The sequence below is a fragment of the Hesperophylax consimilis genome, chromosome 20, assembly GCF_061612785.1.
Source record: "Hesperophylax consimilis isolate HC1 chromosome 20, BYU_Hcon_1.0, whole genome shotgun sequence".
Lineage (NCBI taxonomy): Eukaryota > Metazoa > Arthropoda > Insecta > Trichoptera > Limnephilidae > Hesperophylax > Hesperophylax consimilis.
The window spans coordinates 1546091-1618179 of NC_142855.1; the positions used below are offsets into that span (position 1 = coordinate 1546091).

At 36.6% G+C, this 72089-nt stretch overlaps 2 protein-coding genes across 2 annotated transcripts in view; one reads left to right on the plus strand and one right to left on the minus strand.

The window, feature by feature from the left end:
• The first annotated feature begins 11148 nt into the window (after positions 1-11148).
• dsh (Segment polarity protein dishevelled) lies at positions 11149-54266 on the plus strand. The gene is made up of 9 exons (XM_089643732.1): positions 11149-11447; positions 19685-19824; positions 23825-24076; positions 35281-35491; positions 36685-36856; positions 38437-38732; positions 47728-47930; positions 49095-49174; positions 49298-54266. Exons 1-9 carry the CDS (start codon positions 11226-11228, stop codon positions 49504-49506), a joined length of 1785 nt encoding a protein of 594 aa, XP_089499858.1. The 5' UTR covers positions 11149-11225; the 3' UTR covers positions 49507-54266.
• A 16286-nt stretch (positions 54267-70552) lies between these two features.
• The window catches only part of LOC149413888 (uncharacterized), an 11204-nt gene continuing 9667 nt past the window's right edge, over positions 70553-72089 (minus strand). Inside the window, exon 3 of the mRNA XM_089643634.1 lies at positions 70553-72089. This exon is cut by the window's right edge and continues 3198 nt beyond it. The gene's annotated coding sequence lies outside the window, so the exon portion shown is untranslated.

Here is a 72089-nt window from a genome sequence, read left to right on the forward strand (position 1 = left end):
CATATTTGTTTAAACATCTTTTTATGAAATGAATACTATATTTCTAATTAAATATTGAGTAAATTATTAGTAAATTAATAAATGGATTATTAACCGACTCACGGAATGTGTGACAAAAGGCTTTTCTAATTATGGTTTTAATACATACCGCACCATCATTTTAGGACTCAACCTTTGCCAAATATATTAAAATAAGTTATTGTGAAAGAAAAAGGACTGGATTTGACAAAACAACAACTAAGCATAACAAACACTGTTTTGAATGGTAACAATTATTTTATAAGCAATAATTATTAGCCTGACCCATTCATCCACATTGAAAAATTTCCTGATAAAAGATACATGACACCAACGGGACACGTGTCCTTTCGATTTCCGGTCGACAGCTCTGACCACTGAGCTATGGCGGCTTATCTCTTATCCGCGAAATAATTCAATGTATACTAGTGTTTCATTCAACAATTACTGCTTGTTATATTTTTTCACCTGAAAACAACCAACTTTATTTTATTTGTTGCGTTGGCGTCATGTATCTTTTATCAGGAAATTTTTCAATGTGGATGAGTGTTTCAGGCTAATAATTATAGCTTATATAATAATTGTAACCATTTGTGCTATGCATAAAAAATCTTGTCTTAAACATTAGTTTACCAAAAAAAAAATACTGTTTTGAATGATTTCTGCTTTTACGTTGTACTTAGAAAGTTTACAGTGGGATAAGACAATATGCTGCAATAATGTATATAGTCACATAAGACATAGGCCTAGTCATAGTCATATAGTTACAGTTTTAAGACTGGTAACGTAAATAAATCAGGATTTACAGATGTATTGTAATAATTGATAGGGAGTGACTTTCTTAGGCAAACATAAGTTACCGCTCACATTAAATATTTTTTTTTTTTTTTTTATTAATATCAATAGCAAAATTTGTACATTATGTAGGTTTAAAGTATAATATAAGTATATTTTTTGTATTTTTTTCACAGTCCTCCTCACTAGGGTTTCCTGTTCTGAGGCGGCCTGTAGTTTTTCTTAAATTTTTGTTTTTAGTTTTGAATTGTCTTTACATTGTCTTCATAATGTTTGTAAGTTGATTGTTACTTTGATCTCTAAGCCATGTTTTGACTTTTGTTTTAAATATACTCATTTCGTTTATTTTTTTGGTTTCATTTGGTATACTGTTAGGCCTATATCAGTCTTTGCCTAAAATTAATGTAAATAAAACATTATACAGTACATATACATCTTATAAATATAAACATATCAATGTAGATAAAAAAATGTGGGCAATATTACCTAAGCAATTGGAACCTGATTATATTAAAAGAGGTGAATTTGCACATAGACCTACATTTGCTTCATAAAGACTTGTTCATAGCAGACAATTGAAATCCTTTGAATAAAATCAAAGGCGGCTTTGCGGCCAGCACCTAGGCACTAGGCGCTTCTTGACCGACACCGATGTTTGCGGCTACATCTGGTCCAGCTTTGCCGGCAACATGGTGGTCCGCTTAACAACAGGTCTCCAATCCTAAATATTTAATTAAACTTGATAAACCATTTCTCCATTGTACACAAGCAGGCAAATCACGGCTGACCTTTACAAGATGGCGGATCGGCTCTTCAAATCACTACGGGCGCTGCTATACGGGAGGTAGGGTGATTGGCGATCTAGTCCACTATGGGTGTTATATATCATTGAGGACAAATCTGACCGGGGCGTCAATAAATTATAAAGTATTTTTATATTTTTTCTATTATGCGTAGATATGTGATATGTTCGTTGTTGGAAAAATAAATAATTATTCTTCACAGTTTGTATCAAATATTTATACATTATTACATGGATAAAATTTAAAAAAATTGTCAAATTGCATCATTACGAATTTCGGCATTTTTTCATTGAAAGTTAAAAAATTATTTGTATTTTTTTTTATAAATGGTATAAAAAGTGAAGTGACAGTTTTATTAATTATTACCTACACAAAAGGAATATGTTTTATAAATATCAAATTATTTCAAAATTATGGACGTTCCGTGTCAAAATGTCCTTGTAAGTTTTTGTTTAACATTTTAATGTTTGATTTTTAAAATAATTAATTTTTTTTTAAATCAATGTTTTTTCAAATGCAAATATTTCAAAGATAATTATATCTAGTTTCTAAAATAGTATTTATTTTAACACAACGTTTCCCCGCAGGGGTAGGCAGAGAGGACGGACCATCAAACAGCTCTTTCTTGGCACACACTTATTGCTTCAACAACATTTATACATCCTATTCTATGTACTTAAATAAAAATAAATAAATTATTCTGACTCTTGACATGGCCCGACTTAAGCATCTGATTCACTTGATCATACCATGTCTTTTTCGAGCGTCCCGGACTTCTTCCATCATTCACATCTTCATCATATATTCTCCTTACATAAGTTCCTTCATTCAATCGCTCTACATGCCCAAACCATCTAAGCGTCCCTTTCTTAATCTTACCCGTCATCCACGTATTATCTGCACCGATTTCCACATTTCTCACACAATCATACATGGGTTTACCATTTATACGCCTCAGAGATCTCATTTCTAAAGCATTAAGTACATATTATTTAATTAATATGAAAACAAATCAACTGGTTACTGCGGTTTAAAGCCCATACAAATCTCTAGTAAGCCCAACAATTGAATTTAAGAGCCACCTCTGGGCTGGAGCCCAACAAAACTTGATTTTGTGCAAATGAGGAAGGTCCGTCTAATTGCCATCTCGAATTCATGAAGACGCAATGCAGGTAGGCTGAGTCTGTTCTACATATATTTGATTGGAGCCTGCTCTATGAAGCCAGCAGCATTAATCACCGGTGCACACGTGAGAAACTTGACGTACACAAGCCGAAAATCCGATCACGGTTGATGTTGGCTTCGTGAGAACGGGTCGCTTCTTCGACTATAATTTAATAATAGTGTTATAATGTTAAATTAATTTAAAAAAATAAATAAAGAACCTACATGTTTCAGAAAATAGTAAAAAAAATTCTTCTAATGAAGGAACTTTTGGTTCTGTATCATGTAGAAAAATTTGTCACTGTAATTCTAATATTTTATCACTATTATTCAATGATATATTACATTGACAGTCGTAAGGACGCAATTGGAGCAGTCCGCTCCGGGCAATAATCGCACACAAACACATCGCCCTTGCGATTATTTTTCCCGAAAACGGCGCTACACAAAAATAAAATTCATCTATATATTATTGATTGCAAGGGGTGTCAAAATGTACTCGCGCCAAGCGCGCGTTGACTCAGGAAATTTTATAAATCAATGGTGTCACAGAGTGATTTTACAATTTTAAAATTAACAAATAATGGTATATTAAATAATGGTAGAGGTATAGTCAAAATAACTTTTTTGAAACATAATCAGGTGGAAATGCTAAGAACTTTTTTTCCATGGGAAAGCTCATAGCTCAGAAATGCACAAAATAATTTGCAAGGCAGATAGAAATATTACACCTTTAAATTTATACGATGAGAATGCCAACATTTTTATCAATCCCAACCAGGAATTATTAGATTCCTGGTCAAATAAAATTTTACAAGCAAAACACTTTAATTATCTCAACCAAACGTATGTTGACAAATGTTCTTCAAACAAATGGTTGAGTATTGGAGAGTTGAGCGCAGAAATGGAAGGATTTATGCTTGCCATTCAGGATAGAGTCATTAATACTAAAAATTATAGGAACCATATAATCAAAGATACAAATCAAATTGATGATTTGTGTAGAAAATGTTTGGCTTTTGCGGAAACTATAGAACATATTATATCGGGATGTTCTATATTAGCACCGTCCGAGTATACATTTAGGCACAATCAAGTTTTAAAAATAATTCACCAAAGTTCGGTAATTAAACATAACTTGATTGACTGCCGTAATATAATACCATATTATGAATACGAACCAAATTCATTTTTAGAAAACGATTTTTTTAAATATATTATGATAAAAATATACTAACAGACTGAACGATTAGTCATAATAGACCCGATATAGTTTTACATGACAAAATTAAAAAAATAATTTATATCATTGATGTCGCTATTCCAAATTCCTGTAATATTCAAAAATCTGTTAATGAAAAAATAAGAATATACACAGATTTGGGAAATTAAATAAAAAGAATTTGGCATTCTCAAACTATAAAAATATAACCATTCGTTATTTTGGCTACTGGCATTATACCTAGTTCTCTCATTAAAAATTTAGGCGTATTAAATCTATCAAAAAATTTATACAGGGTGTATCGGCACTAACCCGACAAACTTTAACCAGCTATTCCTTAGCACATTTGGAGTAAAAAATGTTATGTACACTTTGCTGTCCGGTAACATTTTTTTTCTTTTAAAAACAAAAAATAAATAAAATTTCCACACTCCGCTACTGCCCACAGTATAGGGGTAAAATAATTGGCAACGCCGCGCTACTGTCATCTCTTTCACACATATTCTGTCTCAAGTCCCGTGTGGTTCCCGCCACCCCGTCTCGTATCAGTGGTCAGTGCTGTTTTGGGAGTTCGCATGTCATCAAGTTTCTAGTTTCGTTTTTGTTTTGTTATCTAAGTTTTTACTGTTGAAATATGCCCCTCAATTATCCACCTGCCGAGCAAGCAGATATTGTTTTTGTTTATGGATTTTGCAATGGAAATTCACGAGCAGCCGTAAGGGAGTATCGCATGAGGTTTCCTGGAAGACGCGTCCCACACCATGCTACCTTTGTCCAGGTTTGTACCCTATCAATTGTTTATTGAAACTATTTACATTCATTGATAATGCCAAAAAGCGCTTTTGAAATTTAAACTGGGAACATTAAAAACATAACAAGGGGCCACCAACTTTAAAAATGTAAATTGTACTTTAGGTGATTTGTGTTCAGTGGTCACTAAACGGCGTTTTAAAAAGTTAATTAATTTTAATCTCTAATAAATGCATCATTCACTGCAATTGAATTCACTCCCTTTCTCACCATGGGATTATTTAAATTACTTGAATTCAATTTCACCCCTGTGAATCCAAGATATCAACCGTACCTAGTTAAGAAAATTATAATTTAAAACACTTTGTTATACATTTTACTATAAAAAAATGAAATAAATGAAGAGAAAACGTAAGTTTTCTGATATGTGCCTAAAATAAGTGTTCTTTAAAAATAAAATGAGTGAAAAAGCCCGCGATTGTTTATTTGACATTATTACTGAGCTGAATAATAAAAGCAGTTGTTATTTGTTGTTTTGTTTCAGATGTATCAACAATTGCGTGACTGTGGCATCGGACGGATTGAAGGCGCCGGCGGAGGACACAACATCGTTCCTGTGGCAGTTGAGGAGAGAATCCTGAACTTAATTACCGAAGACCCCACGCTGTCCGTGCGTCGGGTCGCTCTGATGATAGGACACAGGGAACACATGGCGGTATGGAGAGTTCTGAAGAAGCACGGGCTCAAACCTTTTCACTATAGGCGCTGCCAAGGCCTCATGGAGAATGACCACTTTTCCAGAGTCGTGTACTGCAGAAGAATGCTGCATAATGTCATAAGAGATGCAGACTTCATGAAAAACATATTGTTTACCGACGAAGCACAGTTCACTAAAACAGGAGTGCTAAATGTGCACAACTTGCACCATTGGGCTGAACAAAACCCCAAGCTTGTTCGGGAGTCGTCGAGCCAGGACAGATTTTCCATCAACATGTGGGCAGGAATCCTGGGAAATCAAATACTCGGTCCAATCGAGTTGCCTCCCAGACTAAATGGACCGATGTATTTGGAGTTCTTACAAGTGCAACTGGGCGAGATTCTGGAAGATGTGAACCTCGAATTACTACGGAGAATGTGGTTCCAGCACGATGGAGCCCCACCACACTATTCGATTGCCGTGCGGAACTACTTGGATGTCGAGTTTCCTGGTCGTTGGATAGGCCGTGGAAGTCCGGCCATTGCTTGGCCACCAAGATCACCCGACCTGACCCCCCTGGATTACTACCTGTGGGGGGCTCTCAAGGAAAAAGTGTATGCTAAGCCAATAGCCTCAAGAGAGCAACTGCTCGAACGAGTGATGGAAGCCGCTGCAGAAATTAAAGCAAATCCTGCAAACTTAAATAATCAAAATATAACAAGACTACACGCTTGCATCGAAAATAATGGTAGTCACTTCGAACAAATGCTCCAATAAAAAAATTAACATAAACTACATGTCCGCATTTTCATTTATTATTTATTGGTAAAATTCTCACAATGTCATTCATTTACACATCAATATTACCTACATATCAATATTTAATAAAATCTGTAGAAGAGTATGCCCGTCGGCATTCAACAAGTTTTTCGACAAGTGTGTCGAAAAGCGTCTTCTCTCTTTCCTACACACTAAATATTAATGGTTAAAAATGAGACGACTGATGCTTGTAAGCGCGCCAATACGTAAAAACAACGAAACTCGAATAAGAATTGCCAGGTGGGTTTTTTAATCGCTTTAATCTGACTTTAAACAATAATTAAACACGTAAAAATTATTTAATATAATATTACAGTACAGTACTTTGAACCTTCGCAATAAATTTATTTGATTTTAAGTTTAGTTTGTAGAACTCCATTTCAATTTAGAGATTTTTTTTATTTTAACAGTCTTATTAAAAAATTTATAAAAACAGTGTGTTTATAAACAAGTTCTGCTAGTTGTAATTATTATTACGCGTGACAGCTGTTTCACCTTCTGACGGCATTATCAAACTTTGGTAAAGCCACTTACAGACGACGTAAGTGATAACTTTCTTTTTTTATTATTCTGGCTTTATTGATTTCCGAGTAAATTGTCGTAAATTATTATTTGCTAATCCCAATATTATTTGCTAATGCTAATAATTAAGTGAAATTTTAAACAATGCAATAATAGGATTATTGCATTGTTAATTTCACTTAATGTCGTTGGTATTTCCAACTGATGACTCAGGGGTTTATTTCCCTGAATAATTAAGTATTTTGGGGTCTAATTATTATGCATTTCATTACATCCGATAATTTAAACAATTTTTATGTTGAATTGGGGTAAGTTTTATGGCTAAGGGAAGGAGTGGAAGGTGAGGAAGTACCTGGATATTCAGATCTGGTCACCAAATACGGCTAGTCATTTCAAGCAACGTTTAAATTCTAAACCTGGATATTCAGATCTGGTCACCAAATACGGCTAGTCATTTCAAGCAACGTTTAAATTCTGAACCTGGATATTCAGATCTGGTCACCAAATACGGCTAGTCATTTCAAGTAACGTTTAAATTCTAAACCTGGATATTCAGATCTGGTCACCAAATACGGCTAGTCATTTCAAGCAACGTTTAAATTCTGAACCTGGATATTCAGATCTGGTCACCAAATACGGCTAGTCATTTCAAGCAACGTTTAAATTCTAAACCTGGATATTCAGATCTGGTCACCAAATACGGCTAGTCATTTCAAGCAACGTTTAAATTCTGAACCTGGATATTCAGATCTGGTCACCAAATACGGCTAGTCATTTCAAGCAACGTTTAAATTCTAAACCTGGATATTCAGATCTGGTCACCAAATACGGCTAGTCATTTCAAGCAACGTTTAAATTCTGAACCTGGATATTCAGATCTGGTCACCAAATACGGCTAGTCATTTCAAGCAACGTTTAAATTCTGAATTAATTAATCAATTACGAAAAAGCGTGGGGTTAAGAATATTTTTTTTAAATTATAGTTGTAATTTATTGTCGATTTTTTAAAAAAATTGCGATATTTTAAATAAAATTTAATAATTATTGTTTAAATAAATTAGCAATCTGGCAGCATTCATTTGCAGGTGGTCAATCCAATGCAGTCATGACGTTTGTGTGAGTGCTTTCCTTTGTCTCAGTGTGTTGCGCAGCAGTTTTATATGAACCGTTTTTTGATTCATCGGGATTGTTTTTAAAACTATACATTCTTTGTACCTTCAAATTAGTGGAAATAAACTTAAGTGTGTCAAGCTGCTCGTTATATTCCGGTAATTCTGGAAGGCTTTTAACATAAGCAATAATATTCATAAATCACATTCCGCGAAGTTGTAAATAACTAAATTTATTAAAAAATATACGTTGTAGGATAGCCTAGCAAGTAACATTTTGACAGAGCACTTACGGTGATTTAAAAAACAACGGCGCTGTTCAAATAATCCAATTATTATTATTGATAAGTACCTAAGTGAGGAAAATTGTTTTTAAAAGTGCTCAGAATTATTGGACTTCGATTATAAATTCAGGAAATCTACTAATTAGTTTCTTAGTTTCAAAATTAGACTATTTAATACGTGAAACGCGTAAGAGGTGAAACCAAAGCATTCCAGAGGTGAAACAATTTAGATACAAAAATAAAACTGATGTGTACAATACAAGAAGACAATCAGTGATTCGCATACGAAAAATGTGAATAATCATTATTGTTAAATAAAATATTTCTTTTCTGGTACTGGATTATGTAATACGGGCTTCGTTCGCAGCAACACGCGAGAGTTGCGATGTTGCTTTCAAATTTTGACAAAGGATAAAACAGTGGTGACATGTGGTGAAAATATGTTTAATTAATTTTTTATTAAAAAAAAACGTTACCGGACAGCAAAGTGCACATAACATTTTTTACTCCAAATGTGCTAAGGAATAGCTGGTTAAAGTTTGTCGGGTTAGTGCCGATACACCCTGTATATAAAGATGCAGAAGTTGGTCTTTTTGAATACATGTAGGATAACGAAAGATTTTTAAATATTTATGTTGAGGGATCAGTAGGATTTATAGGCCCTGTTAGGAGTTCTACCGAGCCGAACCCTCTGATATGAAAATATCTGGAGTCGGTGAATTATTTTCCCTGATCTCTGGTGAGTTGTCGTGTTGTTCTCGTATTGTTTGGTATTTATTATGCATATATAATGCACTTGCATAATGTGGATTACCAAGATGATCATTTGTTGAAAAGTGTGTGGAAGGGTTTAGTTTTTCCTATGGGGAAGATTTAACCCGGACATAAAGTCGAAATTCATTAAAATTAATAATAATTGCCTAGTACTTGGCACAATTTTGGTAAAATAATATTACATCAGGGGTGCTTAGAAAAAATTAAAACAACCAAAAATAGCAGTTGAAATCACGTTAAAAATTTAATAAAATTCCATTACAAAACAGTTGATTCTAAAATTTTGTACTTTGTATTGAAGGATTTCTGAAATCCTGAAATATTCCAAAAGTTAAATGTCAATAAATTATATTAATTAATATAATTAAAATATTATGTTCTTTGAAAGAAACGTAAAAAATTAGAATTATGGTAAACATTTTCAGTTGCATAGTCGAACATCCATCACTCAAAATCGAAACCAACCAACAGTTCAACGTCCCACCAGCCTTGCCGTACCTAGGCGGAAATCCCCATGCCTAGGGAGAAACAGACAGTTTTAGGGAGAAAAGGGAGTTTTTAATCTTATTTTGAGAGATTTCAGTACCCATCGACGGATATGATAAAGTATATATTGTCAGTGAGCTATAATATTAATATCAAAGATATCACAGATATTTAGGATGGACAGCCAGACAACTCTGAATTGGGTTACACGCTCTTCGCTTTAGTCAAATTCCTATACCCACTAACTCGTTTGTTATTTCGAGTCTTAAAATTGCCTGAATCGAATATAATTAGATTCACTCGATCGTGTCATGTCTTTCTCGGATGTCACAAGTTCTTTTACCTGTCACTATGGCGTCAAAATTTTATACTTAGAGCAGTGACACACAACTTTACAATATATCACTTTTCAATACGAAGGGGATACGGCACGTACAATTTTACATAGTAGGTAACTTTGAAGTCGATGTTTTCACCAATGTAGATTTCGTAAATACATCTATTTGAATTTTTATTTTGTTTTCGCGAATATTGATGTGGAAATTTACCCACTTTCCTATATCCTATCGAGCTGAAACTCGGAAAATAGGCTCGTTGTCGATGCACGTAGACATGCATACATGTCTACGTGCATCGACAATTCATTTGAAATTAGATTACATTACAGAAGTTAATATACGGATTAAATGTCAATTCTACCCAACCGGGATTTGGCGCAGTTGTTAGCGTGGTTGACACCTAGTCCAGTTTTAAAATACAATTTAAAATTTCACAGCAGTTTAAGAGCCAGTCCCTGGGATGGAAGGTTCAACCTTCAGTCAAATCAAAAAAATCTTTGAAATATTGCCTACTAGCTGGCCCAAGAAATGGCGCAACTAGGTTAATAATTGAAAACAGATGTACCATAGGGAAAAAAACTTTGTTTTCACGGGTTGATTTAAAAAATGTGAATACAGCACAAAAGTCCTATCATGCGGAAGATACAAACATTACTAAAAAAATTAACTAGGTACCCACCTTAAATATCTGAATTCATAGAATCATTTAAAAAATTTAACAAGAGAAATTTCCTGGCTGTACTATGTAAAGGTAGAGCAGTTATGTCACCACCGGGTTGGGCAGCATTGGGTTAAGGTAGGGGCTGTTTATTAATACGGGTCTTGAAGAGTCCCGGATTTTATGAAGGAGGGAAAACAGATGCCGGTAGCTCGTTCCACATACGAGCCGTCTTACAAAAAATGAGTTAACGAAGGCCCGTTCTCATGAAGTCAACATCAACCGAGAATGGATGTTCAGCTCGTGTACGCCGAGTTTCACAAATGTACTGTATATGCATTACTCCTTGTTTGGTGGTCCGTCCTCTCTGCCTACCCCTGCGGGGAAACGGCGTGATGGTTAGTTAGTTAGTTGGTCTATCAGGGCAGGCCAAGCGAGTACATTTTTGACGCCCCTTGTCAAAACCTGTAGACGCCTAGTTTTTTGATTTTTTGATTATAGATTATTATATACTTAGATTTTTTGTAGCGCCGTTTTTATGAAATGTAATCTCCGGACTGCTCTGACTCCTCTTCCTCAACAATGTTACACGCAGCCCGAAATCTGGGAAGTTTTAAACTCTTCGAGGGATTTGTCCCATTTCAAATATATTTATAGGGAGTTCGTAAATTGATATATTACTGGCAATGCTAGTTCAACGTCCCAGTGAAGTGATATGTCTGCTGTCATGGCGTCTTGTATTTATATCGGTACTTGCTAGCCTCACGGGAAAATAACACTACTAACATGGAGGAAACCAAAGTGATATATTATATTGATGATGAGGAGACTCCTTATCTCGTCAAGATCCCCATTTCTCCAGAAAAAGTCACCCTTATCGACTTCAAAAATATACTCAATCGGCCGAATTACAAGTTCTTTTTCAAATCGATGGACGATGACTTTGGAGTGGTCAAGGAAGAAATAATTGACGATTTAGCTCATCTGCCATGTTTCAATGGTCGTGTGGTACGTTCATTTTCGTGTTTAATGTTTTATTTGTGTGTTTTTTGTGTTTTTGCCGAGACGTCAGCTGGCGAGAGGCCATTTTTGTTAGGTTATGTTCGTTTGACAACACCCTAGAAGAAATGTCAACTTTTCTTTTTTGTTATTATTTCAATTTGTAAATCATATTTCAACACTGTTTAACGTAGTTCAACATATATAAAATGCGTGACAACTGATAACAATAAACAAATAATTAAAATTCGTTGATAGATTTGTGTTAAATTTACAATAATAATAATAATAACTTTTATTATGAACCAAATTGGATATTTGAATTTTAGGTAAGGGCATTATTTTTAATAATCATTCAACTCAAATAATTGCCCGAAGTTGTCTATAATATCGAATTGACCACATTAATTATCCTCGAAGTAGGTTCTTAATTTGGATTTAAATAAGAAATAAATCAAAAAGTAACAAACAAACAAACGACGCACTTTTAATAGAAATAGTTAGAAAATGGAAATTGATACGTTAAAAGCCATTTCGATAATTTGATGTTTTAATTAAACCCAAGCTGACAACCTAAGAACCTCTTTTAGGGCCATATTTTATTTGCCGACTAGGAACACAAGACAAAATGTAACATTCTTCTGCTATACATACACAACTATCAGACACACTCACTAACCAATTGGGTGCATGATCTGGGCAACAAGTTTTATAGAATTAAGTGAAATCTATACCAGCACTCTGTTGAATTCTACAAATTATAGTAATAATAATGCTTTGGATGATTTATATAGCACCATTCTTGCGCAAAATCACCTCAAGTAGCGTTGGTGATGTAGTTTTAGTGATTTGTCTTATATGTAGTATTGTTCTAGTTCCTATGTTATTTTATGTTACTGTTACATGTTTTACTAATATTGTTTCATATTCAGTTTACTGTTATATCATGCTGTAAAAACTTTATATACTAGCATTCTAATAATTGCGTAATTTGCGAGGCAATTTTGACCTTAATGCTTCGAAAAATGTATGAAACCAGTTTTAATTTTAACCAAATTACAATTAAAAAAGCATTATTTTCAATTTCCGGATGCTGAAATACTTTACTTCTCATAAATAATGATAATATTTGGTTTGTATAGCGCCGTTTTTGTGCAAAATCATCTCAAGGGTGCTGTACAAATATATAATACATTTCTATTTATGGAGATAATATACAGTACCATACTTAACTCTTAGGTCACTTGAGATTAACACTTAATTAACATTAACTAATTGTTTATTAGCGAAATTTAGATACAGGATTTAGGACATAATTGGATATAACTGGACTTTCTCTCAGGAATGGTATATTTAATTTAAAGGTATGACGGCTTAAAAAGGTAAGTTTTTAGTTTAGACCTGAATTCTGTTGGACTTGTTATGGATCTTAGTTCCGGAGGGAGTTTATTTCAAGCCTTCGGCCCAGATGTTCATATGTTTTATGTATTGTTAACATCAATAAAGATTGTCTCTGGAACTTAATAAAGATTGTTATTTCCGAAGTCACTGTTCCAACGACAATAGATATTACCTCGGAAGCCTTCTCTATTTTTTTTCGGGAAAAAATTGAATCCATTTGTGCTTCCGCATCTCACGCCCCTCCGCCAATATTCACTTTAAATTCTAAAGGAATTTTGTCTTCCTTCAAACCCACAACGCTGGAAGAAGTCATAAAAATTATTTCAAGCTCGCCTAATAAACAGTGCAGTCTTAATCCATTGATTGATTAAGACAACTCAAGTCTGTTCGAAGAAATCTTCCTACAGAAGCAAAAAACTACTTATCAACTCTTACGTAGTCTCACGTCTCGATTACTGCAACGGCATTTATGCCAGCCTTCCAAAATATCTAATTTACAAACTTCAATCAGTGTTTAATGCAGCAGCACGGCTCATAACCGGGGTTTCTAAATATTCGCACATCAGAACACCTTCGTAACCTTCACTGGCTCAAGTGCCCTGAAAGAATCCAGTACAAACTGTGCTGGATGGTGTTTAAATCCATCAATGAAATGGCCCCACCCTACATCTCTGAACTATGCGTCCCGGAAAACACTGGTCTGAGGCAGTCAACTCTTAGATCAGCAACATCATCAGCTGTAGGCAGACTGATGGAACCTAAGCGCAAGACAAATACTAAGTTTGGTGAAGGCTTGGAATAAACTCCCTCCGGAACTAAGATCCACAACAAGTCCAACAGAATTCAGGTCTAAACTAAAAACTTACCTTTTTAAGCCGTCATACCTTTAAATTAAATATACCATTCCTGAGAGAAAGTCCAGTTATATCCAATTATGTCCTAAATCCTGTATCTAAATTTCGCTCATGAACAATTGATTAATGTTAATTAAGTGTTAATCTCAAGTGATCTACCAGGTAAGTATTTTACTGTATATTATCTGCATACACAGTTAGTAATAACATAGATCACTGTAGAAATGTATTATATATTTGTACAGCGCCCTTGAGGTGATTTTGCACAAAAATGGCGCTATACAAGTCATTCAATTATTATTACTATTATCAAGTCCGGTGTTTGGACAAAGAAGGCTTCCCTGGTTAAATGTATTATCGAGTTTGACAATCCAATTTTGTTTTCCATTTTGTTTTAGAATAAATTATTTAAATGTGCCCTTTCTTTTGAAGTATGCATGAATTATATTGCGAATAATGCAATGTGCCTTGTTAGGAGTTCATTTCAAATTTAGTTACGTGGACGGATTATGTGATGAGTATGTTTTGGTATGACTGTTTTTTTAATAAATTGTACTTGCCCACCAGAGATGTGCAAAATGGGTACCCAAAACCATTTGAAATGCAAAATGGAAATGGGTCAAAACTTTTCCATTTGAAAATGCAAAATACAAAATGGTTTTTAGAAAAGCATTTCAAATGCAAAATACCTATTTTCAAAATGCATTGAAAATGCAAAATATTTTCTCATTCAAACAATTAAAATAATTATAGAATTTTTAAACAATTTTGTCATTTAATAATGGACATCAATGTAGAACAGTGGCGGATTAACCCTAAGGCAAAGTAGGCACGTGCCTAGGGGCGCCAGTTACAAAGGGGCGCCGGCGGGCGCCCCTAGAATTAAAAAAAAAATATATATAAACTTAATTTTGTAAGTAATTACACCTGTGATGAGTGTGATTGTCACCCCGGATGACGGGGTGACAGTCACACTCATCACTTTCAGCTTGGATGTCGCCGGTTACGCGCGCTTCTATTGATTACGTACTCGCAGCGGTATTTGTGTGAATTAATTAGTACATTGCGTTTTAGTTCATTACCCAAATAATGAGTGAATTGAAGAAGAAACCTAGCCACCCCCCCCCCCATGAATTTTTTTTTTCGGGACAAATTTTATTTTCTTGAAATTCTCTAGCCACCCCCCCCCCCCCTCCCACGAAATTTTTATTTTCACGTAAAACCCACCTAACTACAAATTCGGCTACTTTAGGTACTTGTTAAAATTTATAATACCTATGTGGTCGCTAGAGGGGCGCCGATGAGGTGCTTGCCTAGGGCGCTCTCAACAGTTAATCCGCCTCTGATGTAGAACAAACATATTACATGATGGTAAATCCAAAAACACAACGACTACAGATTATGAAACCACAAAAAATTTGCGCGGGACTAATGTTGCCAACGTAAAAACATGACTATGAAATCTAACATTTAATATTACAGCGTCATGGCCCCATGTTCAGTATTTTTTGTAATGGTATCACTCAATTACCAGGGCTCCTACCAGGGAGCAACTTGACTAATGTAAATTATCTCTCATAGCGAGGTTGAGGACCAACTGATATTTGGGGCTTGTGAAAAACAGATGAGTGGAGATAATAGGAAGAATGTTGCAAAAAAGCATTTAAAATGGAAAATGCATTGAGAAAAGCATTTAAAATGCAAAATGGTTTTTGGAAGAGCATTTAAAATGCAAAATAGAAAATACCTATTTTGCATTTCCATTTGAAATGGATTTATTTGAAATAAAGCACATCTCTGTTGCCCACTGACGTCAGAATATATAGACTTCCCTTATATGAAATCAGAGAGAGCTGGAGACAAAAGACGCGACCAGGAGGGTTCGAGAATGCTTTTAATAATCAGTCATACGTTGAACGCCGAAGAGAACACATTATAACCAGCACCTGTGCAGAAAACCAAAGTTAGCCAAAGTAAGGCAACGGTTTACAGCTCAGTCCATCGTGGTACTTTTCTACGGAGGATTTTTCAATTCAATTCAGTAAATTCATTTTAAAAAACATTACAAAATTGATAATTTTAATGCGTTTTTAAAATACGTTTGGTAATAAGAATTCTTGCATTTGTAGTGGCTACGTCACGCTCCGTTCCCCCCGCCTCGACATTGTCTTATACCCTGTACTGCCTGCTTATCACAGACTAGTTAATAAACGCACTAGCTTCGTAGCAGACGTGTTCACAGACCAGTTAATAAACGCACTGGCTTCGTAGCAGATGTGTTCACAGACCAGTTAATAAACGCACTGGCTTCGTAGCAGACGTGTTCACAGACCAGTTAATAAACGCACTGGCTTCGTAGCAGACGTGTTCACAGACCAGTTAATAAACGCACTCGCTTCGTAGCAGACGTGTTCACAGACCAGTTAATAAACGCACTCGCTTCGTAGCAGACGTGTTCACAGACCAGTTAATAAACGCACTAGCTTCGTAGCAGACGTGTTCACATTATTGCTCCGCATTTCCTTCCACACATTCCTATCCTAAGCGTGCTGCATGTACGCCTCCAAACATTAATATTAACAGTTTGTATATCAACTATACCAGTAATAATAGAGCTTGCCTTTTAAAGGAAGCTTCATTGATGCTAAACATGTCGATATCCGAATTGATTCTGTTCAACAGCAAGATTGCTCTCCCAAAAGGCATGACCTGCAGGCAAATCAGTCCTGCAGGCTGGGATATAGAATAGTCTATGTTGTCGGTGACGGAGATTTTTTTATTTATTTTTTATTATATTAACTCCACACAGGAGGCCCTGAAGAAAATAATTTCCCTCAGGGCCTATGTCATCTTTGGGGATGCTGTGTGGAGGGTCTTTTTGTGGAGAGGAAGGAGTGAACATGGGTCTTGAAGAGTGCCATGTTGTAGGAGGGAGGAAACACAGAGGCCGGCAGTTCGTTCCACAGCCGAGCTGTTGAACTTAAGAACGAATCGTAGAAGCGACCCGTCCTCATGTGACAAGTGTCAACCGTGTACAAATGTTAGGCGCGCGTTTGGCGTGTATCCCGACTACGCACCGGTGCCAAAGGGATCAATGACGCTAGTTCCTCAGAGCATCTTCCATTGTAATACCGATAGAACAAGGACAGCATACCTACCTGACGCCTGTGCTCTAAAGATTGCAGTCCGTTTGTTAAGATTGGGGAATCTATCAAACGGACCGCCCGTTTCTGCACAGAGTCAAGGGTTTTTTTCAGGTATTTAGGGGCTCCGGACCAGAGATGGCTGCCAAATTCGACAGTAGGGCGCACTTGCGATTTGTACAGGGTCTGCAGTTGTGTACTATTAAAGTATCTGCGGGCCCTGTACAGTACGCCCAGCTTCTGAGAGATAACTATCGGGAACATAGAAATGAATGTTCTCCATGATGACCGAGTTTTCAAACCATTCACGGATCAGTCTAAAGAAATGTGTAGCAATGCGCACATCTCTCCTGACCCGTAGATAGTTGCCAATCACCTGGCGTGGCGACGCTAAAATTGAGTGCGGCGATTAAAATAATAATAATAATAAAGTAAAAAGAATTTGGCATTCTCAGACTATAAAAATATTACCATTCGTTATTTCGGCTACTGGCATTATACCTAGCTCTCTAATTCTAAATTTAGGCGTATTAGATCTATCAAAAAATTTATATATAAAGATGCAAAAGTCGGTCATTTTGAATACATGTAGGATAACTAAAGATTTTTGTAATATTTATGTTGAGGGATCAGTAGGATTTATAGGCCCTGTTAGAAGTTCTACCGAGCCGAACCCTCTGATATGAAAATATCTGGAGTCGGTGAATTATTTTCCCATTTGATCTCTGGTGAGTTGACGTGTTGTTCTTGTATTGTTTTGTATTTATTTTGCTTATATAATGCACTTGCATAATGTTGATTGACTAGATTAATCATTTGTGGAAAAGTGTGTGGAAGGGTTTAGTTTTTCCTATGGGGAAGATTTAACCCGGACATAAAATCGGAAGTTTTATAATTCTAGGATGTGGGGAGGTTAGTGCAATCCCACACGTCCCATATATATTTTTTGTACAGTAGGTATGTGAAATTGAAAAAATATATGACGAAGAATAAATTAACAACTATCCAGGGCGTGGTCTTGAGTGAGCTTGGGCCCAGCGCTCACTCAGGAGTGGCGCTTGGTGCTGGTAGGCTGCGGTCACCAACGTGTTGGCGGAGGCCATTAGCCGCATCCTGGCTCCAGTGACCCGGTGTCTCATCAGGCCGGCAAATCCATTCAGTCCTAGTTCCGCGAACATTGTCGATGCGCTGCTGTATCTTCAATAATATTATCAACAAGGCCCTAAAGACTCTTGCCTTTGTTTTGAGAGCTGCAAAAGATTTCAATAATTTAGGAATATTTATTATGTTATATAAAACCCTTGTCAGATGCCAACTTGAGTATAACTCTACGTTATGGTCTCCATTTTTCAATATTCATTCAGATAACATTGAAAAGATTCAACGGAAGTTTCTAAGGTTTATAAATTATAAATTGCATATTCCTATACAAAACGTAAATTACAATTACCTCTTGGATAAAATGTCTCTATTGAAACTTTCAGAAAGAAGAATAAGCACAGATTTAATACTGTTACAAAGAATACTACATTTTAAAATTGACTGTCCCGAATTACTTCAATGTATCAATATCCATGTTCCCAAAAAATCACGCCGACATTTCTTACCTTTTTACTTCAATAACACCAGGACACTAGCTTACCAAAATTCTCCGATTCCGAGACTTCACAATCTCGGAAACAAATATTCTGATCTGGGTGATATATTTCATTTGAAAACTAATCAGTATAAATGTTGTATATTCTATCACTTTTATTCTTCTAGACACAAATAGACCTATGTACCCATATAACTTCTCCACTTCTACTATTTTGTTTTGTTGAATCTTTTAAATTCAATTATATGCGTGAGGATTCATTTTTGCCATTATGTTTACATTCTTCTTTATTGTATTAATTTTTAAGTGTTTACTCTGATACAAATGCTTGTATTTTTTTTATAAATAAATAGATATCCAAATATGTTTCTACAGGCGTCATTATGCCTTTTGTAGTGCCATTTTTGTGAAATATCACCTCAAGATTGGTATGTACTTTCAGTATCGCCCCAATGAATTTAAAATCGAAATGTTTGCTTGAAACGACTCAACTTCTTAGGCCTCCACATAAAAGTATTAGGCCATCAAATATTCCCGCTTGACATTCAATTTCAAATAGATTTGCTGTTTATGAATGTATCTCAAAATGAAATACATTTTTTGAAAGCAGATGAAAGATTCTTTGAGATTTTAGTATTATAAATGGACATTGTCACCTCATTTAAAAAAAAAATGCAAAACCATTTATATTTATATATACATCATTTTTGTGTTGTATTTCCGTATATTCTTGTATGAGAAAGTTCTAACATCAAGTTTTTAAAGATTCTATTTATTTTCTAAGGTTCTAACATCACTTTGAACGTTTTGCAATCGCCATTTTGTTTGAATCTGACGGTCGATCGTTTGTCACTTTAGTTGGACAGGGTTCTATCTTCGCAGGCAAGGACAGCATCTTCGTAGGCAAGGACAGCATTCCCGCCTGATGCCTGTGCTCTGTTTGCAAAAAGTTTGTTAAGAGAGGGGATTCTATCAAACGAACCAACCGTTTCTTCACAGCGACAAGGGTTTTTAAAGTATTTTAGAGCTTCAGACAAGAGGTGATATACAGTACGCCCAGCTTCTGTTGTGCTAACTTGACTCTGGCTTTGAGGGAGAGTTACAGCAAGCATATCAATGGACGGCATGTTTGGAAGATTGCTTCCGTTGAAAGAGACCAGAATTGGTGGTGCAGGGCCGTACCCCTGGAACGCGGAGGTCGCCACACCGCTGTAACACGCATTAATGGATTGGTTGTTGCTTGTGCCGTAGGTGTCATGGCTGGTGGCGGCCGACGGCTCCAACCCGTCGGACGGCGCGTCGCAGTGCACGGACAAGCAGCACGGCAAGCTGCCGCCGCACACCGACACGGACAGCACTCTTAGCAGCCGACCAGGACGCACCCAACCTAGGTACTACTAGAATTATTTTGGTTGATTCATGTTATTTACAAATGAATCATATTAAGGTCAGTCAGGCAATATGCGGCATATTTATTAACAATTTGGATCCAATTTTTAAATCAATTACAGATTGCCTACTATTTCTTTAAAAATATTAGAAACATGACTTGGACTTAAAATGTATTTAAGTAAAATCTTTTTTTAAGAAATGAGTTACTTGTTTAAAAATGTTATTATGAGAACTTTGAGTAATTAATTTACATGCTGTAGATAATGAATCTATAGCTGATAGCGTTGCACCTCTCCTTGGGATTATTCCATGCTCTGTGATTGATTGGCAAACAGAATATACAGGGTGTATCGGCACGTACCCGACAAACTTTAACCAGCTATTCCTTGGCACATTTGGAGTAAAAAATGTTATGGGCACTTTGCTGTCCGGTAACATTTTTTTTTAATAAATTTTTTTTTATTATTATTTTTCGGAATAACTTTTATTGAGTAAAACCTCAAATTGTAATATTTAAATACTGAAGACAATATTAGTGATTTTTAAACGAAAATCTGAAACAGAAAAATCAGAAAAGGAAATTTTAAATTTAAAATTTTTAAAAATCACTAATATTGTCTTCAGTATTTAAATATTACAATTTGAGGTTTTACTCAATAAAAGTTATTCCGAAAAATAATAATTCATTTCTAGACTTGCAGAAAAGTCAATAGATGTCGCACATTAAAATAAAAACAATAAGATAGGTTTATCTAAAAAGACGCTGTCTAGGATTGCATTTAGTTCAGGTTGAATCTTGCGATCATACATAAAAGATAGTTGCCAATAAAAATGTGCGGCGAAAAAATAAAGACAATGTTGGTAGTTCTTATTCGAAGTATGATACAGTTAAAAGTGACCGATGAGGATAGGGTCCCATTAGCGCAGTTGGTAGAGCACTGTCCCGGAAAGACAAGGGTCCTGGGTTCGAGTCCCAGATGTGACCGTTTCCTTTTCTGATTTTTCTGTTTCAGATTTTCGTTTAAAAATCACTAATATTGTCTTCAGTATTTCAAATTTTTTCTATTCATATTTTCACCACATGTCACCAATGTTTTATCCTTTGTCAAAGTTTGAAAATCCATCTGGTAATATTTTGTTTGAGTTTCGTTGAATAATGTACGTACGTACCTACATTGGCGCGCTTTTACAATCACAACGAAATGGCACGGCACCATTCGTCTCATTTTTAACTATTATTATATAGTATGCATATGCATGAAAGAGCGAGGACACTTTCAGACACACTTGCTAATAACAGCTGTTGAACACGAGAAACAAATGACAGTGACGGAGTGTGGATTTTTTATTTATTTTTGTTTTTAATGAAAAAAAAATGTTACCGGACACCAAAGCGCCCATAACATTTTTTACTCCAAATGTGCTAAGGAATAGCTGGTTAAAGTTTGTCGGGTACGTGCCGATACACCCTGTATATTCTGTTTGCCAATCAATCACAGAGCATGGAATAATCCCAAGGAGAGGTGCAACGCTATCAGCCATAGATTCATTATCTACGGCATGTAAATTAATCACTCAAAGTCCTCATAATAACATTTTTAAGTAAGTAACTCATTTCTTAAAAAAAGATTTTACTTAAATACACAATCTTACAAATACCTTTTTTTTTTTAAAAGATTTTTTTAAATTTTTATTTATTTTTTTAAATTTTTTTTTTCAACATTTTTATTAAGCTGACCTTTATTGACTGTAAATTACACATTTTTTTTTTTTTTAGACAATGTATAGATAGTCCCACGAAGCTGCCACATGGCTGCTTGTCTGCAGGTTTACACACTTTACAAATACAAGGCATAAAAGTCACGATAAACTACTTTTTAGCAGTTTGTCTAATGGGTTCTTTACATATTATTTCAAGAGATTTGGGAATATCATTTGATACGCACCTAACATTTCATGTCCATATAGAAACGATATGCAACAAAGCTTTAAGAATGCTAGGATTTGTGCTAAGCAACTGTTCTATACTGTAGCTTAGTACGTAGCATTTTGTAAAGTGGTTGCTGGGTATCAATAGCCTCACCGATAGAAGGAAATCTGCTTTGCTGACAACAGCATATAAACTTCTTAACGGTAACATCTGTATTCCCGATATAATACACAAGAGCGCGCAGACACCGAACCTTTGTTGTTCCAAAATGCAGAACTAACTTACCATTAATTGACGGCCGGCATAGTCCAGTGGTAACGCATTGGACTGCCATTCCGAAGGTCGCGGGTTCGAACCCGGCGTGCGCAAATAAATTTTATTTGATTAATCTGTGTTATTTCACAATTAATTAATTAAAATAATATATAGTATATTTGCGGCACGTTCCAGAGTGGAAGATACTACCAGTATCGCCCTGGTGTAAGACCACCATTCAGAATTGAAACGTTGCTCCAAATGGCTTTAGCCGTGTTTAGTGACTAGATCTGAATAGCCAGGTACTTCCCCACCTTCCTCTTTCCCTTCCCCACTTACCTTCAGCCTCACAACATCCCCCAATTGGGGATGCCATAGTCTCACTGGCTCCAGACGGGAGCAGTTGGGACTCTTGTGAGGTATTAACTATAAAAAAAAAAAATTAATAATTGATATACATATTTTCCAATTAAATATTCAACAGTTCAAACACGCGATTATTACTTAATAAAATAAAATGTGTATTTATTATTGGTTATGTATACCTAACTGTAAATGTGCATTTAAAATAAAATAAATAAATATTAGAAATATATAAGGTTTTCCAATAAGAGGTGTTATATTGATATTCAAAGAAAAATGCAATTTTTTAATATAAATAATCGAATGTTTATTTCATTATAAAGAGGAAGGTATGCCGTTAATAGTGAAAAATAACATCAGTCAAATGACAACCACGACCACGCCTACAGGACCATATCCTTTTCATGAAATTTTCCATAACCAAATTGCAAAGTGGCTGCCTTATGTCCTCGATAGTCTCACGAATTTCATCTTTGAGGTCTTGAATTGACGCTGGGCTGTCGGCGTAGACCTTCTCTTTCATGTGGCCCCAAAGGAAGAAGTCGCAAGGTGTTAAATCACAAGATCTCGGTGGCCAATTGTGATCACCTCTTCGAGAGATAACACGGTCCGGAAACTTTTCCCGTAAAAGATCAATGGTTTCGTTGCTTGTGTGGAACGAAAGTAAACGTTGTCCAGATCAATACCATCCAATTCCGGCCATAAAAAATCATTTTATGGCCGGAATTAAATACACATAACACCTCTTATTGGAAAACGCTGTAGCAAAAGAAAATTATGAAAAACATAAATAACAATTTTAAAAGTCTTTAGAATAATATATAATTGTAAGCTAATACAAATGAATTGTTTCAGTGCGCCAAGTCTTCAGTAAGTTCAGCAATTGTTTGTTTTGGGCACAGTTTTTAATTTCAGCAGGTAACATATTAAAACAACTGGGAATCATATACTTTAACGTTCTTTGTCCATATGTATTTGTATGCTTAGGTACAATAAGTCCTTCATTAAAGTTAAAACGAGTATTATGATTGTGTTCTAGCCTGTTTATTTATAAAGGGTTATTTCTGTGCTGAAATATAATTTTGTACCACAGAATTGCTCTCACTGAAAGAATTTTGAGACTCTGATAGAAGTATGGAATATTATGCCTTTCTTTGTACAAATTTTTTTTTAGCTAATAATTTAACCAATGAATTTTGCACGGATATTAGTTTTACAGGAAAATCCCCAAGCTGTTATTCCATACCTTATAACAGATTCAGCTAGAGATAAATTAATTATGTGTGCAGATTGGAGCAAAATTTTTTAGTTTATACAATCTGCTTACAATTGATCTTAGTTGTGCACAAACTTTGTTTATTTTGTATAACCCACTTGAAAAAGCAATCAATATTGACATTTTTCTCCCGATTTTTACCCATCGCTAGTGTATTTAATCCGTCTCATTCCAGATACCGCGGCCTGCGCATCAACGGACATTCGGCATACCGGGGCGGCGACTACGAAGCGTCGGCCGCCTCCTCGGAGCTGGACTCCACGTCGCTGTTCGACTCGCAGTCGGAGATCACCACCACGACGGGGCGCCACACCTCGGCGTCGCTGGAGCGCGCGCTCACCGAGTGCAGCTCCGTCAGCCAGCTGCAGGTGTCCAGTCGCAAGCGGCCCCAGCGCAGGCGGAAGCTCCGGCCCCAGTTAATGAGCAGGTAACACCTAACCTAACCTAACCTAACTATATTTCATAACTTTCACTAGTAGCCCACCGTGAAAAGTGCTCATTGTTGAGTGTTGTGTTGTATGATTTGATATTTCAATTCATGTTTTCTTATTTATCATTTCAAATTATCTTCATTTTATCTTATCTCGATGTGTAGAATCCTTTACATTAAATTCACGTCTGTGTATCACCTTTCCTGTCATCTTTTCTGTGTATTGTCTGTTTATGCCACGTTTCGTCTATGGGTTTTCATGTCAAAACAACGGAATTGGTGTAATTATGTCATATTATTGTCTCCTTACCTTTTACGAAATTCACATTGTTTCGTGATGCTGAATTGTTTTAACGCTTTTTTCGCTCCAACGAATAAGGAGGTTGGGATTCAAATTTTACTGGTTTGAATCTGCACAGAGTTGCTTTGAGCGAAAACGTCATCCAATGACAGTTGACAAAACCACCGTACTGAAAAACAACCGATGTGTCAATTCGAATTTTAGCCGGAGTTATAATTAGCTCAATCTTATACGAGTGCCTGTGAATTCCTCCACCATACGATCGCTACCAAAAGAACAATACCATCGAACACCAAAACCAACTCTTCCGTAAGTCACATTTGGGAATACCTATCTTTTTGGTTCTGCCTAGATTATAACCATTATAATCTAACCCGTGCGTCAATAGTCTACGCAATTATCGCTCAACTTTGGTTGGAGATCTAAAAGCTTTTGAGTTAACATTGGACACCTTACAGCCTCTGAGCTAACAAATCATTGCAATTCATCGGAATTAAACGCAATACATCAATCTATTAAATTACAAGTGTTTTTAATAACAACGTATCCCTGCGTAAAGAAACCAAGAACTTGAAGAAAAGCAGCTCACCTTACAACCGACGGCAGAAGTCCTGGAGACATACGCAAAGAGCCACCACTCGTAGCATACTAAAATATATTTTATTCGCTCTTCAAGGAAATAATGATATTACTCTAGATCAGAGGTTCCCAAACTTTATTGCCCCGTAGACCACTTGCCAAATATATTTTTTTCCGTAGACCCCCTGCCTGCCGAATATTGAATTTTCCTAAAACTATTAACGTCCCATGTGATAATCATTTATTTTTTAAGTAAAAATATTCCCTTCCCTTGCCCGTCCTACAACCAGGTGGCAATATAGTTGCTCTGTCTTTACATTGTGCAGACAGGGGCACCCTTGTGAGGTATTACACCAAATGAAAATGAAGCAGGATAAGCAACGGGAATTTCTTTCTGTAGTTGGCCCTACAGAACTGCCCCTTAAGTTCTTTGTCAGTGCTTATTCCGGTCAGTTCTTCTTGTCACATGATATCCGATTCTTCAACGTTGCATTTCCATAGTCCAAATGTCGTCAAACTTAGTTTTGAAGTCTGTGTGAAGTGCATTTAAATGTTGAACGTCATTATTACCCTGGACGTTTTTCAAAAACAAGTTGGGAAACTAGGAAAATTGGCGGCTTCCAATGTGCAATGTTTTGCACTCTATTTATATACCTCAATTAACAACTTTACGAAATATAAAAATACAAATATCAAATAAGTAATTTCTCAGTCTATTATATTTGTGTTAGGTCTATTGTGTCATTTACGGAACTTCTAAATGTTGACTTGAGGTAAATGGGGGTCCGCTCGTATGTACCCCCATTTGAATCTCGTGGACCCCCAAATTTTTTTCTAGCTGACATGGATCCCCAGCGTGCCGGTATCGACCCCTGGGGGTCCATATAGACCACTTTGGGAACCTCTGCTCTAGATTGTCATTATGTCGCTTGCAAATATGTTTATTTTATCTGAGAAAAAGAATCATTCCACGTCAAATGTCATAATTCAGATTTTCACTGTATTTATGGGATATCGTTTCAGATAACATTCTCTGAATATAAGTTGATATCTTATATGGCGGGCCAGATTGAACTTCTTCTCCTCCTTTCCCTAAAAGACCCTCCAAACTGCATCCCCAAAGATGGCATGGGTCTGATAAAAAAAAATAATCCTCGAGGCTTTCTGTGTGGAGATTTTTTTTTTATGTGACACCTCACAAGAGCGTCCCTGCCTGTGCAGTGTACAGACATGGGAACTATGTCACCACCCGGTTGGGCGGCGTTGTGAGGCGGAATAAGGTAGGGGCTGTAGGAAGGGATTTGTTAATGCGGGCCTTGAAGAGGCTCGGATTATAGGGGGGAGGAAAAACAGATGCCGGTAGCTCGTTCCACATACGAGCCGACTTACACAAAAACGAGTCGCAAAAACGGCCCGTTCTCATGAAGCCAACGTCAACCGTGAACGGGTGTTCAGTTCGTGTCCGTCGAGTTTCACGCACGTGCACCGGTGCATCAGGAATCAATGCTGCTAGCTCCTTGGAGCAGGCTCCATTGAAATACCTGTAGAACAGACACAGCATGCCTACATTGCGTCTATGCATTAGAGAAGGCAATCGGTCTGTTAACAACGGATTGTCAATCAGACGGATCGCTCTCCTTTGCACAGATTCAAGCAGGTTTATTAAGTATTTTGGGGCACCAGCCCAAAGGTGGCTTCCAAATTCAATAGTTGGGCGGACTTGAGACTTGTACAGGGTCAGCAGCTGGTCACTGTTGAAGAATCTCCTAGCCCTGTACAAGACGCCCAACTTCTTGGAAGCCTGATTTACTCGGGCTTCTATGGATCCCCGATACTTGAGCTGGTCTGATATAGTAACTCCAAGCATTTCAATGGAGTCTTAATATGTATTTCAGTTTACATATAATTATTTCTAGTGTACTCTGACTACTTTGTTGCTTCCCTGTAAGCTCTATAAAAAAAAATCCGCCCCACCCCCCCCTAGCTGGGAAACTACATAGAATTGATAAATAAAAAAGACTTTCAAAAACGGAATTATGATACACATTTGACTTTGAATTTTGTGACACATTTTTTGACCGATAAAATGAACACACACTTAAACTTGGTAATAACGAGCACGAGGGTAGAGACTAAATTTGCTCCTTATAGCTGTTAATCATTTTATCCAAATAGATTATTACCTATTAAAATGTAAATTAGAAAAATACACTGTTGTTACTCAAATTATATAATTTATTCTTCTAATGGCTTCTTGTGGTATTCAATTCTTCACTTTTACCGCAGGTTGGCTTAGAATCAGCTCAAAACTTCAACCTGAACCTATCAGATGATTTGTACTATGAACTTCTATCGTATGTCGGGGGGGTCAGAGAGGGACATCTACGTCTGCGAGCCAGTCCTCAGGACTTCATCAATCCCGCCGGGGAATGAATGGAGCGGGCATTCGTTGACCACGTTGTTCGGTGGTCTGCTCCGCACCACATTCACACATCGCCGACTCTTTAAGGCCCCATCTGTTCATCATGTGGGCACAGCGGCTATGGGAGCACCTTAGCCTATTGATGGCCGACCAGGTTTTGCGAGGCAATGAGCATCCTTGTATGAGATGGGCATTTCCCACGTTGGCTGTTTGCCACTCAAGTTTCCACCTATCTTCTGGGGCAGGAGGTAATGGGAGGAGCCTCTCTCCTTCCGCCCAGAAGGGCTTTCGGGACTTCAAGCGACATGCCGGGTGGGAGACGACATCTTCGTGCAAAGGTATTGCGCTTTTTTGCAACGCCTTTTTGTATTCCCTCAGCGTTGCAATTTCTCGCTTGATGTTTGGCGGGGTTATGTTTGCAAGTACACTTTTTCATCTCCATAAATGTTCTACTAATATCAGACAAAATGCGTTTATATTCAGAGCCTGTAGTATATTTAATAAGGATTTTAATGATATGGACATATTCACATGTAATTTAAGAACCTTTAAAAGATATGTAATAACCAAAATTAAATAATTTTAAATATTCTACTGGAAGTTATCATGTTGTTGCTTTGAATCCTTTCCAGTTACTTACCTTCCAATTTATACTCATGTGTTCAATTTAGTTGTAGGTATACATTTATTATATTGTTATTATTGCTATTGTGTAGTGCTTTTATTGAAATTGCTGTGTTGAAATTTTACAATACATTATGTTTTGAATTTTAGCTGGTTATTAGTACATCAATTAACTTTAAATTTTTATTTATTTGTGTTCTTACATCTTCTATTATTTTTTATTTATTATTTACAATATTGTATTTTTTGTAAATCTCTCAGGCCACGGGTACAGAACCCTTTTTTTTAAATATTTTTTATTATTATTATAATTTTATCTTTATTATTTAGTTTATTCCATAAACATATGAATATTAGTAGACCTGCCCTAAGTGATTAAAAGCGTATTATCCCCACTCCCCATACCGGTTCCATTGGAGCCGGCTGTGCTCGCGTATGGCCTCAAGTGAAATTTGAAAACGTGACGTCATCATTCTTGTGCGAACTATGGTCGAGGCATCATCGGTTCATTTTACGAAATACCACAGCAAAATGGTTGCTTGTGATATGAAAACTTGTAAAAATAGATGTGAAAAAGAGAATAAACCCAATTGTCGTATTACATTCCATAAGTAAGCATTATTTTACTTTATTTTAAGCTTATTCACACCGTATTATATGGATCAGTTTTAGAAACATATACTATCACATCACAATGTAGCGATTCTCAAGTGTGCTCGTCGTTGTTTACTGGGGTAAGTAAATTATGAAACATTTGTAAAAGTGTCTTAACTAAATACTCTGAAACTAACTACGACTCTGCAAACAGAAGAAATTTACTTTGCCGAATTTGGACTTCGCAAATTAGTTCATAACGTGGCGAGTAATTTGCGCTCCCATGTAAAAATGTCTATTCATTCAAAAGCAGATTTTACTTTTAAGAAGTAAATGGTGATATTATAATGCGAGATGCCTATTTACTGTCAGATTGATTAATTGACGAATCACAGTCAGCTTAACCCCCTTCGTTCTTCAACAGTTGATTTTACCCCTCGCCATTTTTTTTATTTTTTTTTTATTGTTGATACATTTTTTTTACAATATTTCATATTTCAATTTAGTAATGTTGGCCTCACTGGGTTGTTTACCCGTGCTGAGGCTAGTGATGTATAAATTCCCGGGAATTTATTTCTGGGGAATATTCCCAGGAATATTCCCGGGAATATTCCCCTGGACGGGAAATTTTGGGAATTTTGATTTAAACAACTTAATACCTCAAAAAGAATAATATTTATTAAATAAAAAATAAAATATACACACATATGGTACATATAGAGCAGGATAGATCCATAAAAACTATTCCCATATATATAGGAATAGGATCCAAGAGAAAAATAACAAAAAAACACCGATCAAAATTATTTTAAAGTGAGTAGTATCTCTATATAATTGTATACTGTACAGTATTAGTAGCCTATATACACTCTATGCTAGTAAACGGTACATAAAAAAAATCAATCGTAAAACTGTAAAAATGACACAACTTCACAGATCGGTACTGTTCATCTGATGATACCGATTGGACACTGACACTATCAACTTCGCTTCCACTTTCACCTTCATATTCTACTTCTTCTTCTTCTTCATCTGACCCGGACGAAGTTGTTGCCAACTCAGAATTATCTACGTTTTCTTCTTCCTCAGCACAGTCAATTGGATGTTTGCATTTGCGAGTACCAGATAAGTTTGAAACGTTATGATGCGAAGCAATCTGCTCATCCGTGGAAGAAAGGGTTTTCGTGGGAGCAACTTGAGAGCCTCTTTCAGAGGAAAGAAGTTTCCAATTGTGTGCCACAAATGTTATTTTCCCTGCTCCTTGAGTTGTTAGACGATTCCTCCGTGTTGTATGAATGCGACTAAACGTGCTAAAAGATCTCTCAGTGGCTGCTGAAGTAATGGGAGCAGTCAATATTCTTATGGCAACCTGTGACAAATCAGAACATCCGCACATCCCCTTCCACCAGGTCACTGGCGTGATTTTATTGACACACTTCCATAGGAATGCCTTGCTCCATGATTCACAAAAACATTTGCACTATCAACAGTCTCCATATGACTTGCTACTTGGTCAATGAATTCAAGTGCTTCAAGTTGCTGTGCGTGGCTTAGCAGATGTCCTTGGGAACCTGGATCTAGTAGGGCAGCAGCCAGATATATTGGAGCAATAGCAAATTCTTTGCGCTGCGCCGCCTTTTCCAGTATTTGCTTCTCTTCGGCATGTGACAGTAGAGACGTTGAAATAGTTTTACTTAGACTGCTCTCAAAATCCTCAAAAGCATACAATGCTTTGTGTGTTAGTGGATCGTCTCCCTCTAGCTGTGTAATCCAGGAAACAATCGGTCGCAGAACATCGTCTAATGATGTCACTCTTTTCCAGTAAACATCATCGTCCAACAGGCTGTTCTTCATATCACGAAGTAAAGATGAGGCAGCTTCGTTTATTGCAAATGTTTGCAGGCTTACTTTACATGCTAACACTCAATAAGGCATCCAAGAGAAGTGTAGAAACCATTTTATTAAAAATAAAATAAATTCCCCGTTTTCGGGAATTTATTTCAGGTCGGGGAATATTCCCGGGAATATTCCTGTTCCCGGGAATATTCCCCGGGGAATATTCCCGGGTCTACATCACTAGCTGAGGCCCCCATTTTATTATTTAAGAATTTATACATTTAAAAAAAAATAAAAGAAAAACAACATTAAAATAAAGATAAATTTAAAATAAAAAATAAAGATTAAAAATTAAAATATAATTATAACACTAAAAGAAAAATATCAAAAGAGAATGTAAATCGGCATTTATAATGATATATGTGTTTGTGCGTGTTGCGTGTTTTATATTTTTTTTTTTTGTGTTGCGTGTATATGTTTTATTCTTTTATGTTATAGTATTTTGGTAATATTATTGTTATTAGATATTTGGCATTATCTTCTCGTCTATTAATTCCTATGTCTGTGGTTTATTCTTATATATGTAAATAATCTGTTGATTTTCCCAAATAAATAAAATAAAGTACGTGGAGCCGAGGGTATTATGAACAAAGGGGGCTTTTTGAGAATGGTGGTCAATCGTCTGGACCTCGACCTCCTTCGGCGAGCAGCTTGTGGTCTCTTGAGCCTCTTCGGAGACCTACCTCTCCATCTTCTGGGCTTTGTCACCACATCTGGTCCTGGCTCTTGTTCTTCTACTGGCTGAACATTGGTGTTTTCACCTTCTCCTTTCGTATTCTTTATCATAGTTCATATCGCTTTCGTGCTTCTCAAAACAATCCAACGCATTGCAATTATCATCACCTAGTTCAAGGCTTTCAAGAAGAATATTGTCTATCTTATTATAACTAGCTTGTGCGTACTGTACCTACCGCTTGTAAAATCGCACTTGTCATAAACAACTAGCTTGCCGGATTGTGCTGGTTTTCGGCTGTAAATATTTAGTTGTCACAAACCAGTGATGCACAACCTGCGGCCGTCTTCTTATGGCCCACTTGGCTACAGAGAAAAATCTAAAAGTTTGGGGTAATTCTTAAAAACCCTGTCTGAGAACAGTTTTTATAGAGTTTTGCTTAATTTACGCTGCATTTCCTAAATGGAACCAATTTTGAAGAACCGGTTTGTATTCAACAGAAATCTTAGCTATTGAATTTCCTCCCCCTCAACGAATGCCTCCCCTCTGCTGCAATGGTTGTGCATCACTATCATGTACAACTGTAGGTACTCATAACTAGGTACCTACATTTAAAAAAAAAATATTAAAAAAAAAAACATAAACACCAATTTTTTCATTTTTCAAAAGAAGCAAACACCATGTGACTTGACATTAACCTCTCAGACAAACACTTTTATTTACTTTGTGTTCCTTTGCGAACTGTCAAAACGTGAAAATTTTTGTGTTATTCACGAGTTTTGTTAAAAGCTTCATAACTCACATTTTGGGAAACGTAGCCTCATTCTAAAAAATGTTTTGGAAAGATTATGACATTCACTATCGTATTGTTTTGTTATACGTAAATATTTGCGTTTCTAAATATACATTTTCTGAAAACGTCAAAAATATGTAAAAATCGCTGACCATTATTTCAAAGCTGTGAAAAATGTACTTTTTTCTGAGTATCATAAAGAAATAACACTTTATATATTGAAGAAATATAATTAAAACTATTAGTCACCTCAAAATATTAACCGTCCAAACTAAAATATTTTTAATAAATTATTTAGAAACGCAATAAATTATGAACGAACAAGATGACAGATCCAAACGACTTAGATAATGCACCTCTATATTCCATAGATATTGTTGAATACAGACGCGTAGCGTTATTCATTATCGATACTCTGTTTTTTAAATCATGGCAATCCGTATACTAGTGATGGAAATAAATCAATTTTTGTAAAATCTCGCGCGTTTACGTGAAAAGACGTTCTAATGTCTTGACCGCTATTATCATATTTACGTCTTTTGACGTTCTAATGTTCTGAGTGGTTAAGAAATATACATTATTTATTGTATAAATATTTGTTTTAACATAAATTGAAAATGTCCACTGACTTGGTATAATTGTTTCCCTCCATTAGTATTCTGGGCAACGAGGAATACATATGGTAGTTAGTCCCAGAATTTCTGCACTGAAATAAATCCTGACTTCTAGTATTACGTTGTGGAATTATCAATTCTAGCAATACCGGACTATCAACTAAATCATTTAGAATTTTATATAGAAATACCAAGTCAGCAATTCTTCTGTCTGACAATTTGAGCATATTCATATAATTTAACAGAGTGTTGTAGTTCAACATAATTGCTGGAAAACCATAGACATATGAATATTAGTAGACCTGCCCTAAGTGATTAAAAGCCTATTATCCCCACTCCCCATACCGGTTCCATTGGAGCCGGCTGGGCTCGCGTATGGCCTCAAGTGAAATTTGAAAACGTGACGTCATCATTCTTGTGCGAACTATGGTCGAGGCATCATCGGTTCATTTTACGAAATAACACGGCAAAATGTTGACTTGTGATATGAAAACTTGTAAAAATAGATGTGAAAAAGAGAATAAACCCAATTGTGGTATTACATTCCATATATAAGCATTATTTTACTTTATTTTAAGCATATTCACATCGTATAATATGAATCAGTTGTTACTATCACATCGAGAAACGTCTGGACGCGAAACACAAAGCTGGTTGGTTGCTGGGAAGTAAATTATGAACATTTATAAAAGTATCTTAACTAAATACTTAAACGAAATATTCGACTCTGAAAATAGAACCGAATTTTTTTGCCGAATTTGGACTTCGCAAATTTGTTCATAACGTGGCGAGTAATTTGCGCTCCCATGTAAAAATGTCTATTTATTCAAAAGCAGATTTTACTTTTAAGAAGTAAATGGTGATATTATAATGCGAGATGCCTATTTACTGTCAGATTGATTTATTGACGAATCACAGTCAGCTTAACCCCCTTCGTTCTTCAACAGTTGATTTTACCCCTCGCCATTATCTTCTCGTCTATTAATTCCTATGTCTGTGTGGAAAACCCATTTTAAAATTTATAAAACATAAGAATTTGTTTTGTATTCTTCCAACAGCTTGTACATGTATATTATAATGTGGGTTACAGACAGGAGAATTGTACTTAAATAAATGAAATGAAAATACAGGGTTTTCCAATAAGAGGTGTTATTTTGACATTCAAAGAAACTTTTACGTAAAAGATCAATGGTTTCATTGCTTGTGTGGCACGTAGCGCCGTCTTGTTGAAAGTAAACGTTGTCCAAATCAATACCATCCAATTCCGGACATAAGGAATCATTAATCATCTCTCGATAGTGCAATCCATTCACCGTAACTGTTGCTCCAGCCTCATTTTCGAAAAAGTAAGGTCCAATGACTCCGCCGGACCATAAATCGCACCAAACAGTCACACGTTGAGGATAGAGAGGCTTTTCAACAATAACTCTTGGGTTTTCCGAGCCCCAGATGCTACAATTTTGCTTGTTGACGAAGCCACCGAGGTGGAAATGGGCCTCATCACTCAAAATGATTTGCATTTGATTCACACAAGTGAATTTTAATAATTTCAATGCGTTTTTAAAGCGTGTATCGTTCCATTTTTATTAATGGCGTAGTTTCTAATTGTCAAATGTCAAAAAATGACAGCTTTAAAAGTAACATCTACCGAAATAGCAGGCTATTCAAAATAACACCTCTCATTGGAAAACCATGTACTTGGTTTTAAATCACTTTATAGATATATTTTCTCTGTCTACCGGTTTCGGCTACCGAAACAGTGAAAATAAATCATTAAAGTGACCTAAAACCAAGTATTTTCTTTTCATTTGTTTAGACAGGGTGTATCGGCACGTACCCGACAAACTTTAACCAGCTATTCCTTAGCACATTTGGAGTAAAAAATGTTACGTGCACTTTGCTGTCCGGTAACATTTTTTTTCAATTAAACAACAAAAAATAATAAAAAAATCCACACTCCTTCACTGTCATTGGCATTGTTTCTCGTGTTCAACAGCTGTTGTTAGAGCGAGGGCTCTTTCTGACACACTAAATAATAATAGTTAAAAATGAGACGAATGGTGCCGTGCCGTTTCGTTGTGATTGTAAAAGCGCGTCAGTGTAGGTAAGTATGTACATTATTCAACGAAACAATTAATGAAAAATGGGTTTTCAAACTTTGACAAAGGATAAAACATTGGTGACATGTGGTGAAAATATGAATACTAAATTATTTATTAAAAAAAAAATGTTTCCGGACAGCAAAGTGCCTATAACATTTTTTACTCCAAATGTGCTAAGGAATAGCTTGTTAAAGTTTGTCAGGTAGTGCCAATACACCCTGTATAAACATATTTATTGGTTTTTAAAACAAAATTGACGTTGATTTGTGATACAAAGGAAGACATAAAAAGGTAACAAATTTTTCCGATGGATAGCAATGGTTCACGTAGCCGACAATCTAGAACAGGTACAGCCAAAACAATATGTATTCGTTCCTAACGGGATAGGAAATTCCCGCTCCTTTGGTTCATCTCCGTCTACAGGTGTTTGTGGTCTGTGAGGAATATTTTTAACGTTATCCTTTGGGCCGTGCATAAGAACCTTGTCTTATAAACATTCATTAACCATTAAAAATAATAATATAGGAAACTACAAAAGTAAAGTTAATGTAATGTTTTTAATATATAACTAGGGCTAAATTCGTGATTGTTTTCCGTTCTCAGGACCAGTTCGTACAGCAGCATCTCCGACTCCACCATGTCGCTGAACATCATCACCGTGTCTCTGAACATGGACACGGTCAACTTCCTGGGCATCAGCATCGTGGGGCAGTCCAACCGCGGCGGAGACGGTGGCATCTACGTGGGATCCATCATGAAGGGTGGCGCCGTAGCTCTCGATGGCCGCATCGAGCCCGGAGACATGATCCTGCAGGTATAACAAGACTGGTCAAGTGAATAAGAACACAACTACTCCTGGCTCTATTCTACCGACATTCTCTCGGTTATGCTCGGAAGGTTCCGTCACCTACAGCATATACTGTTCTGTCTCCCGGCCCGACCTCATCTATCCTACCGGGGAATTTTATTATTTTTTTTTTTTTTATAATAACTCCACACAGGAGGCCCTGAAGAAAATAATTTCTCTCAGGGCCTATGTCATCTTTGGGGATGCTGTGTGGAGGGTCTTTTTGTGGAGAGGAAGGAGTGAACATGGGTCTTGAAGAGTCCCATGTTGTAGGAGGGAGGAAACGCAGAGGCCGGCAGTTCGTTCCACAGCCGAGCTGTTGAACTTAAGAACGAATCGTAGAAGCGACCCGTTCTCATGTGACAAGTGTCAACTGTGTACAAATGTTGGGCGCGCGTTTGGCGTGTATCCCGACTACGCACCGGTGCCGAAGGGATCAATGACGCTAGTTCCTCAGAGCATCTTCCATTGTAATACCGATAGAACAAGGACAGCATACCTACCTGACGCCTGTGCTCTAAAGATTGCAGTCCGTTTGTTAAGATTGGGGAATCTATCAAACGGACCGCCCGTTTCTGCACAGAGTGAAGGGTTTTTTTCAGGTATTTCGGGGCTCCAGACCAGAGATGGCTGCCAAATTCGACAGTAGGGCGCACTTGCGATTTGTACAGGGTCAGCAGTTGTGTACTATTAAAGTATCTGCGGGCCCTGTACAGTACGCCCAGCTTCTGAGAGGCCAAATTTACTCTGGCTTCGATGGAGCCCCCGTACCTGAGCTGGTCACTTATAGTTACACCAAGCATATCAATGGAAGTCCTGTTCGGAAGATTGCTTTCGTTGAAGGAGACTAGGTTATCATTTAGATCCCTTTTAGACGTAATCAGACAGGATTGGGTCTTTGAAACATGGGGAATGGATGCAGCGGGTGCTGGTTGAGCACATGTTTGGTGGTCTACACCGCACCGCATTCACACATCGCCGATTCTAAAGTATGCATCTGTGGGAGAATCTTATCCTATTGATGGTGGACCAGAGTTTACGAAGCAGACTGTTTCAATCGACTCCAAATGTGATGTTGTATATAGATTCACCAGTTTCCCGCTTGTACCGCTAGTTTCCATGTATATGTGATTGAATGACCTTTGCTTGTTTGTTTGCAGGTTAACGATGTAAACTTTGAAAACATGAGCAACGACGAGGCGGTCAGAGTGTTGAGAGAAGTGGTGCAGAAGCCCGGCCCCATCAAGCTGGTGGTGGCCAAGTGCTGGGACCCCAACCCAAAGGGCTACTTCACCATCCCGCGCACCGAGCCCGTGCGCCCCATCGACCCCGGTACGTCTCACTCACTGTAATGTATGTACCAACAGGGACAGCGGTATGCCATCACTAAATCCTGCCGTGTCTCCACGTAATCGCAATAGGCGAATCAACAGTGGTCAACTATGGTTGGAGATGGTGAACATGTAGTAAGGAAGGAATATACAAGTTAACTGAAGTCAAGCCACAGAAGTTTCTTATGCTAAAGTTCATTGGAAATGAAGTTTTAATATCTTAAAATTAATTTGGTGTTAAAGGAAGGGGAGAGGAAGAGGAAGATAGGAAGAGGATAGGAGATGCTCCCGATACATTCCATACTCTCGTATTAATAATCGATCGTACGCATTACTTCATATCGATATTTCTTTAGGTTATTACCAAAAATGTCAATGCTGTAAAATTTTGTATTATATTGTGCACATATACGAGGAATTTGGGAATTTTTTCGAATGTTTGTTCTACACGAGGGTAGATAAAATAAATCAGATTGTCGGGTTGATCTAGACGGAATATGAAGATTTATTAAATTGGTAAGTTCTGGTGAGTCCAGACCATTATTTAGGATTTTAAACAATAAGATTTGATCAAAAATTAGACGTCGTGTTTGTTGGAGGGAGTTAAAATTATGAAATTTAATGGATTCGGTATAATTTGAGAAGTGTAAGTTTAGTTTATAATTTATGTGTTTAAATTTTTTTTTTTTGAATTTTTTCTATTCTTTCGATATGGGCTTGGTATAAAGGAGTCCAGATCGGTGTACAGTGTTCCAGGTGCGGGCGAATATATGAGGTGTAAAGGGAATATAGAGTGTTTATGTTGTGGAAGGGTTTTGCTATGCGAATTATAAATCCCAGCATTTTATTGGCTTTGTTAATGATGTCATCAGTGTGTTGGATAAAGTTTAATTTAACATCCAGTGTTACCCCAAGGTCCCTGATATATTTTACTTCATTGATGTGTGTGCCGTTTAGTGTGTAAACAAAGGATATTTTATTTTTATTACGTGTAAATGTTAATGTTCTTCAAAGATGTTGATGGTTGTTTTCACACACAAGCTTCCATAACATCCAGGTTAGATACGAAAGACACTGAGAGAACTGAATATATTCACTGCACAGGCCTTCTATCCTGAGTTGATATCACTAACAGCACTGAATACAAATAGATGTTCATCAAACAGGCTCCACGAATAAACTGCTTTGACAGTCACTTTTATTGTTGTACATGTCACACAAACGTGGGTACAGTCGGATAATGACAGGTACTTGTAGGTAAAATAGGATGGGAAGAATTGCAAGGACAATGTTAATGGAAGATTAATAGTTGCGTAGTAGTTTAGCGGGTTTAAATGTGAATATATAAAAACAAAAAAAAAAAAAAATAAAAAAAAAAATGGAAAAAAAAAAAAAAAAAAAAAAAAAAAAAAAACGTTCCCCATACACTCCTCTCTAGGTTTATTCTCTGTACACGCCCAAATCATCTGAACGTCTCGTTAATTCTGTCTCTCCTTAGCATTTTTGCAAATGGTACAAAAGTTTCGACAATATGGTTGTGAGGTTTTCACCATTTATATGAAAATATCCACAATATTCCAGGTGCTTGGGTGGCACACACGGCCGCACTGCGCGAGCTGTCCGCTCCGGCGCCCCCCCCGCCCGCCCTGCCGCCCCCGCACGGCGAGCAGCTCCTGCACGTGTCGATGGACGTGGGGAGCGTGGTGCGCGCCATGCTGCGCCCCGACAGCGGCCTGGAGATCAGAGACCGCATGTGGCTGAAGATCACCATACCGAATGCGTTCATCGGGGCCGACGTGGTGGAGTGGGTGCTGGCGCGCGTGGCCGGCGTGGCGGACCGACGCGATGCGCGCAAGTACGCGTCGCACATGCTCAAGGTGACACAATGATTCAATTACTCTAGTTTTTTTTTTTTTATTTTTTATTTTAGCGACTATATAAAATAATTGTTACATACAAAATATAATGGTGAAATTAAGTATAAAATATTGTATTTCTTAGTCCTCCTCACTAGGGGGTCCTGTGCCGAGGCGGACTAAAGTTATTTAAATATGGTTTATTTGTCTTCTATGTCGTTTTTAGTGTCTTCTATGTCGTTTTTAGTGTCTTCTATATCGTTTTTAGTGTTTTCATTAGGGTTTTTTCACTGACCTCTTTCAGCCATATTTTTATTAATGATTTGTATTCATTAGGATTTTTTATTAGTTTTATGTCTTGGGGAAGGATGTTATGGAGTTTTGTTGCAAAGTATGTATAGTTTCTTTGTCCGAATGTGGTTTTATAACTTGGAATATTTTTTATATCATTTTTGTTCGATCTAGTGTTATGCATACACAGTCTAGTAGAGGATTTGTTATTTTTGAAGAGCTTCAATAATATATTTTTGGCATATATTTGCTGTACATTTGGTACGTCAAAGGAATTGAATATTTCAATTGAAGGCGTTCTAATTGGTACTTTCAATATGGTCTTTATGATTCCTTTTTGAATCGTATTCAGGTTGTGTAGGTACGTATGTGTAGCAGATCCCCATCCTATGATTCCATATTCAATTCGAGAATGACATAATGCGTAGTAGACCTTTTTCATATCCTTTTTATTTAATACGTTTCTTAGATTTTTAAAGAAATATATAAGGCTTGTGAGTTTTTCCGTAATACCTTTGATGTGTAGGTCCCATCTAAGATTTTCGTCGATTATTACTCCAAGATATTTTATGTTTTGTGTTTTTACTTGGTTTATACCAGGTTACTTGGTTATTAGTTACTTAGTTACTTGGTTTATACCAGGAGATCTAGCACGGACGATCGATTAATGAATGGGGGTGAACTAACTAAGCTCTTAGAACTGAAAGAAATAGTATGCACGATACATATACTTCATTAATTCATCTAAGAAGCGATTAACACAAAGTTTGCGGAGGGTTTTTTAATCAATTTACGCCTTAAAGCGGGCAATTTTTATCAGGTTCGCAAGCGAAATTACCTTTCATGTAAAATAGCTATAACTTCTTATTCCATATCTTTTATTATGATCTGGTCACAAGTTTTTATATTTTTGTATAAAAAATTATGATATTCAAGTTTAAATTTAAAAAATTGATTAAATTTAAAAAATTGATTAAATTTAAAAAATTGATTAAATTAAAAAAGATGATTAAATTTAAAAACTTGATTAAATTTAAAAAAATGATTATAATAAAAAAATTGATTAAATTTAAAAAATTGATTCAATTTAAAAAATTGATTAAATTTAAAAAATTGATTAAATTTAATAAAATGAGTGAATTGATAATTGCTTGAAATTGTTCTTTGGAAAAAAGTCCGGGGATGCGCCGCTGTAACTTCATACAATTCTCCGTCACTCTCATCATTACCCCAGTCCATTTTTATTGGGTATTTTTTATGAAAAAAATAACCCTTCATTATGAAAACATTATGTAACAAATTACTTTTTAACACACAAATTTTAACACAAAAATAAGCAATAATTAGCTGCCTGAAATATCAATACAAATTGAAAACATCTCCCGAGTAAAAATAAATGCTGCCAACGGGAATTGAACCCGTGCCTTCTGGTGCTCTGTACCACTGAGCTACGTCGGCTTATTTTCAACCCACCAACTAATTCAATATGTACTAGTAACTCAATCAACAATAATTACTGCTTTCTGTATTTAATCAGATGTTTGATCAGAAGGTGCTGGTTCAATTCCCGTTGGCGGCATTTATTTTCAATTTGTATTGATATTTCAGGCGACTAATTATTGCTTATAATTATTTGTTATCCTTTGTGCTATGCATAAAACCTTGTCTTATAAACATTAGTTTCTCATTAAACACTAGGAAGCTTTAACGGAATCTATCGAGAAACCTAATAAACAACCTTCATCAACACCAAAATCTACAATTGCCGCCTCATCATACGCCAGTGTGAACTTACCACCTACAACCACAGATGGCACTAGTAATCTGACAATCGATCTATTTTTAACTGAATTCGCAAATTTCAAAGACTCAGTTAATGAATCTGTTGGAAAAAAATACGATGCAATCCTGCTCCAAAATAATGAAATATTAAAAACCATTCAAAACATATCTCAACAGCAAGAAGATTTAAAATATCGAATAAATAATTTGGAAAAACTACATGAACAAGTAAACTCAGCCTTAAATTCAAGACTTGAAGACTTAGAAAAAAAAAACGAAAAAAATAAAGAAAATGAAATAAAAATTTGTCTCTTGACAGAACGAAATGAAGACCTAGAAAAAAGAATAATAGCGATCGAGATTGACCAAGAAAACAGGAACAGACGAATCAACAATACTTGTTTGGAACTTCGAGGGCTTCCAGAATTCAAAGAGGAAACATCACAAACCTTAAAAGACATTATATTCAACACCAGTAAAATAGTAGACTGCCAACTAAATACAAATGATATTTATAATATATATAGAGTATCACAAAGAAACAAAAATATTCCTCCAACAGTTAAACCTAGGTCAGTGGTAATTAATTTTAATTCAATACCGTTAAAAGAGGAGCTCCTTAATGCTATAAAAAAATATAACAGGTCTTGCGAAAAGATTGGAGACAAACTAAACACGGGAACAATCGGATTGTCTGGCCCCATTACACCCATATACGTCTCAGAACTCCTCACGTCTAAAGGCAAACGGCTTTGGTATCTAGCTCGCCAACGTGCGACGGAATGTAAATATAGGTACGTCTGGACGAAAGCAGGTCTAATCTACATGAAAAAAGATGACTCTTCTCGACCTATATTAATAGACTCAGAACACGCTATACCGAAGCTCTGACTACCTGCTCTTTATTCTGATTATCGTGATAAAACTACTGACTACCGCTTTATATCGCCATTTCATACTCTATTACATAACAGCACTATATTATATGAACACCTAGGTTTTTGCATAACTCCAATTTGTACTGGAACAATTTTAATCCTAATTTTAATTTTAATCTTTATTCTCTCTAGAATGGTAACTACACTTATTATAAGATTATTATTTGATTTATTAGTAATATTACTAATAATTCGGCAAAAGAGAACTCTAATCAACATATCTTATATAACCCAGATATTACTTATTTTTCATACTTATACTACTTTTTACTGTCTTTTGAAAGAGAAAATGCCACACACTAACTACATACGTTATTTATTTCCTGGATTTTATTTCAGATATTATTTCTTACTCATATATATTTTATTTTTCCTAATTACATCATTTTGTTTACAGTTTTGTCGCTACATATTTCGTACTACAAGTATTTATATGATAATAAAATACTGTTTTAAAACTTTACCCAGAAAACAACAATTAATTTTTGAATTCTAATGGTAATAAACGATCTTCAACATGAAATCGATAGTATCTTAGTGCCAAATACTGAAATAATTTTTGAAAACATTAACAAAATTATGCAATTTAATTGGGAATCTAATAGGATTAATATTGTTCATCAAAATATTAGAACGATGGGAAACTTGGATGATTTTCTTATATTTTTGGAAGAAATAAAAGCTGTGGTAAAGTTCCATATACTAATTCTCACTGAATGCAGGTTAAATGATTCATACATAGCCAAACAAATTTCAGGCTATAACGAATACCATACAACATCGCATATTAACCAAAATAGCGGAGTAGTAGTATATATCGACAACACATTAAATTCCTTAGTACAAGAAATAAACATCAATCAGTGTAATTGTTTAAAAATCAACATTAATGAAAATTTAGGTATCCTAGCTATCTACCGATCACCATCGTTCAATGACATCCAAGATTTCCTGGAAAATCTTATTGGTGAGTTAAAAAAAACTAAGGATTATGCACAATATGTACTGATCGGGGACATGAATATAAATACTATAGGAGAAGTATTGCATAGGCAGTCCGACGACTACTTATGTGCTATGGCTGAAAGTAACTTTATTTCCAATATTAATTCTCCAACTAGGGTACAAGGTAGCTCAAGCTCATGTTTGGATCATATATATACCAGAAATATAACAAATTCAAATGCATTTGTAATACATAATACAATCACTGATCATTACACCACTGCAATCAGTATCCCAAACTCAACACCCAAAAAACATAAAATTAATCACAAACAGATTATCGATTATGAGGCTTTATTAAATGATCTTAATAATAAAAATTGGAAATATGTTTATAAAGAGACTGAAGTTAACAATGCTCTAAACTATTTTATTAATGAAATCGATACATTCATAACAAAACACACAATAACTAAACGCATTCCATATAGTAAAATACATCTCACACCATGGATTACCAACGGCATTGTTAAATCTATACACAAAAGAAATCACCTTCATAAAATAGCTAAACGAGACCCATTGAACGATACTAAACAGCAAAACTATTACCGATACCGTAATATTTGCAAAACCGTTATTCGCAAATGTAAAGAGCGTTATTATAAATTCTTACTTGATAAGGATAATTCCAGCAAAAACATGTGGAATGTTGTCAGAGACATAACTAAAAGTAAAAGAAATACCAATGCATCTGTAACTGAATTAAATACCGGAAATTTGATTATAACTGACAATCAATCAATTGCATGTCATACTAATCAATATTTTGCATCTGTTGGATCAAATCTAGCAAAAAATTTTTTATTAGAAACCCAGAAAACGGAAGACTCTTTAGCATCGACAATTGAAACAAAGGAACAATCTTTTTCATTTAATATTAAACCAACTACTGTAGAAGAGGTCTTAAAAATAATCAACAGCCTTAATACTACACATGCAAAGGGTCCAGATAGTCTAAATACACAAATACTAAAAAAAATTAAAAATCAGATTTCTGCTCCGCTATCATATATTTACAACTTAAGTTTTGCATCAGGAATATTTCCTGATCACTTCAAAAAATCAATAATTGTCCCAATTCACAAAAGTGGACCTAAATCTCTTGTAGAAAACTATAGGCCAATATCACTATTAAGCGCGATATCCAAAGTCATTGAAAAGCTTTTCAAAACTAGGTTAAACGAATATGTGGAGAAACATAACATTCTAAGTCCTAACCAATACGGCTTTCGGTCGGGTAAGGGAACGGATGATGCCATCGCATGTCTCACTGAAACTATTGCAGGGAATATGAACCGTGGCAAGAAAACTATTGCCCTTTTCCTGGACCTGGCCAAGGCATTTGACACTATATCTCATAAAATTCTTTTACAGAGACTTAGAAACATAGGAATAAAGGAAAAAGCTTTTCAATGGATAGAAAGTTATATATCTAATAGATTTCAACAAACCAGAATTAACGAAGCTATTAGCACTTCACTAAAATACACTTTTGGGGTACCACAAGGAAGTACACTTGGGCCCCTTCTCTTTATTATATACATAAACGAACTTTGTAACCAACACATTGGTGGCAAAATTATCACGTTCGCTGACGATACAGTTATTTTGTTTGAAGGAGATGATTGGAAAGAAACACACCACCTTGCGAACACAGGTATAAACAGAGTAAAACAGTGGCTGGACAGTAATTTGCTTACACTAAACATACAAAAAACAAAATATCTCACATTTAGCGCTACCCTTGCAGGTCAACCCAAAACACCTCATCACCTCACAATACATAATATTAAGTGTAGCCTTGGAAATAATAACCATACTTGTAAATGCGAAACCCTTGAATGTGTTAAATCTGTTAAATATTTAGGTATAATAGTGGATAACCATCTTAAATGGAAACAACAAATTGAAAACACAGCTAATAAAGTGCGCAAGCTTATTTATATATTTATAGCATTGCGGGAAATTATAAAAACTCAAGACATTAAAAAAATATACTACGGGCTCTGTAACTCAGTCATAACCTACGGTTGCATTGGATGGGGTGGAACAGGATTAACAATATTATACCCGCTACTGAAGGCACAGAAATCCATTCTACGCGTCATTATGAAGAAACCCTTCAGATACTCGAGCGACGCTCTCTTCAAGGAGTTTAATGTGCTTGATGTTCGACAGTGTTACATAAAAAAAATAACAATCTGCGTCCACAAAAATAAAAACAAAACGATAACAGTCGATCATAATCATCAAACCAGAAGTAAGAGCAGAAACGACCTTTCTATTCCAACTAGTAATACTGCGGCTTATCAAAAAGTTTTCTCATACCTGGGACCAAAAATATACAACAAAATCCCCTATCAATTTAAACTGTGTGAATTATCAGCCTTCGGTACTAAAATTACTAAATGGTTATTAGACTTAGGTAGGACAGATTCCGAAAAATTATTAAAAAACGTAGTCTGAGTTGATTTCTTCGATTTTGTATTTTGTATTTACCTAAAAAATATTTTTTTATTTTTCTTTCTTACATTGATATATTATATTTTTATTTTATATTTTACATGTACCTATCTGGATTTTATTGTTTATTACTGCTAAATTGTATTTTCCTAAAAAAATATTTTCTTTTTTACATTTATATGTTATATTTTAATTTTATTTTTATATTTTACATGTACCTACCTGGAATTATGTACACTCAACCTGCCAATTTGACTGTCCTAAAACGGGAAACTTCCTAGTTGGACAGTCAAAGCTTCCTTTTATATTTGTATATCTTGTATGTAATAAATGTAAAAATAAATAAATAAATAAATAAATGTAGGCAGAAACGAAAATAGAAAATGTTTTGAACTAAACAATATCGCTATAACACTGAAGAAATGTAAAAATTAAAAAAACTAAATGTTTATCTTACAGCTATTGCATTTCAACAGGCCCTAATTCATGTTGTAACAATGTAATTATTGCATCAAAATATTTACTAAGCAAAAGTAATAGATAATTATCAAATATGAGATGACAAACCCACGATTGCGGCAACATTGTAACAGATTAGGTTTACTATCAGTGTACTGGACAGCAGGTGGATGTACATACATAATTATTCAAATAATTAAGGAAATGAATTTTTACTGTTATCACGCATTTAACGTCGCCGAATCTCTTTTGAAGCTTATCACCGGACACGTATCATGTGTCAAATGGGATTTAATCGTAGTAATTAAAATTTAGTTATTTTTCTTGGTTCCTTAATGCTCTCATGCATCCTGTTTAGAGATAAGAATAATTGCTGTACATTAACACGTGTTGAATTCGAACTCTATAAATATGCAAACAACTGGCCCAACCAGTCAGTTGTCCGACGACATTCGCAAGTTGTGTTTCTTTGAAAATCCTTACCCAAGGTACCCCCGAGAGGAAACCGGCATTTACAGTCGATGTCACTGGCGTAGGTGTCCAGTACAATCAGAAAGGATTGCATCGTTAAAGAATAAAAGAAAGATGAAGTTAACAACATTTATTAAATAACAATTAGAAACACGCGACTCTCAAATTAGCATGGATTACAATATCTCAAGGTGCGTGCGGCGAAACGAAGATCGCTAGCACGGTTCAAAGAATATTGTCCGACCTGTTTCTCAAAAGGGCGCCATACAGATCTTATAAAGGTTTACAAGATAACCAGCGATTACAACAGCCATCAAAGTCTCCCGTAATGTCTGTCCTCTGGAGCAGTCGCTCGAATCCTTCCCGTTGTCCTGTCTTGGCTCCAAGGCCGCCCGTTTGGTACTGCTTGACCGGAGCTTCTCCGACGGGCTGCTCTGCGATCAACCATAGACCGAGAGTCCCATAGAGGAAAGCGGTCTGCAGATAGAGTTGTGTAAAGAATTACCATAAATGCGAAAGTGAACTGCTACAACGTCTCACGAGAGCTGACCTAATGTCTGTCCTCTGGAGCAGTCGCTCCAATCCTTCCCGTTGTCCTGTCTTGGCTCCAAGGCCGCCCGTTTGGTACTGCTTGACCGGAGCTCCTCTGACGCGCTGCTCTGCGATCAACCATAGACCGAGAGTCCCATAGAGGAATGCGGTCTACAGATGGAGTTGTGTAAAGAATTACCATAAATGCGAAAGTGAACTGCTACAACTTCTCACGAGAGCTGACGCCTAATTTCTACTTCACAGAGTAACTACATCATACAACGCGTTTCTTCCTCTCCCGCGCTTTACCGATGTCGTCGCTCTAGTTCGTTTTTGTCCAACAGAACAGTTGTTCTCCGAAAGCATTTATTTATAAGAAAATATATATTTTTGATGTGTTTTCAAGACGCAGTTTGTCAAAGTCCAGTAACAACATTCCGAGCGTGTTTATCCAACACTTTGTCCTACATCCAAATTAAAAACGTGTTTTCTGCGTAATTTTAAACATTTGCAACGAATTTTACTTAAAAATAATAATTTCTATCACTTTAAATCATTTTAGTAAGTTTACAATTGAGCTAATTTCATTGTATTTGGGTTTTTCGTTAAAAAAAAACTTTCAAGAGCTATTTTTCCAGATTTACGTTTTGGTCTGTTGGATAAAAACGAACTAGAGCGACGAATAGTGTACAAGTGCAAAAAACCCTTTTAAGCGTCTCCCGCTCTCTACCAACAGTTTGCAAAAGACGCGTGCGTTGAATCGTCTCCCTCAAACTGTGTGTTAATTGATTCCATTTGAGTTTCGACAAACAAAAGTTGTTAGTTACAAGCTGCAGTTGAAGACCTCGTGAACTAATTCACTTTAGTGTGGAAAAGAACATGCAAGGAGCAGTTGGGTCTCTTACATCGGTCTGGATATCAACAGAGCGACTGTGCACAGGCAATCGGTAGTTACTCCTTATATGGTCTCATAGCGACCTTCCTTATATCTCCCTTCCTGTCGACCAGGGATGCCACTGTGTTTCCTCCCTCCACTCAGCATCCCCAAAGATGATATTGGTTTTGTGTTCCAGGCCGGCTTCATCCGCCACACGGTGAACAAGGTGACGTTCAGCGAGCAGTGCTACTACGTGGCCGGAGAGGGGCTGTGCGCTCAGCTGGGGGCCCTGCGCCTCGGCCAGGGGAGCCCCGAGACCGGGGGCCCGGTACAATACACGCACCCCTATCAGCCCATGCCCTTCAAGTACACCAACAGCGAGCACACCACCATATACGGGTGAGAGACATTAATTAAACGCTGCAACTAGAATCTCAAATAGAAAGGTGGATACCAAATATAGGGAGATCACAAATATGACAATTTGGGAGGCGGGAACCATTTATTGGATATCCAACACCTCAGCAATAGGTCACCCCAATTGGCAAGCTACGTTTGGTGACTTAGCAGGCTTGCCCGGGTTCATCGCGTGAGGCGTGTTGAAGATGCGCCTACCCATTATCTTCGTGGCATGCCGGATCGGGAGAGGCAGAGGTTTGGGAAGACCCTTTGACCTCTCCAACTGGTCTCTCTGGTGGGAGGGATATATTCATTAGTCTGTCACTCCCAAACAAACTGATCCCTAGATTCCTACCCACACCTCAAAAGATCCTCAACATAGAAATTATTTTCCTCAGGGCCTTATTGAAATTTTTTTTTTTTTTTAAATCTTTTTATTTTTCTGTGTCTTGTTCTGTTTCATGTTTAGTTTAGATTTATTAGTATTGTATCGTCGAGAAGAATCCAGTTTGAATAATTAATAATAAACCGCTCGACCTACTTAGTACCTACTCCCGAGCTACGCAGCCGGGATCGAAATCAAAACAAAGCAACCTACTTGCTACAAGCACCTACTTGTCTATCGGCGACAATACTATCGCAAGTCAGTCTGGAACATTACGAGAACTCGCCAGAAGGTTCGGATCTACCGCCTAGGCATAATTGCCGCGCTGCCGAAACTTCGCGAAAGGCCCAGACCGAGCGAGTGACTTCGATTTAGTTGCCATCCATCTACCTACTGTTGCCACCGGCCGAACAATATAAATAAGCCCGACGCAGCGAGCAGCATTATTAGTATTCAGTCTTTACTATCGTCGGCTACTATTACCTACCGTACTACGGAAACTTTGACCCAGTTTCGTGAGCATTCCATAGTATTGTGCATAATAAACGTGAAATATTGCGATTGTAAAATCAGCTTTCAACTTATCAATAAACGCTATACCTGAGTTGGGGAGATCTTTCATTTATACACCACGATAACTACAGTATTATCTTCTTCTTAGATGATATATTATATTGATTGGTATACTCGTATATAACCTTCAAAATAATATTAATTACCTAAAAATTTATCTATTAGAACTATTTTTTTAATTTGAGTATTTTGTTTGGCGTCGGCAGGTACAACCGCGAGGAGAGCGTGCTGTCGGGTAGCGGGGGCTCCAGTGGTTCTGAACACCTCACCGCCAAGGAGCACCTCGGTGAGTACACATACCACCGCCCCCAAGGGGTGATGTCACGCATGTTGGGAATCACAGCTCTAAGAGCAGTCCACTGTTGACCAGCTCGGCACAATTCTAAATGTGATTGTTTTTTTTCCTCAGGCGGCGAGATCAAATCGGCTTCCAGTGGCTCCCAGACCGAGGTGTGCGGGTCCCCCCTGCCCCCGGGCCTGGGGCACCCCATGGGGCACCCCATGGGCCCGGGGCAGCTGCAGGGCCTGGCGCAGGGGGGCTCCTCTTCGGGGGGCCGGCGCTCGCGCTCTTCCGGCTCAGAACCCCACGACCACCAGCGCCCCGTCATATTCCTATAAACGCACACTGCATGCTTATATACATGTATATAGTCTGGTGTTTGCAGTGTCTACGATACGTGTGCGCGATGTGTCTATCAGACACTTTGCTTACGATGCAGTCTGTCTGTTAGACAGTTGATTTACATTCAATATGCATTACACAGTTCAAATATGTCTATCAGACGCTTTGTTTACGATGCAGTCTGTCTGTTTGCTGTGTCGTTGGGTACAGTACAGTATGTGTGTGCAATACAGCTGTATTACACAGCTGAATCTGTATATAATACACTTTGTTTACAGTGCAGTCTGTCTTGTAGACGGTTGGTTTATTAACTGTGTACTTCCCAAAAGTCAAAATGTGACTACTAGACACTTTGTTTTCGATGCAGTTTGTATGGTAGACAGTTGGTTTACGACAAGCGAACAATACAGCTACATTACAATTGGTTTACAGTGTTGTTGTTGATATATTTATGGTAAAAATGTGTCTATTAGACACAGTCTGTCTGGTAGACCGCTGGTTTATACAAAGTTAAAAAGTGTTTATGATTCGGTTTGTCTGATGGACAACGAGTGTCCATTACACAGTTAAAATCTGTCAATTAGACACGTTGTTTACAATGCAGTCTAGTTAAAATCTGTCAATTAGACACGTTGTTTACAATGCAGTCTAGTTAAAATCTGTCTATTGGACGACGGTTCGTTTACGATCTGCTTACGATGCAGTCTGTCTTGTAGACAGTTGGTTTACAGTGAATTTGTAAACCAACCTTTTCAGGAGTCGCGACGAAAGCATACCAGTCTACGTGCGACTCCTGGAACATTTTCGACTTGCTTTAAATAGGAGCGCGCGCGTCTTGTAAAGCCGGGAATGTTCCAGAAGTCGCAGGTCCATACTGAAAGTCCCCCAACTTCTAGCAGGTCTATTAGACAATTTGTTTACAATCCAATTGGGTCACTATGTGACGATGCATTTATCAAATATCCAGTTGGGTCCGTGAGTTCTTTCTATAATCGGGAAGCGTGTATATTTACAATCCGCTTACGAAACGCGGGTTTACAATGAATACTTTCTACATATGTATTACAATTACTATGAATATAACATTTGCCGACGTAGCTACATTTTACTAAGCCAATACATATTATGTTAGGAAATAACTTGACGACATTTGCAGTGTTTGGAATATTGAGTTTGGGCATCGATAACCAGTTAAAAGTGGCGTTATTTTGTAACAAAAGTTACGCGATGTACCGTTTTTAAAAATGTACGATTTTCAACATGAAGTTAGCTGCGTTTCGTTTTACTCATATTCAAGACGGTTTGTCAAAACCATAAAACAAAAACATATTTAAAACGTATTAAATTGCTTATTTTTTTTCATACCATAAGATCGCATAAAAATTTGTTTTATTGGATTGGTAATTTAATGTCTACCGATAAAACACAACTTTTTCTACATTAATATTTCAACATAAATTGTTGATTTTTGGTACCCAAACTAATATTCTACCCGCTGTACGTACGCATCGGTAGACTGTACATATAGTATTTTATAAAAATTGACAATTTTGTAATTTAATTTACGAATATATATTATTAATATTAAGTAATATTATAACCTGTACATATTATTTATAGATTTAGTGTCGCCATGGTCTATTGTTAAAGAAATTAGTTTTAATGTTGCCATCGCATATCGAATTGAATGAATGAAACGATAATTATCTACACAAATTAAATCAAATTGGCGAGCGGTCTTATCGCCCCCCACGGGACGCGGCTCTAAGCTTGGCGCTAAAATGCCCAATGTATACGTATATATTGAGATTACTATAAATTTAATGTGTTTTGTGTTCGGTTTAGCGTTGAATGAATAATTTCAAGGAAACTGACAGGGACTTCAAGGAACAAAGGTTATTTAAATGTTATGTTCATTCGGAAATATAGAAATTAGAATAATTAAATTAAATGTATATATATTATAGAAATGTGAAAGAACTTGAATGGACATAATTAATTAAAGAATGAATTTGATTGGATTTAAAAAAAAATAAGAAAATGATTTCGAATGGATATAAAAAATAAGATAATGAATTAGACTGGGTATACAAAAATAAGAACGAATTTGACTGGATGTAAAAAAATAAGAGAATGAATTTGATTGGATATAAAAAAAAATTAGAACGAATTTGACTGGTTGTAAAAAATAAGAGAATGAATTTGCTGGATGTAAAAAAATGAGAGAATGAATTTGACCGGATGTTAAACAATAAGAACGAATTTGACTGCATGTAAAAAAAAAATAAGAACGAATTTGATTGGTTATAAAAAATAAGAGAATGAATTTGATTGGATTTAAAAAAATAAGAACGAATTTGATTAGATATAAAAAAAAATAAGAGAACTAATTTGACTGGATATAAAAAAAATAAGAGAATGAACTTTAAACCCTTCAGGCTTTCGAATGTTTACAGTGAAATTCGCTTAAGAAGTTCCCACTCAAGAAGTTTTGTATTTCAGTCCCTTGAAATTCCATACAAAAACTGCAAAAAAACATGATTTTTTCCCACATAAGTTTTAAAAGTTGGGCGGTGAAATCATCACAAACGAAAACTGGTGGCAAAATAATGCCTCAAAATGCTCCTTTTTTCCCAAAGTCATAAAATTCACCACACGTCTGCATCCCATTTAAGAGGTTTTAGAAGCTGGACATTAAAACCATCAACTCACCGTGTCACAACCTGTGAGGTACTAAAACTTGTTAATAGAGTTTCACTGTATAGAATAATGATGAAATTATAGAATTTGAATGGATGTACGTATATAGAATCGCATTACGAACTTTAATGGATTTAATATAGAAAAAATATCCAATTGAATGAATACAATATAGAAACGTGGATGAATTTTTTTAAAGTTAAATTGAATGTACAGGGTGCAGCAAAGCAGACAGACAACTTATAGAAATTTTATTCGGTACGTCGTGCCGTTTTATGCACAGCGATACATTGATGGAGGCGATTTGTGAAGTTTTCAGTCGCATTTTGGCACATCTGGACGGGTATAGCGGCGATTTTCTCCCGAATTCGATCCTTGAGTTCTTCCGAGGTGTATGGCCGATGTTTAAAAACACTTTCCTTGATGTAGCACCACAGAAAGAAGTTGCAAGCAACATCACCCCTCAGACAACATCTCGATCTCCTCTGTTAGATCTTCCAATTAAAAACAGTTTTCCAACACTGAAACATAACGTCGAGCGTTGACAAGTCACGGTTCGTCCGTTCTCCTCAAAAAATAAGGCCCAATCACCCCAAATTTGGAAATCGCACGCCACACGATCACTGCGAAGAGGTCTCTCGTGAAGTCGCCTCGGGTTATTTTCAGCCTGTTACCGAAAATATTGGCCTCGTCACTACTGAAAGAACGGCTATTTTCAAGGACGGCAAAGCCGGACGGTGTTCGGACAAAACCACGGCAACGACTGAAAACAGCACAACTGCCCTTCAAAACTGTACCTTCTGTTTAGCTGCACCCTGTATATTCTGAAACGTGAACGACCTAAAGAAAATTGTTCACTTGTATGTAACATAATTTATATGTTGGAAAATGTTTTACGTATTGTTAAGTGAAATCTACAGAACAATGTCGCGTGCCATACAAACAGAATTTTTTTACTTTTATAAAATACAAACTGGAAATTTATATAAAATATTTAATAAAAAGTAGCGTAATCATTAATGGAAAAATGACTTATTCAAATAATGAAGGTGGTAGAACTTTTATTACAGTAAATTTACACAATTTAGCCGATACGTACAAATAATCATATGAAATGTTTGTGTCATTTCGACAAGCCGAAGTGACCCTATTTTAGAGTTCTTTGAATATACTATGACATCAGTCGTACATTGAAATAATCAGTTAAGTTGGCTAAAGTAAAACAGCGCAGTACGAATGCAAAACTAAAAATGAGCGAGGTGGGTAAATTACAATACATTTGTAAAAATGGCCTAACTAAGGACGGGTTGTTTCGGAGAATTTGAACAATTAATCAAATTTCAACGTTCATTTTCAAGTTATGTTTTTGTTTCAGTTCTGTCAAGCAACTAATCTATAATGATATAATAACAGAACTTGAAAAGGACTTCCACAGAACCTGAAAATGAACATTGAAATTTGATGAATTGAAACCCATCCGGTGTTAATAATGTAACAAAATATTACATTTTGGTAACAAGCCCGGACTTTTGTTTACCTTATAGTGGTTTATTCCTGGGGAGTTATGCCTTGTAATGCTGTCCGAAACGTCGGCTAAGGAAGGAGGTAACGCAAAATGGCATAATACCCCAAAAATAAACCACTATAATACAACCTGTTTGATTTGCAGTTAAGATTTTTACGCAGCCGGCGATTTGTGAAAAAATGGAAAAAGAATTAATAATTCGCAAGCAGATTTCATTTTTGACGACTGAATGGTGATATTACAATGCGAGTTGCCTGTATACTGTCAGATTCATTTATTTTACAAATCACAGAAAGGGAATTAATTAATTTACTAATTTGAATGTCTATGAAAACAATCAATTTTGCTAGATTATATGTATTATATATGTTTTACGTTAAATTTTGAAATAAAATTGACTTCATCCAATATATTTGCAATGCAATAAGAATAAGTGTAACGCTATCCAACCTTCGATAGGAGAGATTTATGTAATTCAATATTATATGACTTGTAGTTACAATCATTTTACTATGTAAATAAAATAATATTAAAAATATCCTAAATAAAACTGAATTTATTTATTTTCACCTTAATGGTTCCCACTAGAGGTGGGTGAGTTCTGCATTTTTCCGGAGGCATCCGAGGACTGCTTCCTTTTAAAAGAACTCGAGTTCTTGGAGTGGGTCCCGGGTCCGAGTTCTTGGGTGCGGACTGGGTACTGGGCGACTACCGGGACGCACGGGTCCGGCCAAGGACTCGGCACTCGTACTCGGATAGAACCCGCGAAAGAACTCGGACCCGTAGCAGGACAAGGACCCGCACAAGAACTCGGACCCACACGAGAACACGGAGTCAATCCCGTCACCCATCGCACCCGAGTCGCGAGTTGTGCAGTTTACATTTTGGCGAAGTTCAACTAAATCCATTCGTGTCTTGTCGTGTTCCAGCTGATTGGGCTACGGCTAATGCGAGGCCGTAACGGATGTAGTATTAGGTTCCAAGTTCCAGATGATAATTTTAGCACACGCGTAAGCAGTAATAAATCAAATGTAGTAACATAAATTTCGGTTGTCGTTGAGAATTTGTCGTTTTCATAATCTCTGTCCATCGATATAGATAAAGGTACTTGGTCGAAGCCTCTATCAAATGAAACTCAGTAAAGGCGAGATGTTTTAAAAAACGTCAGGAAGTAGTTAGGTACAGCATTGAACTATTAAAATTTTAACAATTAACAACATGTTTTAATATCTATTTATTCCAGTCCATTTTTTTTTACTTTTACAATACATACACACTTTGTTCAATATATTATTGTAGGATTTGTGTATATTATATACTTGATTTGTATATTTTTCCTTTTGGTTTCACAAATATATACATATATATGTCTCAGGATCATTAAAAATAAACATTTGCCAGAAATTTGCCTTTCGAATGAACACTATTATGACATAGCTAAAAAATTTTAACAAAAGATAGCCATTTTAAATAAACAATTATTGAATAAAATAATCTTGGTACCTAATTTATCGCTTGTCTGAATCTTTCCAATACCAGTTGACAATCAGTTCCAATTTTTAAAATCAAAGCAAATCCATATTCTAGAGTTCATTGAACCAGAGTTACGGATACACAGACAGACACCACTGAAATTTGTATTTTTAATAACACAAAAAATAAAAATAGTGAACGATAATTAAAATAAAACTTTAAAATAAAACAATAATTTTTACTTACAGTAGGTACCTAGCGCCTACAAATATGAGGGGCTAAAATAAAAATATAAAACATCAAAGAATTGCGATAAATCATTGAGATTTTACATAAAAACCGTTAAACTAATCGGCAATATCTCAAAATGCCAACGTGTTGATTTTTAAAACAAGATCATGAAACAAAAGAAACATAAGAATTGAACATAAAAATAATAAATCAGTAAGTTTTTTTTTAAATTCTGAATCCGAAAAAAAAAATGTACAAATAGGCATAACAGTCAAAAGAATCATAAATAAACTCAAAATATCTTCGTATTGAATTTTTTTAAATCAAGATAAAACATAAAAAAAAATGAACATAAAAAAATGTAATATTTTTTTTTTAAATTGCGAATTGAAAAATTAAATTATACAAATTGTTACAAACAGTTAAAAGAATCAGCAATATCGCAAAATCCCCCCGTATTATTCATAAGACATAAAAAGCATTGAAAAATAAAATCAGTAAGATTTTTTTTCATTCATTCCGAAACGGAAAATAAAATTTTACAATCAGGTATAAACCATAGAGTTATAATACAACACAGTTATAATACAGAGGTATCTTTTTGTAAAACAAGAATAACATTAATAATAATAATAATAATTTATTCCAGGATGTGGGGAGGATAGTGCAATCCCACACGTCCCATATAGTTATACATATATATAGTTATACAAATATTTAGTAAACAATACAACACATTTTAAATATTCAAATGTAAAATATCTTGATACCCAATAATATATCCATTATTCGAGTCCGAGATTGGAGTTTGAGAATAAAATTTTCTCAAATTTTTGGGTAGATAGTCTATTCCTCTTCTCGGTGAGGATTTGTCCAGCTTTCGAAAATAAACGTTCGCAGGGGACGGAGGTGGCTAGAACACAAAGTCTCTTCATTGCTAGCTGGTACAATATTGGATAAATATGTTTACGTTCTTTCCACCATCTGAGAGGGTTTTCTCTTCTGTCAAGGATTTTCTCATCAACGTATTTTTCTAGTTCGGCTGTAGATAACGTGGACACGCTTTGGGGCTGTGCCGAAAACTGAACTTTCTCATCAAAACATTTGTACAGTAATGACTCTATGTCAGTACTAGATTGGGATGGTAGATTTCTTTCTATTACTACTTGTTGCTGGGAAACTTCGGAACTATTGATAATATGTTTTATGTCTTCGTACGTTTTTAGGTAAGACAAATCATCTGAAAATGCGTATTTTTTGAATCGAGGATCCAAAAATGATGCCTGTGCTGCTAAAGTATTCTGAGCTATAAAATGAAACCTGCTTACAAGTCTTTCTTTCAAAGTAATTGTCATTTCTTGAGCGCCTGCATGTGAAGCATCCATGAGTTCCACCATCATCTTTTGGACATGTTCTTTCATTGCCGTGACAAATATAATGGTTTTTGAGATACTAATGGTCTTTTCCGCACAAATGGCTGTAGTCACTTTTAAAACTTGAACACATTTTCCTATGACCTCCCATTCGATAGATGTTATAGTATTGTATTGGGGCATCTCAACTGCTAAAACCGATACCACTGCATTCTTAATAGTTAATATGCGTTTGAGCATGTCGTATGTGGAATTCCACCTCGTTGGACAATCTTGTTTTAATTTGAAGAGGGGTAATTCCATACGTTCTTGTGCAGCGTCCTTGACTTTATCTAGAATACCTTTTCTAATCCTGCCTGCACAACCAAATGTACGCTGTGTGCAAAACACGGGAAATGTTCCCATTGACATAATTGGACTGCACGGGTCATGTTACTAGCGTTGTCTGTTACTGCTGCAATTACTTTATTTTCTAACCCCCATTTGGCGACAGTTTGTTCACATCCCAATTAAACCCAACTCAATTCAGTTTCCTCATTTACCAAGTGACATGTGACGCTGTAGAATCCTTGATTCGTGATTGATGTCCATCCATCTGTGGTTATGCAAACATAATTAGCTTTAAATCATTTTTCCTTCACTATCTCTTCAGTTTTCGCGTATAGCCGTGGGATTATACTGTTAGAAATTGTTTTTCGAGTTGGCAGTTTGTATCCGGGGCATAACATATGTATTAATTTTTTGAACTCCACATCCTCTACTATACTAAATGGTTGATATTCTTTTATTATTACCCTCACTAATTGCTCATCCAACTGCTTTGATCTCAAAACCGAGATAGGTCGAACAACATGAATATAATTAGCAATACTAGCTTGTGTTTGACTAGTTGTCGGTGCTTCTTGAGTTCGCCGATTTATATTTTCGTGTTCTAGAGGCTGAAGCGGTTCTTGATGTATACAAGAGACAGATGGGTCTTCTTGAAAGTTTTGTACAGTTAGACGGGCATTATAAGTAACATTCGTTAATAAAGGGACCGTTGGGTGCGTCCTCTTCAAATGACGTGATAGATTAGCAGTGCCGCCACCACCACCACGATAACTGATGTACTTGTGACAGTAAGAACACTTAGCTTTCTGTTCTACTTCATTAGGGCTGTCGAAATGCTTCCATACTTCACTCTTCTTTGCATTGTGTGGAGGCATATTGTTCACAATGTACGCAACACGGAGTCAGTTACAAGACAAGCGCTCACCGGGTACGGATTTCCAGCGATAACTGTCAATTACCTATGTAATATGTTCTGTAAGATAGGTCAGTACTGCACAAATCGTTCTGGAAAAGAAATAAATAGCAACTATCAATGATGTAACCTTGCATCGGAAAGTAGGGTTTTGTAAGGAACATAGACTATATTTAAATATCTACCTCGTCACAACGTTACTTGTATCTGGATCGAAGAAAAAAAATAATGCGAAACATTGCTTTTTTCTTAGCATACCTCCCCTATTTATTTATTCCTAAAAATATATTTATAATCATATTATGATTACGTTAAATTTCTTAAAGTTAGGTATAAAGCAACCTTAGGGAGGTTTTCACACAAGCGGCGCTATAAAAATAGTAATTTAAAAAATACTGCCTTTCACAAGAAATGTGGGAGAATTGAAAAGAAAAATAATACAGGCAGATTTGGGAGCAAAACTGAAAACGCGAATACTTAGATACTTTCTAAAACAGCCATGAAAAATATGAAAAAGTAAAAAATGTTCCGCGAAATTATCACGTGAAACACACGAGAAAACGCATGCTAAAAACCGGCACACAGCAAAACACACGAGACAAACGCGTGCACAGCAGACCTCCCACCGCGCCGTGGAGCACGTGTAGTCGATATGATTTTGTGACAAAATGAATATTATATTCCTCTCAGCGTTTCCCAAACTTGTTTCCGCAGTCCTTTTGGTTTTATTTTTTTCACAGATCCACAAAATTTTATTTCACTCAATATTGACGTATTGTTTAAATAAAATCTAATTCAGTACCTACACATTTTAGAACCTACCTATTTACATTAAAAAAAACTAACCTTAATTAATATTTTTTAAAGGAATGTAAGACAGTATAAATATGGAGAAAAAGTGCACGGCGTAATGCACGGCGTTAAGAAGTTACCGCTTCATCGATATAATAAGTATAGATTAGCCCTCCCATACCTAATTTCAATCCAAAAGTAATACCACCTAACGCGTCATTTCATAATACTACTAGGTACCTACCTACCGATCGAGTTCCGTCGCATCTGTTGCGTAACGTGGTTTTTTTCTTAGGAAGAATTTAAACATTTTGATCTTTTGTTACTTTTCTTTGTACGCTGCCTCGGATCTATCTGTTAGGTACATCTATTTTTGAAGTATTCATATAACTGATCAATTTGTTAATAATAAAGTTTGCGATAGCCCGTACCTAAAATACTACGGACTGCCTCATGTTTGTGTTTGAAAAAAAAAGATTTTCACAAAACTAGCGATTCTGTTGCCGCGAACTTACTGGAGGACAAATTTGCTCCACACAGACCAATAAAAGGTAAAAAACCAATGCTTATTGTGATCTTTGGACTGCGAGAAAATGCACTTTGTTTTTGATAAATGTTTACGTAAACCAATGTTTTTGGTTCGGGTGGCATTTTTAAGATCACAGGGCTTGTCTAGAGATACTTGGTCGAAGGACCGCTTAGATAGTTTGGACATGAAGAGCGGAGAAAGGTGTTTCAGGAGATTATTAGATTAGTGTGTGTGTGTAATATGGAAGATTGATTTGCGGTATAAGTCAGGGAAGACAGAGGCCATTTCACAACCACCTGAATCAAATTCCTAAGATTATCTTTATTTATTTATTTAGTACAGGATGCACATAATGTTGGATATTTGGCATAGCGCCGTTTTGTGAAAAAATCACCTTATGGGCGCTGTAATATGTCATAGGTATCACAAAATGAGAGTCGTAATTCATAACAGAAGACAATAATATTTTGTTATGAGATGAAGTTAAATGTAAAATAATAAATTAATTAGAGTTTTTATTTTATCCAGACTCCAGACCCACCATTTGGGAAACGCTGTAACAAACAATCGGCTTGGCTGCAACTCCCGAATTATCTGATTTAGCCAACAATTTTTTTTTAAATATGTAAAAAGGGACGAACAATGGGCTTGATTTAAGGTAATAACTTTCGGATGGCTGAGCCTTCCAAGGTTGTTCCTTCAAAATCCAATGAACTTGTTTTATCTGTTTTCTGTAGTCGTTGTAGTTATTAACAGTGACAACAAAAAATACAATATTTACAATGAAGTGTTATGGATATTATAAATAATAGGCAAGATGCTTTTTAGTGGCTTGTGTTTTTTAGAAGATAAATAAAAACATCCACTGGAGCGCTTTTCGTCAAATTTTTGCAAGTATTGCAATATCTTAGTAGCACCTCTAGGTACATCCTAGAGTACTTAGTGAGTCTAAAAATATTGGAAAAATGGTAAAATCTAGGTGAATTCATTGGCTATAAGCCGCAATAATCATTTCTTATTGTTTCAATACTAATATTTTGAGGAATGCTGTTAATTGTATCGAATGGCAGAATTGATTGCTGAAACAGAATTGATTGATAAAACTATCGACAATACTAGGGTAAGAATCAATTTTTTTAAAAGTGAAAACCCCAGTCACAGCCTAATTTTTATACACCTAATTAAATTAAATATTACTTAACTTATTTTTTTTTACATCACTCAAATAATTTATTGCTATTATTGATTTATTAGTACATGTCAGTCGATATTATTATTTAACTAATTAGTTCATCGGTTTAGAAAAGCAACTCATAACCCCAAATAACTCCAATAAGTACTAGATATTAAACAATAAACAAAACATCCACTTACTGTAAAGCAGGTAAACAGAAGATGTCTTCACCACCAGAACTTACCACTCACTGCAGGACTCGCGAGGCCAGTGGTGGAGGGAGGCATTCGGGTTCGAGACCCCGAGTCCGAGTTTTCTGGGAGTTGTTGATTAGAGGCATTCGGGTCCGAGTCCAAGTCCTTAGAGGCATTCTCGGGTCCGGGTTCTCTGGGAGTCGTTGATTGGAGGCATTCGGGTCCGAGTCCCAGACCGAGTTCTCTGGGAGTGGTTGATTACGAAAAGGAGTGGGAGTAGGACCCGCTTCCCGCAAAGGACTCGGGCTCAAGGACTCAATCCGGCTGAACCTACACATCGCTAGTTCCTACTGGCTTCAATCCTCTGCTGAGTCCTCCATCAGTGCACAAACAGGTCTCGTGTGTGAGATAATTGTCATAAAATAGTTAATAGTTGCCCCCTCGCGCAGCTTTGGTAATAGCGCGAGCGAGTGAGATGACGCACATCACACAACAACAAATACTATTTATTACAAGGAACAGCTATTCTCCGTAGAATCAGGTAAGTTATCAGTTATCTCTCTCCTAGACATGAGTGCAGTGTTTGACACAATTGAACATGAATTCCTCATTAGGAGATTAGAGGAAACTTTTGGTTTGAATTCCGACATCAAAAATTAGCTGGTATCCTATTTATCCAATCGCCGTGAGGGTTGGAAATAAATTATCTAACTTCGCAACACTTTCTTCAGGGATACTCCAGGGATCCGTTTTGGGTCCACTTCTCTTCATCCTTTTTACAAATGAAGTCGCCAAAATAATCCAGTCATTCTGTCTCTTGTCTCACTGCTACGCTGATCAGCAAGTTTATTTTTACTGCGCTCCAAACGAAACCAATAGATCCTTATAACTGAATGTCTAGAAGCAATAACTCGTTGGATGTCTTCAAACAAGCTGAAGCTGAATCCATCTAAGACTGAGTTTCTCTGGGCGGCCACAAACAAACGTCAACATTTCATAGTTGATTCACCTATTTCTATTTCCAGCAGCGATATCATCCCAAAAACAACAGTCAAACTTCTCGGGGTCAATTTATATTCAGACTTTTCGTTTAAAAGTCAAATAAATAGGACTGTAAGCACCGTTTTTTTTCACCTAAGACAACTCAAGTCTGTCCGAAGAAATCTTCCGACAGAAGCAAAAAAAATAACTCTTACATGGTCTTACGTCTCGATTACTGCAACAGAATTTATGCTAGCCTTCCAAAATATCAAATTGACAAACTTCAATCAGTGTTTAATGCAGCAGCACGGCTCATAACCATATATAACACCTTCGTAACCTTCACTGGCTCAAGTGCCCTGAAAGAATCCAGTACAAACTGTGCTGGATGATGTTTAAATCCATCAATGAAATGGCCCCACCCTACATCTCTGAACTATGCGTCCCGGAAAACACTGGTCTGAGGCAGTCAACTCTTAGATCAGCAACATCAGCAGCTGTAGGCAGACTGATGGAACCTAAGCGCAAGACAAATACTAAGTTTGGTGAAGGCTTGGAATAAACTCCCTCCGGAACTAAGATCCATAACAAGTCCAACAGAATTCAGGTCTAAACTAAAAACTTACCTTTTTAAGCTGTCATACCCTTAAATTAAATATACCATTCCTGAGAGAAAGTCCAGTTATATCCAATTATGTCCTAAATCCTGTATCTAAATTTCGCTAATAAACAATTAGTTAATCTACCAACTGAGTATGTATTGTACTGTATATTACTAATAACGTAGAAGTGTATTATATATTTGTACAGCGCCCTTGAGGTGATTTTGCACAAAAACGGCACTATACAAATCATCCAAATATTATTTTGAGAAAAGCTTGTATGGCCTCATAGATATTGTTTTATCTCCCTTCCCGTCATAGTGAGAAATATTAACTAAACAGTGTGAGAAAGAGATAACACCAAGCTTTATATTCAAATATCACAACAGGCAACATGCCAGAGGCCTGAGGGGTTAATGGTAAATTATGTGTTTAAGGCGATGCCATACGTAGTAGTGCAACATCATGTGTTTTTGGTTTGAAAATTTGGTCGCCTACAAATGTTTCAGATGCTTTAATTAAATACTGCGAGTAGAATACATCTTGGCCTTTGAAATAATCGAGTATTTTTTAGATAAGTCTTTTTATAAGCCCAGAAAAAAATAATGTATAAGGCCTATGAAAACTGCTTTAAAGTTCAAAATCTCCTACTTACGAACCCATTTTCGGGTATGATTTTATTGTATAATGTGGTAAATTAAGTTATTTATAAAATGATCGAAAAAAAATTAAATATTTATGCCTGAACATCCACGAAATAAAATAAAAGGCACTTTTTGGCCATGTTTTTTTCTTGCATAAATCAAAACAGGCGTATGGTGTTAACCGGGAATTTAAACCTTATCGCCATCTACGTAAGGGTTGTTATTGATAGCGGCTCAATTTAAAATATTACACGACGTAGTGCATCGCCTTAAAGACTTTGGCAAATTATGGAAAGTTTGCAAAAAAACGCTTTTAGCGATCGATTGCCATAATCTGCCAAACTTATAGAACCTAAAAATATGGGATGACAGCAAAATTGAATGCGATTAAGGTAGGAACTGTAGGAAAGGAATTTATCAATGCGGATTATATGAAGGAGGAAAAACAGATGCTGGTAGGTCATTCCATATAAGAGCCGTCTTACACAAAAACCATCAACGTTGAACGGGCGTTCCGCTTATGTACGTCGAGTTTCTAACACGTGCATCAGTGATTAATGCTGCTAGCTTCTTAGAGCAGGCTTTAAAATACCTGTAGAACAGAGTCATCATGCCCGCATTGCGTCTGAGCATTAGAGATGGCAGTAAGTCTGTCAACAATGGATTGTCAATCAGACAGACAGAATCAAGTATTGTTGACTCCAGCCCAGAGGTCCAAATTCAATTGCTGGGGGTAAGAGATCCCTGAGGTGTGTGTGTGTAGTAAAACCACGTATGATCGTGTGAGAAATGTGGAGATATATTTATTTTTTCATGTTCTCCATAAAACGGTTATACACCAATATATCATGGAGAAGATTACAAATTAAAAAGTTGACATGTGTTATAAGATAGTTACTGAATTGTCTGTAGGTGACATTGAAAATGTCGATGGCTAATATAAAATTTACTCTAATGCATTTTTTGTACAAATATAAGAAAAAAACCCTCGTACACCACAATTACACCACCAGAACAATAACCAACCGACACTACAACGTACCTAAACTACATACCACGTCAGCTCGAAGATATTTCATGTACCTAGCTCCCAAAATATTTAACCTTCTTCCTGAAAACTTAAAAACCGAAACCCAACCCCATAAATTTAAAAAACTAATATCAAAATGGATAAGTTCACTTGGAGACCACAATATATAAAAATTGGTACATAAATTAAATTATATTATAATTTTATCAACTAATTAGCAATTATTATTAATATAAATACATTTAGAAACCATGATTTTAATATTTGTAATGCAATTAAATTTGTATAATTTAATAACTTTTAATTTAATTTAATTTGTATAGTTTTATTACTTACTTATTATTTAATTGTATAATCTAATTTACTTATATTTTAATCTAAATAGCATAACTTTATAACTTATAATTAACTTATTTTATAAATCCAATCTGTAAATATCACCCGCCATAACACAGGGACATCCCTAGCATGGCGGATGAATTATCACAAATATGTATAAATGTTCAACAAGTTCTTATAATAAAAAAATAAAATAAATAATGCAGAATCGTTAAGCAGTTGAGTCGCTCTGTTTATTGGCGCGTTCTGATAGGCAGAAGTCCTCGCTTTCGGAGCATATAAGAGTGCATGGGATCTCCCTCGAGTATAATTGTTAGTTAACCTCTTTCAACATAGGCGGATTGTGTATTGTACCAGAGATTAACTTCAAAAAGTGTTTGCCTAAAAATATTTTTCTGCGGGCTTCTAATGTATTGAAATCGAGCATTCCTGTTAAGAACAAGGATGGATACAGGAATGGATAGTATATATATTCCCTCATATACAGGTAACGCATAAACCTTTTTTGTACTTTTTCTATTTCTAAGATATGGTTTTGTTCAGAAGGGGCCCAAATAATGGAGCTGTATTCCAGGATGCTGCGGACAAGTGCTTCATATGTTCTCCGTATTGCAATTCCATTAGTAAATGATCTCGCATTACGAAGAACAAATCCAAGCATTTTGTTGGCGCGGGAGACAATGTCATATATGTGGAATTTGAAAGAGAGATTTGCTTCGAGAGGTCACGAATCTCGTTTTTGCGTGTTAATATATTTTTATTAATGTGATATGGGAATAGAAATGTATCTTTGGATCTTGTAAATGTAACTACACTGCATTTCTGGATGCTGAAAGGTAATTTATTTAATTCCGACCATTTGACAAGAGAATCGAGATCATTCTGCAGAAGAATGGAATCGATACAACTTTTGATAGCTCTAGATCCGCAAAGAATGCCAACATTAAGAAAGGGACGCTTAGATGGTTCGGGCATGTAGAGCGAATGAGCCAAGAAAGGAATGTATGATATATGACGCGAATGTGAACGGTAGCAGAAGTCCGAAGAATACATGGCACCATCAAGTGAATCAGATACTTGAGTCGGGCCACGTCAAGAGTCAGAGTATGTATGAGACGATGTATGACTGTGAATGAGACAAGGAGTGCGCGGTGTGACCGAGTCGTTTGGCGGTCCGTCCTCTGCTGGGAAACGGCATGATTCTACCCGATTGTTAATTTATTTTTATTATTTGTGCATATTTGTACGGTAATAGCGAGTTTCAGTGCCACCTAACGTCCAAACGAGAAGCTGCTGTATGTACGTAGCGTGGGTCTCTCCTTTCTTCCTCTTTGCTATACAGACAGAGGAGGTAAACACTATCACGTCTGACGTGTGCTTAGATTAATTTATTTTCAGACATGACCGCGGTGAGATAGAGATATCTACCACCTAAGATTATTGTATCTGATTCACTTGATCGTGCCATGTCTTCCTCGGGCGTCCCCGACTTCTGCATTATTCCTTTCTTCGCTCATTCGCTCTACATGCCCAAACCATCTAAGCGACCCTTTCTTGATCTAACTCATTACGCTTACATCAGCCTTGCACTCTTTGCGGATCTCCACATTCCTCACACGATCAAACATGGGATCTCATTTCAACAGCATTCAGTCTACTTTAATCCTTTCTCTGCCAGTTCCATACATCAGGGTAGGTACCAGCACTCCATTGTGGACTGCTAGCTTGGCTTCTTTGGACAATGTTTAGTTAGCGCCAACTGCGTTCAGTCCTCCATGAATGGAGTTCCCTGCATTTCCCCTTGTTTCAATATCTCTGTCAGCCTTCCCATCTCTCTAGAACATACTTCCTACATCAGGGTAGGTACCAGCACTCCATTGTGGACTGCTAGCTTGGCTTCTTTGGACAGTGTTTAGTTAGCGCCAACTGCGTTCAGTCCTCCATGAATGGAGTTACCTGCATTTCCCCTTGTTTCAATATCTCTGTCAGCCTTCCCATCTCTCTAGAACATACTTCCTACATCAGGGTAGGTACCAGCACTCCATTGTGGACTGCTAGCTTGGCTTCTTTGGACAGTGTTTAGTTAGCGCCAACTGCGTTCAGTCCTCAATGAATGGAGTTCCCTGCATTTCCCCTTGTTTCAATATCTCTGTCAGCCTTCCCATCTCTCTAGAACATACTTCCTACATCAGGGTAGGTACCAGCACTCCATTGTGGACTGCTAGCTTGGCTTCTTTGGACAGTGTTCAGTTAGCGCCAACTGCGTTCAGTCCTCAATGAATGGAGTTCCCTGCATTTCCCCTTGTTTCAATATCTCTGTCAGCCTTCCCATCTCTCTAGAACATACTTCCTACATCAGGGTAGGTACCAGCACTCCATTGTGGACTGCTAGCTTGGCTTCTTTGGACAGTGTTTAGTTAGCGCCAACTGCGTTCAGTCCTCCATGAATGGAGTTACCTGCATTTCCCCTTGTTTCAATATCTCTGTCAGCCTTCCCATCTCTCTAGAACATACTTCCTACATCAGGGTAGGTACCAGCACTCCATTGTGGACTGCTAGCTTGGCTTCTTTGGACAGTGTTTAGTTAGCGCCAACTGCGTTCAGTCCTCAATGAATGGAGTTCCCTGCATTTCCCCTTGTTTCAATATCTCTGTCAGCCTTCCCATCTCTCTAGAACATACTTCCTACATCAGGGTAGGTACCAGCACTCCATTGTGGACTGCTAGCTTGGCTTCTTTGGACAGTGTTCAGTTAGCGCCAACTGCGTTCAGTCCTCAATGAATGGAGTTCCCTGCATTTCCCCTTGTTTCAATATCTCTGTCAGCCTTCCCATCTCTCTAGAACATACTTCCTACATCAGGGTAGGTACCAGCACTCCATTGTGGACTGCTAGCTTGGCTTCTTTGGACAGTGTTTAGTTAGCGCCAACTGCGTTCAGTCCTCCATGAATGGAGTTCCCTGCATTTCCCCTTGTTTCAATATCTCTGTCAGCCTTCCCATCTCTCTAGAACATACTTCCTACATCAGGGTAGGTACCAGCACTCCATTGTGGACTGCTAGCTTGGCTTCTTTGGACAGTGTTTAGTTAGCGCCAACTGCGTTCAGTCCTCCATGAATGGAGTTCCCTGCATTTCCCCTTGTTTCAATATCTCTGTCAGCCTTCCCATCTCTCTAGAACATACTTCCTACATCAGGGTAGGTACCAGCACTCCATTGTGGACTGCTAGCTTGGCTTCTTTGGACAGTGTTTAGTTAGCGCCAACTGCGTTCAGTCCTCCATGAATGGAGTTCCCTGCATTTCCCCTTGTTTCAATATCTCTGTCAGCCTTCCCATCTCTCTAGAACATACTTCCTACATCAGGGTAGGTACCAGCACTCCATTGTGGACTGCTAGCTTGGCTTCTTTGGACAGTGTTTAGTTAGCGCCAACTGCGTTCAGTCCTCAATGAATGGAGTTCCCTGCATTTCCCCTTGTTTCAATATCTCTGTCAGCCTTCCCATCTCTCTAGAACATACTTCCTACATCAGGGTAGGTACCAGCACTCCATTGTGGACTGCTAGCTTGGCTTCTTTGGACAGTGTTTAGTTAGCGCCAACTGCGTTCAGTCCTCCATGAATGGAGTTCCCTGCATTTCCCCTTGTTTCAATATCTCTGTCAGCCTTCCCATCTCTCTAGAACATACTTCCTACATCAGGGTAGGTACCAGCACTCCATTGTGGACTGCTAGCTTGGCTTCTTTGGACAGTGTTTAGTTAGCGCCAACTGCGTTCAGTCCTCCATGAATGGAGTTACCTGCATTTCCCCTTGTTTCAATATCTCTGTCAGCCTTCCCATCTCTCTAGAACATACTTCCTACATCAGGGTAGGTACCAGCACTCCATTGTGGACTGCTAGCTTGGCTTCTTTGGACAGTGTTTAGTTAGCGCCAACTGCGTTCAGTCCTCAATGAATGGAGTTCCCTGCATTTCCCCTTGTTTCAATATCTCTGTCAGCCTTCCCATCTCTCTAGAACATACTTCCTACATCAGGGTAGGTACCAGCACTCCATTATGGACTGCTAGCTTGGCTTCTTTGGACAGTGTTTAGTTAGCGCCAACTGCGTTCAGTCCTCCATGAATGGAGTTCCCTGCATTTCCCCTTGTTTCAATATCTCTGTCAGCCTTCCCATCTCTCTAGAACATACTTCCTACATCAGGGTAGGTACCAGCACTCCATTGTGGACTGCTAGCTTGGCTTCTTTGGACAGTGTTTAGTTAGCGCCAACTGCGTTCAGTCCTCCATGAATGGAGTTACCTGCATTTCCCCTTGTTTCAATATCTCTGTCAGCCTTCCCATCTCTCTAGAACATACTTCCTACATCAGGGTAGGTACCAGCACTCCATTGTGGACTGCTAGCTTGGCTTCTTTGGACAGTGTTTAGTTAGCGCCAACTGCGTTCAGTCCTCAATGAATGGAGTTCCCTGCATTTCCCCTTGTTTCAATATCTCTGTCAGCCTTCCCATCTCTCTAGAACATACTTCCTAAATACACAAACTCATCCACCTGCTCCAAGTATTCCTCAGCAACAACTATATTGCACACTGTTTTCGTACTCTCTCTTACAAACACCGTTACTTTAGACTTACTTACATTCATCATTAACTCGTTTTTCATGCATACTAAACACGAGAGACTGTAGATCTTCCATCCTGTTGGCAATCAGAGCCTAATACTTTCAGATTACTCAAATTCGCACCCAATCCCACCTCTTTCAATTCTTGCATATCCATGAATAGATTGAATAACCACGGTGACATTACGCAGCCTTGTTAAACCTTTCCTTATCTGTGGTATGTATTTACTACACATTGCTTCTAATAACTTTAATAACTCTATAAATGTAATAAATTCTGGGTTCAGATTTTAGGTATTCCTCCGTTATACATTTATGCACTGAATTAAAAAATAATATTTTACATATTTTTTAAATTCAATTAAAAATTAGAGATTTTTGTTAAAAATTGGGAACAAATACACCAATACAATCAACCGTGTGAAATCCACACGTCCGCAGTTCTATTTAGACCATCGATACCTACAACCGCATAGCTGTGTGTGCGTCGTCCAGTGCCTGTTGTGCCAGCCGCCCGTCAGTCGGTCACGGGCCATCGTTACATATGGACCCCTTGCATGTTTCTTTAGCATCTGCCGATGGTTTTTTCATGTTTTCAGCAATTAAATTACAATTATTATCATTTTTGATATAAAATATAATAAACATAAGCGATTAGCTATGAATATTCATATTTTTCCGATATTAAATCGCTTATTTTGAGATGTGTATTGACTACACAGCACCGGAACGTGTGGATTTTTTTAGCACAGTAATGGAAAGGTTAACATCTTTTGTGATATCAAACCAACCAGTAAAACCACAGTTCACCGGAAAAGAAAAAAAAAACAATAAATGAAATAAATAATCTTAAATTAAACAACATTGTACTGTCGGCAAATTAATTACATGCGTTTATACAGGGTGTATCAGCACGTACCCGACAAACTTTAACCAGCTATTCCTTAGCACATTTGGAGTGAAAAATCTTATGTGCACTTTGCTGTCCGGTAACGTTTTTTTTTAATAAAAAATTTACTATTCATATTTTCACCACATGTCACCACTGTTTTATCGTTTGTCAAAGTTTGAAAACCCATCTGGCAATATTTTATTCGAATTCCGTTGAATAATGCACGTGTGTACCTATATTGGCGCACTTTTACAATCACAACGAAATGGCACGGCACCATTCGTCTCATTTTTAACTATTATTATTTAGTGTGTGCGAAAGAGCGAAGACGCTTTTTGACATACTTGCTTATAACAGCTGTTGAACACGAAACGCAATGCCAATGACAGTGATGTAGTGTGGAAATTTTATTTTTTTTTGTTTTTAATTGAAAAAAAAAATGTTACCGGACAGCAAAGTGCCCATAACATTTTTTACTCCAAATGTGCTAAGGAATAGCTGGTTAAAGTTTGTCGGGTTAGTGCCGATACACCCTGTATAATATTCATTACGCATTTGCAACTCCACTTCTGGAGTCGCCACGAGGTGACGTATATATTTGGTAACTGAGGATAGCAATTTTGAATAAGTCTGTCGGCAACGAAAAGGGTAATAAAAAATATTCATAACAAATTAAATTTTTATTTTTTATTTATTCATCAAAGCAATTAAAAATTAAAAAATAAAATAAAACTAAATTATGCGTATTAAGGATTTAAAACCACAATTCCTGAGCATACGCCATTTACACGTCGCAACTGATCACTGCTACGCCTTGCGACGGGATGACGTAGTACACGCTCTGTCTCCTATGTTACTGTGCTGCTGGAACGAGACAGAGTGCATATCATATGACCCGCAAGGCTGCATCCGACCACTCGGGCATACCGCTGGAAAGCATTCTGTGACCTAACACCGGACTTGATGTAAAAAGTACTGTATAAAACACTAGTGAACCTCGTAATGTTTCGCTAGTACTAATATCTTTCTCGTTACTGTTGAAAAATTACATTCCCCTCCGTATTTCATTTAGCATTCCTCGGGCGTCCGCGACTCCTTCTACCATTGTCAAAACCATTGTCTAAACACTCCTGGCACTAATAAGAACATACTTTGAAATTTTCAGCGATATCGGTCTACTACTATTCGAGTTTTGCGACCACAAACCCATTTCTGGTCGGTATTTTTTGCGATGGCGCTACGTTGTCTTCAGGCGAAAATAAAGGTCCAGCACAAATTTCTATCATAAACTATCCTTTTGTTGAAATAACGATGTAAACGAAAGGCACAAAGATAAATATAAAACAGAAGACTTGCATTACGATTCGATAATTTATACATATAGCTGGGACCTTTACAAAGATGTTTATATATAATTGCCATTGAAATGAGGCCGGCGCAAAAGGTAGAACTACCCTTCCCGGCGTCAAGCATCAATCGACCGAACGGGTAAAACTACCTTTCCCGGCCGAAGTGTGTTAAGACGACTAGCTGTACCCCATCCTATTTAAAGTCTTCTCGTTGGATTCTTATTTGTAGAGAAGGAAGGATTAACTCATTTTAAATTTAAAACAACTCGATGACTGTTAACCCTTTCACACCCGCATTATTGTTTCCACACATATAAAATATGCTTGCTTCAGAAAATTATTTGAAAATTTTTGGCATTTTTTTTTTTTAATTTTTCTATGTTAATTTTGATTAACATTGGGCGTCAGAGGGTATTTTTTAAATAGTAACATAAAATAAACATAACACAAAAGTAATACAAACAACTGTTTCATGTCAACAATGCACTTTGACAATGTAGTGATAATCTCTAAGGTACAAACAAATAACATTTTAACTAAACTTCATTCATAAATAAAGAAATAATCTGGATAATAAATCATTAAAAATTCGCCATACTAGTCGAAAACATGCACAATATTCTGGAAAATGACTGTGAACAGTGAATTGAACTGATGTTATTATTATAGAACACATCTTAATGCGTTAAAATATTTGTAATTCGAGTAGAAAATATTGATATCTCACCATAATTTAATTAATCAATGACGGCAGAAATTCGATGAAACTCACAATCAGCAGATGTCAAAATATTTATCGTTGTTGCGGCGGGAATAAGGATTTCAACCGAATGGAAAAAATAGACGCCACAGAAAAGACTACAAACTATAAGAAAACGAAAACATGGCTTTTCTA

Excerpts from the sequence above, each read along its gene's own strand:
- dsh (XM_089643732.1), top strand. The coding sequence starts at position 11,226 with ATGGAGGAAACCAAAGTGATATATTATATTGATGATGAGGAGACTCCT. Across the intron at positions 24,077-35,280 it reads CGGCCCCAGTTAATGAGCAG|GACCAGTTCGTACAGCAGCA; the intron begins GTAACACCTAAC and ends TTCCGTTCTCAG. Across the intron at positions 38,733-47,727 it reads ACGCGTCGCACATGCTCAAG|GCCGGCTTCATCCGCCACAC; the intron begins GTGACACAATGA and ends TTTGTGTTCCAG.